General features: G+C 40.5%; 4 protein-coding genes, 1 long non-coding RNA gene and 1 pseudogene across 5 annotated transcripts in view; 4 read left to right on the forward strand and 2 right to left on the reverse strand.

Annotated features, from left to right (window-relative positions):
* The window catches only part of LOC149398725 (ABC transporter C family member 3-like), a 7,617-nt gene extending 1,621 nt beyond the window's left edge, over positions 1 to 5,996 (forward strand). The window contains exons 1-9 of the mRNA XM_089614835.1: positions 1 to 766; positions 857 to 943; positions 1,285 to 1,908; positions 2,805 to 2,969; positions 3,598 to 4,107; positions 4,491 to 4,796; positions 5,001 to 5,064; positions 5,179 to 5,418; positions 5,518 to 5,996. The exon at positions 1 to 766 is cut by the window's left edge and continues 1,621 nt beyond it. Coding sequence (XP_089470961.1) covers positions 1 to 766; positions 857 to 943; positions 1,285 to 1,908; positions 2,805 to 2,969; positions 3,598 to 4,107; positions 4,491 to 4,796; positions 5,001 to 5,064; positions 5,179 to 5,418; positions 5,518 to 5,624 — 2,869 coding nt within the window. The 3' untranslated portion in view covers positions 5,625 to 5,996. The remainder of the gene's footprint in view (positions 767 to 856; positions 944 to 1,284; positions 1,909 to 2,804; positions 2,970 to 3,597; positions 4,108 to 4,490; positions 4,797 to 5,000; positions 5,065 to 5,178; positions 5,419 to 5,517) is intronic.
* A 3,110-nt stretch (positions 5,997 to 9,106) lies between these two features.
* LOC149398726 (uncharacterized) lies at positions 9,107 to 9,499 on the forward strand. Its single transcript, XM_089614655.1, has one exon. It carries the CDS (start codon positions 9,107 to 9,109, stop codon positions 9,497 to 9,499), a length of 393 nt encoding a protein of 130 aa, XP_089470781.1.
* Positions 9,500 to 18,583: 9,084 nt separating this feature from the next.
* On the reverse strand, positions 18,584 to 22,132 carry LOC149398727 (cytochrome P450 71D9-like; annotated as a pseudogene).
* Positions 22,133 to 23,410: 1,278 nt separating this feature from the next.
* On the forward strand, positions 23,411 to 30,856 carry LOC149398728 (ABC transporter C family member 3-like). The gene is made up of 9 exons (XM_089616093.1): positions 23,411 to 25,802; positions 25,880 to 25,966; positions 26,223 to 26,846; positions 27,745 to 27,909; positions 28,527 to 29,036; positions 29,421 to 29,726; positions 29,931 to 29,994; positions 30,093 to 30,332; positions 30,432 to 30,856. Exons 1-9 carry the CDS (start codon positions 23,481 to 23,483, stop codon positions 30,536 to 30,538), a joined length of 4,425 nt encoding a protein of 1,474 aa, XP_089472219.1. The 5' UTR covers positions 23,411 to 23,480; the 3' UTR covers positions 30,539 to 30,856.
* A 4,635-nt stretch (positions 30,857 to 35,491) lies between these two features.
* LOC149398729 (uncharacterized) lies at positions 35,492 to 36,872 on the reverse strand. The gene is made up of 2 exons (XR_016297263.1): positions 36,734 to 36,872; positions 35,492 to 35,971 (listed from the first exon to the last, which is right to left on the reverse strand). It is a non-coding gene; the product is annotated as an uncharacterized LOC149398729 (long non-coding RNA).
* A 10,018-nt stretch (positions 36,873 to 46,890) lies between these two features.
* Positions 46,891 to 47,226, forward strand: LOC149398730 (uncharacterized). Its single transcript, XM_089614656.1, has one exon. The coding sequence runs from the start codon at positions 46,891 to 46,893 to the stop codon at positions 47,224 to 47,226; it is 336 nt and encodes a 111-aa protein (XP_089470782.1).
* Positions 47,227 to 53,555: the final 6,329 nt, after the last annotated feature.

The following is a 53,555-nucleotide window of genomic DNA, read 5'->3' on the forward strand; positions in this document are numbered from 1 at the left end:
CGTCTTCTGGGGAGCTCCGACGTTCGTGTCTGTCGTCACGTTCGGGACGTGCGTGGCTTTGGGGATCCCGTTGGATTCGGGGAAGATTCTCGCGGCGCTCGCGACGTTTAGGATCCTCCAAGAGCCGATCTACAACGTCCCCGACTTGATCTCGATGATCGCCCAGACGAAAGTGTCGTTCGACCGGATATCGTCGTTTCTTCGCCTGGACGACCTAGACTCCGACGTCGTCGAGAAGATCCCCCGAGGTGGATCGGGTCTCTCCGTGGAGATCGTGGACGGGGTTTTCTCTTGGGACGGGTCGTCCTCGGAGAATCCGACCCTGAGGAACATAAGATTGAGGGTCGGGAACGGGATGAGAGTCGCGGTTTGTGGGACGGTCGGGTCGGGAAAATCGAGCCTTCTTTCTTCGATCTTGGGAGAGATTCCGAGGGTCTCCGGGGCGGTTAGGGTTTGCGGGACCAAGGCTTACGTGGCTCAGTCGCCGTGGATTCAGAGCGGGAAGATCGAAGATAACATCTTGTTCGGGAAGGCCATGGATAGAGAGAGGTACGATAGGGTTCTCGAGGCGTGCTCATTGAAGAAGGACCTCGAGATTCTGTCGTTCGGAGATCAGACGGTGATCGGGGAACGGGGAATCAATCTGAGCGGGGGACAGAAACAGAGGATCCAGATCGCTCGAGCACTGTACCAAGACGCGGATATCTATCTTTTCGATGATCCTTTCAGCGCTGTGGATGCTCACACGGGATCTCACCTCTTAAAGGTAACTTGCTTAACAAGCAAACACTTAATTCATTTAAAAAAAACAAGGAAATTGAAACTGATCTTCTTCATGTGCTGTGACTTGTGACAGGAATGCTTGATGGGGTTATTAGCTTCAAAAACTGTGATTTACGTTACTCATCAAGTCGAATTCCTTCCCAACGCCGATCTTATCTTGGTAAGCAAGTTTGATATCAATATGTAAAGTTTCTTCTTAAACATCATTTAAAGTTTTTGACAAATAATACACTATTTTATTTAACTATATTATCCTATAATTTTACTACTTGTATAATATTATTTATATTATAAGCTCCTAAATACTTATATATCAAAGTTTTAATTGCTCTCAAAATGGTATAATGTGACATTAGTAAACTTATCATAAAAGGGTTATCTATTGTTCAAAATATTAGGATATAATTTTACACAACTATGAGTGTATTATTTTGAAAAAAATGGAAACTGAGGATATGATTTACCCTTTTTCTTTTTCTTCTCTTTCTGTGGTGAAAACAGGTGATGAAAGACGGAAGAATCACCCAAGCCGGAAAGTACAACGAAATCCTCAACTCGGGTACCGATTTCATGGACCTCGTCGGGGCCCACAAGGAAGCTCTCTCCACTCTCAGCGCAGCGAACGACACAGCCTCGTCTCAGACCACCGAATCATCGTCAGAACCGAAACCGTCCTTACCATCATCGAAAGCAGAAGAAGGAACGGAGGACATAGCGGCGGACCCGAAAGGCCAGCTCGTCCAAGACGAGGAGAGAGAGAAAGGCCAAGTGGGCTTTTGGGTGTATTGGAAGTACATAACGACGGCCTACGGCGGGGCCCTCGTCCCGGTCATACTATTGGCTCAGGTCCTTTTTCAAGTCCTCCAAATCGGGAGCAACTATTGGATGGCTTGGGCGACCCCGGTCTCGGCGGACTCGGAGGCGCCGGTGAGGAGCGCTACTCTGATACTCGTCTACGTGGCGCTCTCCGTGGGAAGCTCTCTGTGCGTCCTCGTGAGAGCCACGCTGTTGGTCACCGCGGGCTACAAGACCGCCACGCTGCTCTTCAATAGGATGCACGAGTGCATTTTCCGAGCCCCGATGTCCTTCTTCGACGCCACTCCCAGCGGGAGAATCTTGAACAGGGTGAGAGTCCCTAAATTAATTTAATTAAGACTTCGAAAGGGTAATATCAGTAATTTAATTATTTCATTCCATTAGTGCTATCGCTAGGGATGGTGGTGTATTTCAAACAATTATGGTTACGAGAAGAGTTTTCGAGGATATGATAGTAGTAAGAGTTTATTAGGGGGGGTTAAATGGTAAATAGTAGAAGCTATATAAGCCTATAAGTAAGGGAGATTAAGCTACTTGAGCAAGGAAAATGTTATGTTAAGCCCTTAAGCAAGGAAAATGTTACGAAAACAGGGTGAGTCCCCGTAGGGTATATCGGTAATTTTTATTTCAACCTTAAGGGTAGTATTGTAATTTGAAATTAATAGTTAGTTGAGCAATTGCTTAGTATAAATATGAAGAGAGTGAAAGGAAAAGTTGGGCAAATATATTGAGTGAAAATTGGGATGTTTTCCTTTGGGGTGAGAGTCTTTAAATTAATTTAATTAGACTTCGAAAGGGTAATATCGGTAATTTAATTATTTCATTCCATTAGTACTATCGGTCGAACTTCCAGGGCCTCATGGGCTTAGTCGGGTGAAGCGTGGGTATCCACGGTTTTCAAATAATTAGGGTTACGAGAAGATTTTTTTATTTATTAGTATAATTTCTGTAGTTGTATTGGTAGGACCTGGAATTGTCTAGGATATAATAGTAATAAGAGTTAATTATGAGGGTCAAATAGTAGATAGTAGAAGCTATATTAGCCTATAAGCTAGGAAGATTAAGCCACTTGAGCAAGAAAATTGTTACGAAAATTATGAATAGAGAACCAAGTTAATTGATAGTATTTTTTTTTAAGGTTTCTTCGTTTCAACTCCGATCGATATTTTGGTTAATTGATTTTTTAAATTGTTTTGTTGTTGTAGGCCTCGACGGACCAGAGCGCGGTGGATCTGAACATCTTCTCGCAAGTGGCATCCTTTGCTTTCTCGATGATCCAGCTCTTCGGGATCATCGCTGTTATGTCTCAGGTTGCGTGGCAAGTCTTCATCGTTTTCATTCCCGTCATCGCGACTTGTATTTGGTATCAGGTACTCAATTTCGACATTGACCTCTATGAAAATTGTATTCATTCTTTGTCTTTGATGTAAAGACCTAGCTAGGCCATCGAGAATATCAGACCAAAACTATAGATTACTTAAAAACCTAACCTACCAGGCCAGAACATCAAACCATAATTTATAGATTACTTGAGACCTAAGCTACGTGGAATGTGAATATCAAACCAAAACCATTGATTTTACTTAAAATCTAAGCTACTCAGAAAATAATGCCCAAAACCATTAATTACTTGAAACCTAAGCTACCGAGAACATCAAACCATAATTTATAGATTACTTGAGAGCTAAGCTACAGAAAATAGTTGACCAAAACCATAGATTACTTGAGAGCTAAGCTACATAGAACAACAGACAAAATTGCATAACGCAATCAATTTATAGAATACTTGAGAGCTAAGCTACAGAAAATAGTTTACCAAAACCATTGATTACTTGAGACCTAAGCTAGATAGAAAATCATGCCGAAACCTTTGATTACGCGAGGCGAGACGTAAGCTACAGAAAATAGTTGACCAAAACCATTGATTACTTGAGAGCTAAGCTACATAGAACAACAGACACAAAATTGTGTAACGCAATCAATTCAAACTCTGCGCAGCAATACTACATCCCATCGGCCCGAGAGCTCTCGCGTCTGGTCGGAGTCTGCAAGGCTCCGGTGATACAGCACTTCGCGGAGACGATCTCCGGCGCGACGACGATCAGAAGCTTCGAGGAGGAATGGAGGTTCCGCGAGCTGAACATGAAGCTGAGCGACGGTTATTCGCGTCCAAAGTTCAGCATCGCCGCCGCGATGGAGTGGCTTTGCTTCCGACTCGACATGCTCTCGGCGGTCACCTTTGCTTTCTGCCTCGTATTCCTCGTCTCCGTTCCCGAGGGACTCATAAACCCGGCCATCGCTGGCCTGGCCGTCACGTACGGCCTCAACCTCAACATGTTGCAAGCCTGGGTCATATGGAATCTCTGCAACATGGAAAACAAGATCATCTCGGTCGAGAGAATGCTTCAATACACCACCATCCCGAGCGAGCCTCCTCTCGTGATCGAATCGAACCGCCCCGATCGTTCTTGGCCCGCCCACGGAGAGGTCGAAATTCGCGATCTTCAGGTAACTACTTCTAGGGTTTTGACCGCTTTCTTTGTGAAATTTATAAGCAAGTAAGCCACATCAAACTTATTGTTTGCTAAATAGCCAACTTTTAGTTAATTATAGTTAATTAGCCACTGATTCTATAAACAATTAATTGAAAATTTTGCCCAATTAACTCCCGCCCATTAATTGTCAATGGGAGGGAGTTATTTGGAGATTTTTTATTATAATTAATTGTAGTTAATAGAATCAGTGGCTAATTAACTATAATTAACCAAACGTTGGCTATATAATTATAGAACCCTTTCTATATAGTATATAGTGTGAGAGATTATACCAGAGTCTTTAATATATTCTTCATTTGATATTGATCTATTATATGTGTGTTTATATGAATTTAGGTGCGATACGCTGTGCATTTGCCGCTGGTGCTGCGGGGCATAACGTGCACTTTCCGTGGGGGAACGAAGACGGGAATCGTGGGGAGAACGGGGAGCGGGAAATCGACGCTCATACAGACACTTTTCCGGATCGTGGACCCTGATTCCGGGCAGATCGTTATCGATGGGATCGACATATCTTCGATCGGGCTTCACGATCTGAGGTCGAGGCTCAGCATAATCCCTCAGGACCCGACCATGTTCGAAGGGACCGTGAGGAGTAACTTGGACCCACTTGAAGAGTACACCGACGAACAAATATGGGAGGTCAGGATTTTAATTCGTCTTCATAGCGCATATATAAGAATAAACTGCTATAAAATCAATAGTTTGAGGAGTATATTGCTAAAAAAAAGAAGCCAAGGACCAGATCGCCGATCTCACGATAATTTAGTTTAAGGACTATCTTGTTTAATTATTTTAAATTATTTTGATGCATATTCTCTAACTCCATTATGTTTTTGTGTTTAGGCTCTGGATAAGTGTCAACTTGGAGACGAGGTTAGGAGAAAAGAAGGGAAGTTGGATTCATCAGGTTTGTAAATATATTAGGCTTAATATTTTTTTGTTATTATTGAATAAGAAGAATTAGTAAAATATCTTCGGGGTTTTTTTTTTTTTTTTTTTTTTTTTTTTTTTTTTGTCGCAGTTACGGAGAATGGAGACAATTGGAGTATGGGTCAGAGACAATTAGTGTGTCTCGGCCGAGTGTTACTCAAGAAAAGCAAAGTCCTCGTGCTCGACGAGGCCACGGCATCGGTGGACACAGCCACGGACAATCTAATCCAGCAAACTCTGCGACAACACTTCACCGATTGCACGGTCATCACTATCGCTCACCGTATAACCTCTGTTCTCGACAGCGACATGGTTTTGCTTCTGACTCACGGTAAGTAATATAATATTAACGCATCTCCATAAGTATTAAGATCGTGATTTTATTGCATTTGTTAAAATCGAGTTTTTTTTCAAATTAATTTAAACGCAGGGCTGATCGAGGAATACGACTCTCCAGCGAGATTGCTTGAGAATAAATCGTCGTCCTTTTCACAGCTTGTGGCGGAGTACACCGTGAGATCGACGTCCAATTTTTGACCGGAAACAAAACCGACTGAGAATAGTTAGTCTAACTCTTTGATTGAGGCTAGTTTTCTTGACGATGGCGAAAAAGATTATGATTAGTGAACCGCGGGGATTAGTATTTGGAAGAGCAAAAATTATGTTCTTGTTGTAATGCATTTTCTATTTGAAGAATAAATGAAGTATAGTGTGAAGCCATATAGGTTTAAGAAGTGTGTTAATTTTATATTGTACTTTTTTTTACCATTATTGTCCTTAATGTAATTTTTAATTTGGCTACTTCTTTTTGTGGAAAATCGTTACTTAATGGGTGATGAGTGCGTTTTATACGTACAAATCGCTCGTTCCCAAAGTTGAGTCGAAGCGAATCCTTGGGTGTTTTTGATATATTTTGTGTTTTTATTTGTTATTATAGATTTTCATGATCTAAAAGTGTTTTGAGGGCAATAGAGCAACTTTGGGATGATTTGAAGATTTTTCGGACGAGTTAGAGCTAATCAAGAAACATGACGTCTTCTTCTGCATGATTTGAGATTCTGAAGTGGTAAATTCTTTCTATCATTGGATAGAGCTATCTCTTAGCTTTTCAACGCATATTTATTTGCGAAAATCGGACATCGGAGCAAGAAGATACGTCCGATACAAAAACAGTGCGCGCGTCCAGAAGCATCATCGCGCCGCAAGAAAAAATTGCGCGCCGCGAGGATCTCCAGACTACCAGTGTGCGCCGCGAGCATTTAACGCCCGCGCCGCGCGTTCCTTCGGGTTTTGACGGACTTTCTTTCCGTTTTGTTTTTTTTTGTTTTTTTTTTAGGCCATTTGAACCATTCCCAAAGGCCCAATATGCTATAAGAATCACACATTGACCTATATATTCGACTTTAAGCTCTCAAAAACACATCTTCCCTTTTGTTTAAGTTTCTCTTTTATTGTTTGGTTGTTCTTGAGAGCTTTTGAAAGAGGAAAAATGCGTTCTTCAACGGAATTGACAACCCGACGAATTTTCCTTCTCCGAATTCATTCATTCTTCTTTTTTCTCTTCTTTTATTTATTTTATTGCTCTAAATTATTGTTGAACATCAATTTTATTTAATATGAATTCTATTTTGGTTTCAATCTTTATTTTATTGCTTTTAATTATTCTGTTATGTTTAGCGTTGATTATGAACACCATTAGAGGCTAAGTTTCTTATGGGGTTGCGATGTAGCCGAGATTGATAATGGCTGGGGGGTTCGTTAGGGTTAGATAATTATTGTTTGCTTCATTATTATGGATTGCTTGATATGAATTGTTCCTTATGCTTTCTAATGCTTGATCACCATTAGAGTTGTTATCTAGGATTGTTTAGCTACTCGAGAGAGAGTAAATAATCGTGCTTTTGTTCATGTCTTCTTAGTTGATCCTAGGTCAGTAGAAAATCTAGGGAATTTATGTAATCGTTTGAACTCTTGTTTCATTGCGTGTGATTGTTTTAATAAGATTAGAAGCCGATAGGATAATAATTCGTTAATTGCATAAGTTTGCTAGATCACTCGAGAGAGGCTAGTGAATTTTTTTTATTGAGTGAGATTAGCATCCATAAGAGTAAATTTTATTGTTCAAACCCGAAACCCCCCGATCCTAGTTAGTGCCGGTGAAGTCGTGACCCATACCTTCTCTTCTTGCAAAACTCGTATTTAAATATTTGCTTTAGTTTTATTATTACTCTTGCTACAAACATCTTCTTAATATTATTTGGAGTTAATTAGCATCAAGTTTTAGGAAATCGCTGTTTCACTAGTCTCTGTGGGTACGATACTCGAATTTACATTATATATTACTTGAGCGACACACGTACGCTTGCGTGCGCGAGTTATTTCGCAACAAGTTTTTTGGCGCCGTTGCCGGGGAGTAGTCTACAATAGCGATTGAATTTCCTTGCTCTTGCTATTTAATTTCTCAAATTTTTTCTAATCTTTTGTGTCACTTTCTTGCTTTTGAAGGTGTATGCAAAAAGACGGGTCATCAGCTCTTGTTCCAATCAACTCCGAGATAGAAAAATTTTTGCAGGAAAAATCGAAAAGAATCAAAGGAACGAGCAATGGAAGAAAACAGGAACAACGCCGAGGAGCCCAAGACCCTATTCCAATACAGGCTACCTCTGACCGATGCCACACAATCGGCCATTGTTCTTCCGGTTCTTGCGGGTAATCAGAATTTTGAAATCAAGACCGGCGTGATCCATATGGTGCAACAATCCCAATTTTTGGGATCACCGACGGAAGACCCGCAAGACCAACTCACCAACTTCGTTGAGATCAGTAACACATTCAAGCTCCACAACATCTCTGACGAAGCAATCCACCTCCGCCTTTTCCCGTTCTCTCTGTGGGATCGATCCAAAACTTGGCTCAACTCGCTCCTTCCTGGTTCCATCACTTCGTGGGCGGACTTGCGCATGAAGTTCATCTCGAAGTTCTTCCCATTCGAGAAGATGCATAAGAGGCGTAACGAAATCCATTCGTTCTCCCAGTTCGATGGTGAGTCATTATTTGAAGCTTGGGGACGTCGCTTCAAGGAGATGCAGCGGAAGTGTCCTAACCATGGTATCCAAGGGTGGATGATGGTGCAAATCTTCTACGACGGCCTCTCTCCTTCATCGCGCACCCTCGTCAACACCGCCGCAGGAAGATCCTTCTTCCAAAAGACCGGGGAAGAAGCTCATGCCATCCTCGAGGAGCTCGTGTACAACAACGACCAATGCCCTTCCGAGCGAAGGATTCAGAAGCGCGAACCAGTCACACCCGAGATGGAACTGATAAAATCTCTCACGGCACAGGTGGTTGACCTCACCAAAACGCTCCACGAGCAGAAAGATACAGTTCAGGCTGTCCAAGTCCCCACTCCCGAGCCATGCTTCTGGTGTGCCGGCCCTCATTCTAGCAATGAGTGCACGCAAGGGGTCAATGGCCAACAAGCAAATTTCGTCAACAATCGGTCGCCCAACCGGAATTATAACAACTACAATCAAGGCCCGAGGATCAACTATCAGAATGGGGGATAGCGTGGTCCCCATAATAACATGCCGATGCAGCCCGCACCGCAGGCTCAGCCTCGACCGCCTCTGAATCAGCCCCGACCACCGCCATATCAAGCCCCACCATTCCGAGCTTACAAGAACGAGACCAATCTGGAGGAGCTCATAGCTAATTTGGCCACGTCGACGACCGCCTTTGTTAATTCCATCACCGATTTCATGAAAGATACGAAGACGGCACTCTCGAATCAATCGGCTCAGATCCGAAATCTCGAGACGCAAGTGGGGAAACTCGCCACCGCCATCCACACACGACCCCAAGGCACACTTCCAAGCACCTCCGAAGCAAATCCAAGGGAGCATTGCAATGCCATTTCACATCAACACGCTGCAGTCATCGAGAGCCCGAAGAGAGAAGAAGAAGAGGCTTCCCCGGTCACCAAAGCTCCTAAGCCGCCCTCATCGGTCCATATCTAGGAGATGCCACTTCCGTTCTCACAAATTAGGATCACGGTGACGCTTTCCGCCGAGTGTAGCGCACTTCTAAAACACGAGTTCCCGCCAAAGTTAGAAGACCCGGGTAAGTTCACATTGCTGTGCACTATTGGAAACCTCTTTATCGAGAACGCTTTGTGTGATCTAGGTTCGGGCATCAACCTCATGCCGTCGTCCGTCTTCAACAAACTCGGGGTGGGTGAACTAAAGCCCACGCGCACCACTCTCCAACTGGCAGATCGGACCGTAAGGCACCCGTGCGTCTTCGTGGAAGACCTCCTCGTTAAAGTTGGAAAATTTACTTTTCCGGCCGATTTCTACGTCATCGACATGGACGAGGATCGCGATATCCCTATTCTCTTTGGAAGGGCTTTTTAGCTACTTGTGGTGTTCGCATAGACGTGCAAAAAGGCGAGCTGATGACGCTCGTGAATAACGAGGAAGAGACGTTCGGGATCTATAAAACCCGAAAGCGCAAGAATGAAAAAGCAGAGGTCTACGTCCTCGAAACTGACGAAGTGATCACTACTCCCACTAGTACAAAATATAGCATCAGGTGCGACTTTTTTCGCACCTGAAAGTGCAAAAGTCACACCTGAAAGTACTTTCAGGTGCGACTTTAGATGCGACAAAGTCGCACCCGAAAGTCCGCACCTGATAATCCTCTTGACTATCAGGTGCGACTAGTCGCACCGGTAAGTCTTATATTATCAGGTGCGACTAGTCGTACCTGAAAGTCTTGACTATCAGGTGCGACTAGTCGCACCTGATGCTCTTTATCTTTAAAAAAAAAATTAATATGCTGATTATATATTACTAATTACATTATTACATTATTACAATTATTAATCTTAATTTTAATTTCATTAACTAATTACAATTCCTAATTGATAAATTACAATGTATCAAAACTAATTAAAACAAAAACAAATTTAAACTAATCACATTATTACAATTACTAATCTTAATTTTAATTTCATTAACTAATTACAATTCCTAATTGATAAATTACAATATATCAAAACTAATTAAAACAAAAACAAATTTAAACTAATCACATTATTACATTATTACAATTATTAATCTTAATTTTAATTTCATTAACTAATTACAATTCCTAATTGATAAATTACAATATATCAAAACTAATTAAAACAAAAACAAATTTAAACTAATCACATTATTACAATTACTAATCAATTAACTAATTACATTATTACATTATTACAATTATTAATCTTAATTTTAATTTCATTAACTAATTACAATTCCTAATTGATAAATTACAATATATCAAAACTAATTAAAACACAAACAAATTTAAACTAAACACTAACCTAAACATATTAGTATATCACAAACTAACCTGCAGAGACTCGGGACGAGGCGAGCGCACGGCGGAGAGTGAGCAGGGGCTGAGCGCACGGCGAGAAAAATCAAAATCGATTGATTCCCGACAGCCTGACCCACTAGCGCTTAAGCCATCATAACTCGAGCTACAAAACTTGAAATCGATTGATTCTAGCGGAAAATGAAAGTAGACTCATGTAGCTTTCTAACGAGATATTACAAGCATATATACGACAAGAATAGCTATCTCAAAAACAGCCCGTAAGTCGCTGTTACAATTCTGGAAATCCCGTTTTACTGCTGCGAAACACAAACTTTGGAAATTCATAACTCATTCAATACTCAATGGATTTACATGTTCTTGGTCATTTTAGAAAACTCATACAGTCTACTATCCATGAAAAATATCCAAAAATAAGAACTCAAGTCATACAGGTCTGTCCACGTCGATTTACAAAGGCTGTTCAAACAGTTTTTCTTTTTCAAAAATTCGGCCAAATTCAAACCACAACCAAGAAATTCCGAGTTCAATCCTCAATTTCAAATCATCAACATCAATAATTGATCCCAATCAACACACAAAACCAACCAATTTTACTGATTTCAACCCGGAACCAAAAACCCCCAAATATGGAACCAAGAACCCTAGCTTCGAATTTCAATCCAAGGAGAGGAATTCTTACCTCAATCCACGAATTCAAGCTTCTTTGGAGGGTTCTCACTTCTTTCCCGGTGGTTTCTCTTGCTCCGGCGTCACCGTGGCTCGCGGCGGCGTTGTTCTTCCTCAGCTGGAGCGCGCGGCGATGGAGACTCGGGCGGGACAGCGCACGACAAGAAGAAAGGAAGAAGAAGAGAGGCTAGGTCGAGTGGTGATGATGAGGCTCCGGCGTCCTCGCGACTCCCGGCGACGTCTCTTTTCCTCGGCCTGAAGCGCGCGGTGGAGGATGGGTCACGGCGGCCACGGCGAGCTCGCGGCGGTGGCGCTCTGCTCGGCTGGGACGCGCGCGCGGTGGAGCTGCTCGGTGGTCGCTCTTGCTCCGGCGTTCTTTCTCGGCTCCCTCTCTCTCTTTCCCTTTCTCTCTTCTTCTCTTTCTTTTTCCCGAGCAGTTTCTTTTCTTTTAAATTCTTTTCCATTTTAAAACTGAATGAAAAAATGAAGGGGGGGGTGGGAATTGGCCCGCTTAAAATTTTAAACAATCAGGTGCGACAAAGTCGCACCTGAAAGTTTTTTTAACAATCAGGTGAGTGTCGCACCTGATACTCAAAAGAAAAAAAAAATTTAGCGAAATTTTTTGGACTTCTGGTTGACAATATGATGCGACTAGTCGCACCAGAAAGTCATTTAGATGCGACTTTTAGGTGCGACTAGTCGCACCTGATAGTCATGCGCATCAGAAAACTATATTTGTAGTAGTGTCCACCACCCACACCTCTGCCATGTGCTCCTCCAGAAAAATCAACAAAAAGTGCGAGCAAGGGTGCAAAGCCGAAGTCTCCATTCAAGCCATGACGAGGACATTGGCCGAAACCGTTCAAAGAGGTATCGAGGAAGAAAGAGCGCCTAAAAGAAAATCCACCGCTACCTGAGTGTGGCGGCGACGAGTAGGGGAGTTCTACCACCCCCGCGCGGTAAGTTCTCTGTCTCCCGTGTTTTTTATGGATCTACATTGAGGACAACGTAGAGATTAAGTTTAGGGGGATGAACTACTTTGTGGGGGATTTCTGTTAGATTATGTTGTTTTTATTTAATTTTTATTTTCTTAATTTTGTTTGGTGATTGCTTATTAGTGATAATATTAAAGTGTTTACTCTCGTCATTTGCCAATGATACCATGTTTTTTTTTCAAAGAAATCCGAGTTTTAGTCAATTTTAATTATTTCTTGTGCTTCATTGTGATTGACTAGTGGTTTGAGTAGCGCAATTTCGGTTGATTTTTCCAATTTATGCATAAACATCCGTCTCGGGTTTTGAGTAGTCTCTTAGAGGTTCGATCACATCTATAAATGTCTTTTAGCTCACGAACACTAAGAACCGCTCTAGCCCTCTTCGAGGCGAAATGACCTGACACGAACCTAGGAAAAATGACATAGGCCTTCATTACCGATCAGAGCCAAAAAAGCCAACCCGTAATACTTCCTTGAGCACCCTTTCAGAAAAAGCCGAAAAATTAATCCTTTCTCGATACTTAAGTCAAAAAAGCCGAGCCAATAATATTTCAAATCCCACAAAGAACCCTGTTAACTTAGCGACTCTTGAGTGAATTCTTTCGATTTTGTGACATATTTTTCGACTAGTTATTTCCACGTGTTTTATAGTTCATTAGACACCACGCCGGTGATTTTTATTTTTTATTTTTATTGTTTTGTATCAAAGAAAAAAAAATAAAAAAGAGAAACATAAAAAAAAGGAGAAAAAGAAAAAAGTACAAAAAAGTTTAATTTATGCGTTTTATTGTTTATTTGTTATTAGTTTTTGGAGTGGTATTCTGTGACATTAGTTTTAGAGACTAGACGTTACATAGTCGAAGTTTGGGGGGGAAACATTGGGAAGTAAAGACTTAAGAAAAGAAAACGTTTTCGAAAGGTGAAATTTTGTGTCATGAACATCGAAATTGGTGAGTAATTAATATCATGTGAAAGTTGGTGAGGTTGGTGAGATTGAATCGCTAGGTTGACGTTTGAGCCACATTTTGATCATATCCTACCGTTGACCCTAGCCTAACATTACAAGCCGACAAAGCCCTATTGATTTCCTCGGTAAGTGTCTTGCATTAGTGGAGAGTGAGCGGCGTAAAGCATTATGGTGTTCGACTCACATTCATCTCTTTATTATTTGAGCATTTGACATTAGAAGGCATGAACAAACATATTGAGTTGACCTCTCTCTCTTTCGGGACATATTTCACACACGGGAGATTTTGATCGGGAGCGTGTTGCAAAAGGCCATTTAGTCAATCTAATTAATTTTTTTGGGTTTCATATGATGATTGACTTGGATTCGAAAATTTCTGTAGGTTGATGCATTTAACTAACACTTGACATTGTTGCTAAACTTTGTGATCACCATTTGTTTTTAGTGTAACTTCTTTGGTGTGTTTCTTTTATTGTCTAGTTTTTTATGTTGCTTGAGGACAAGCAACGGTTCAAGTTTGGGGGTATTTGATGAGTGCGTTTTATACGTACAAATCGCTCGTTTTCGGAGTTGAATCGAAACGAATCCTAAGGTATTTTTGATATATTTTGTGTTTTTATTTGTTATTATAGATTTTCATGATCTAAAAGTGTTTTGAGGGCAATAGAGCAACTTTGAGATGATTTGAAGATTTTTCGGACGAGTTAGAGCTAATTAAGAAACATGGCGTCTTCTTCTGCATGATTTGAGATTCTGAAGTGGTAAATTCTTTCTATCATTGGATAGAGCTATCTCTTAGCTTACCAACGCATATTTATTTGCGAAAATCGGACATCGGAGCAAGAAGATACGTCCGATACAAAAACAGTGCGCGCGTCCAGAAGCATCATCGCGCTGCAAGAAAAAATTGCGCGCCGCGAGGATCTCCAGGGATCTCGACGAAGCAAAGGGGAGGATCCTGGGAAGGCGTCCACTGCCTTTAATGAGAGAAGTCTTCTCCGAAATCAGGCAGGAGACAAACCGAAGGAAGATCATGATACACACCGAGGAACCTGTCTCAGCGAGAACATAATTACTTCACCTTCACTACCCTTGACCAAAGTGCTACATGTCCCTAACCTTTCATGCAACATTTTCTCTATTAGCAAAATAACCAAAGATCTAAAATGTCGTGCTATCTTTGAATCTTCTCACTGTGTATTTCAAGATCTGGAGTCAAGTGATGGACTCTATATCTTAGATGAGGGAACAGACTCACATAAAGGTCAAGAGAAGACTTGCCTACAAATTCTCTCATGTCCAAGTAATAAAGATATTCATCTAATGCATTTCCGTCTAGGACATCCTAGTTTTTACTAATTGAAAATGTTGTTTTCGGATTTATTCATGAATTCAAATATTTCCTCTTTTCACTGTGATATTTGTGCTTTAGCAAAACATCGTAAAAACTCCTACCCACCTAGAGCTTATAACATTTTTCTCTTATCCATAGTGATATATGGGGTGCTTCTAGAGTACCGACATGTTCAGGAAAAATATGGTTTTTAACTCTAATTGATTATCACACACAGGTAACATGGGTTTTTTTGCTGAAAGAAAAATCTGAGGTAGAAACTGTTTTAAAAATTTCTATAATATGATTCAAACACAGTTTAATACTCAGATACAAATGATTAGGAGTGATAATGGACGTGAATATTTTGCACACACCTTACACAAATTTTTTGAAGAAAAAAAGGATTATTCATCAAAGCTCATGTGTAGATACACAACCTCAAAATGGCATAGCATAAAGGAAAAATAGACACATTCTTGAAGTCACTTGTGCTTTAATGTTTTCAAGCAAAATTCCACATTATCTATGGGGGGACAGTGTCTTACTCGTGCTTTATTCGAAATCCTGACAGGAATGCAAGTAAACTTGATCCTAAAGGAAAGAAAATGTGTTTTGTGGGAATCGCTCCGACTCAAAGAGGGTATAAATGTTTTCATCCATCCACACAAAAAACAACAATTACAATGGATATCACTTTTTTTTTAGCATAAACCTTTTTTTTTACCACTCATCTTCAGGGGGAGACTAATTTTGAAGATTTTGTCTTTAAATTTACAGATTCCTCTCTTGATTTTATGCAGGGTCATGACTTAGAAAATGAGGAAATAATTGTTGTCAATGAAACAGGAAATATAAATAAGGAAATAACCGGTGTTCAAATTGAAAGTGATATTGAGTCCACGATTTTAAGTAAAGAAAATCAACCAAGTATCACAGAGTCAGTAAGTAAATCAGGAAATATTACTAAGGACATATACAATGATCGGGCAAGTAATCTATTTGAAAAGGTATATGTGAGATCGGTCCCTACTCGAGATATAGAAGCTATTACCTCTCTAGCAAGCTAAGAATCCGAACCGGAACCAGAATCTAAAAACAGTAAGTCTATCTCAGATTCCGATTTACCAATTGCTCTTAGAAAAGAAAAACGCACATGTACTAAATATCATTTATATCCTACCTCGTCCTATGTGTCATACTCAAAACTCTCTTCTGCTTTTTCCACATTTACCACAAATATATCTGAGATCCATATTCCTAGTAGTATTCAGGAGGCATTGGCTGTTTTTTAGGAGATAAGTGCTTTGAAGAAGAATCAGACGTGGTTGGTGGAAGAGCTTCCAAAGGGGAAGCCCATAGTTGGCTGTAAATGGGTCTTCACACCGAAGATGAAAGCTGATGGCACCCTTGAACGACTTAAAGCGCGACTTGTAGCAAAGAGGTTCACTCAAACATATGGGATAGACTATACAGAAACATTCTCTCTGGTTGCTAAGCTAAACACTGTGAGAATTCTGTTGTCTATTGCAGCAAACCTTGACTGGCCGCTGAGACAATTTGACGTAAAGAATGCATTCCTTAATGGAAAGCTTGAGGAAGAAGTCTACATGAGTCCACCACCAGGATTTGAAAGTGAGTTTGAATCCAAGGTCTGCAAGCTAGAGAATGCGTTATATGGGCTGAAACAATCACCTCGCGCCTGGTTCGATCACTTCACCCAGTTCGTGAAAGGGCAGGGTTACATTCAAGCTCAATTGGATCATACAATTTTAAAAAAGTCCTCAAGACATACGTGTAAAACTCCTATTTCCCGGACTAAAAACTAACGAGTCCTCAAGTGTTTTTGATAGTTTTTGTGTGTTTATGAGTGATTTTCAGGTTTAAGAGGTCAATTGGGTCTTGAGGAGGTTATTAGCGCATCATGTGACGATTCCGAACAATTTCAAGGAGATTCATACACATTTGGACAACTTGGAGCGAAACAAGGAACGACGTCCTCTTCGGCAGGATTTTGGGATTTTTAAATGATGATTTCGGATGATCCACTTCCAGAATTGGATAGAGCTCCCTCTTAGCTTTCCAACGCATGTTTATTTGCAGAAATCGGACGTCGGAGCTAGGAGTTACGACCGTTTAAAAAAACGGTGTGTAGCGAACCGGAAGCGCGCGGCGTGCGGAAAAAAGCGCGCGCCGCGCGGAAAAAATTTCGCCCTTTTTGCCTCCAGAGTCGTACGCGCGAACCGCGCGAAGCTGAAAAAATGGTCTGCGCGCCGCGCAGACAAAAGTGCGCGCCGCGCGGTCCCGAAATCAGCTTTTTCCAATGTTGCGTTTCTGAGCGGATTTTGGCCATTGGATCAAAATGAAAGGTCCATATGGCTCCGAAAATGACCCCATTCAACCTTAAAAACACAAATACAATCATACTAAGGCATGCAAGGCTTTGGAGATCTCATCTCATCTCATGTGAGAGAGAGCTTTTCTTTGCTTTTCATTTTTTCTTAGAGTTTCTCTTGGTTTTGCTTTGGAGAAGAAGGAGGTCGGAGTGCCATCTCACCGGAATTCGTCCAGCCACCACCACCATAGTTTTATCCTCTTCCTCTATCTCTTGAACTCCATTTATTCATGAAGATTATGTTGGTTTCATTGTTCTTGATTTATGTTTGCTTTGTTCTTCGTATCACCATGAACTAAGCCTCCATAGGGCTATGGTGTAGCGAGTTCTTGATGGTTATGGATTCCTAATGCTAGATTGATTTTATTTTTGTTGTTCTTGTCATGTTGCTTAGTTCAAATCCATGCTTAATGCCTTGTATGAGATTAGCTACCTTATGCATGTTTTATGTTCAATTCTAATGCTTGAGAAAGATTAGGTTGTGGTGCTTTTGTTTTGGATTACTAAAATACATTCCTAGGCTAGAGATAGCTAGGCTGTTTTAAACTCATGTGTGTACTCTTGTTGTGAATGCTTGCCGTGCTTTTTAGGAGTTGAGATCGAGAGATAAAACTCCGGCATTGGGTTTAGGTTGCTAGAAGCTCGAGAGAGATTTAGTGATACGATTAGCGTGAGTACGAGTAGTAATATAAGGACAACAATAATCGTGCGTAATTTCCGTGAATCCGAACCGTAGATTGAACTCGTGAAACCATAGTCTTCCGTCTTCATAATCGTAAAACCGTTCTTTAGTTTTGTTGTTTATTTTGTTTACTTGTTGGATAATTTTGTGACAAACATTCTATCATTATTTTTGGGTTCTCATTCAAACTTGTGAATCTTGAATCTTCGATTTAGCTAGTCCTCGTGGGATCGACTCGTTCTTACGATTTATTACTATTGTGACCACGTGCACTTGCGTGTGCGAGAAAATTCGCAACAGAGAATGCATTATATGGGCTGAAACAATCACCTCGCGCCTGGTTCGATCACTTCACCCAGTTCGTGAAAGGGCAGGGTTACATTCAAGCTCAATCGGATCATACAATTTTCACAAAGTCTTCAAGAGATATGAAGATTTCAGTGTTAATCGTTTATGTCGATGACATCATCCTTACATGAGACGACTACAGAGGACTAGAACAGTTGAAAAAGAAGCTTGCCAAGGAGTTTGAAATAAAAGATCTAGGCAAAATTAGATACTTTCTTGGCATGGAAGTTGCTAGATCAAGAAAGGGAATTGTCGTCTCTCAAAGAAAATACATACTAGATCTTTTGAAGGATACTGGAATGATTGGATGTAGACCTGCCTAAACTCCAATAGACCCAAACCAAAAGCTCGTGAATATTGTAGACGGCATTCCAGTTAATGTTCAGCAGTATCAAAGGCTAGGAAGACTGATTTACTTAGCGCACACAAGGCCCGACATAGCGTTTGCTGTGAGCCTAGTGGGTCAATTCATGCATAGTACATGTGAGGAGCACCTAGATGCTACACACATGATCCTCCGATATCTGAAGAGTTGTCCAGGAAAGGGACTGTTATTCAAGAAGGGCAAAAACAGAGTTGTGGAAGCATTTACGGACGCAGATTGGGAAGGCCCAGGTGATCAGAAGTCTACATCAGGTTATTGTACCTTTGTATGGGGAAACTTAGTCACGTGGAGAAGCAAAAAACAAAGCGTTGTGTCAAGAAGTAGTCCTGAGGCACAGTTTATGTCCATGGCTAACGGTATATGTGAATTGCCACTGCCTACGATCTTTCGTTCGGGAGTTTCCAATCGAAATGGTAAAGCAACATCGCGAGAGGAAGCTCAACATTGGCTGAACCGAACAATAATCCCGGGCAGATTCTCCTTCCAGCCCCGAACGGAATGTACTCAAAGTTCGACCCTTTGTAGTCAATGGCGGTGCTATGATCGAGGAATCTCTCGGGTACGAAACTCTCCGGGTCGGTCCAATATCTCGGGTCTCTCCCTATCGCCCACGCATTGACACCCTGGTTCTCTCCGGTATTTCGTAGCCTTTGATCTCACACCTCTCTTGGCATTCTCTAGGAAGTAGTAGAGGAGCCGAAGGGTGTAAGTACTTCATGTCTCCGTCGGCTGATTCGTCGACCGACCCTTTTCTTCTAAAGACTTCTCGGATCTCGTGCTGCGCTTTCTTCATCACTCAAGGATTCTTTACCATCTCGACCATTGCCCAGTCTGTCGTGGTCGATGATGTCTCACTCCTGGCCGAAGACCGTTAAGCTCGACACCGAATGGGAGACGCTGATACAACGATATACGAGCGATGAATTTAAGGTAATATCGAATCATTTACGTTACTCGAATGTTTATTAAACGATTTGTTATTTACGTGTACGTTTACTTATATTACAACAGGCTATACAAGCGAAGAATAAGGCGAATCGCGCGAAGAAGAAGACGAAGACTCGACAGGGGACGATTGGGTTTTCGACCCACCGCATGAAAAACGTAAGTTTTATGTTTATATGATACATCAAATCATTAAAATTATCTAACACTTGAAGTTTTGTTTACATGCAGAAGAGCGTCGAGACAGGCGCATTCGAGAGCTTGTTTGCGAACTACAAGCGCCAACATCAGTCCGACAAGTCTGAATGGCTGACTCCTGAAGCCTCCGCACGTTATGTAAGTTTACATTTATTTTTCTTATTTTTCGATTAATATATACTAACTAGTTAATTATATCAGGATCGACTGGTCGCTAGGTTCAACACGTTGCGAGCGGAGGCTGAGCACCAAGGAGCGGACGTTGATATTTCCGTTCTAGAGCAGCAGGCGATCCGCGATATTATGGGTTCGCGGACTGATCACTTGACCGGCGTCGGACGTTTGGTGCCACAGGGAGCACGGATGGCGGCTGAAGTCGCCGAAGTCTACGGTTCGGAGGCTGGGACGTCGCAACCAGGATATGTCTCGCAGGAGGTGTTGGCATCGACCCTCGCCGCGTTCGCCGAGACAATACAGAGTCAGGTGCCCGGCCTCAACCTTAGCTCGTTCATGTCCCAATTTCCGCAGAGTTCGCAGCAGGCTCCGTCATCCCACAGCCAGCAGACTCCGACGGCCGACGTCCACACTCCGACGCCCGACGTCCGCACTCCGACAGGCGGCCAGCAAAGGACTCCCGACGCCAGCCAGCAGACGACGCCAGCCAGCAGACGACGCCCGGCGGACCAAGTCAGTCTACTCCGACGCCGCAGCCTGCAGAACTTCAGCGCCAGCAGAAGAGCGTTTCTCGTCGAGGAGGGGGAAAACGAGTGGCGGGACGACAAAGCAAACGTCGCGACTAGTGGTTTATTAGTTGTTTTGTGTATTTATTATTTACATATTTCTCGATAACCGAAAACGTACGTAACCGGATTTTATATAGTTGTTGATTTGGATAATATAATTTAGTGATTTTTCATTTTAGAATTTCACAACCAAAAAACCGTAAAAAATAAATAATTAACGACGAAAAAAAAATTATAATAATAATAATTAGCGACGATAAAATCGTCGCTAAATATCATTCACACAACGTTTTAGCGACGATTTTGTCGTCGCTAATTACCGCGGGAAAAATTCCCGCGTGAATTAGCGACGACAAAGTCGTCGCTAAAACTCTGTTTCACAACGAAAAAAACTTCTCGTCACAACATTTAGCGACGACTTTGTCGTCGCTAATTGACGCGGGATTTTTTCCCGCGGTAATTAGCGACGACAAATTCGTCGCTAATTGTCTGTTTCAAATTGAAAATAAACTTCTGGTCACAACATTTACGGACGATTTTATCGTCGCTAATATCGTCGCTAAATATTTACCGACGATTAAATCGTCGCTAAATATATTTAGGCACGGCGAATTAGCGACGATTTTTATTGTCGCTAATATCGTCGCTAAATACATTTAGCGACGATTTTAGGGTTATTACCGACGAATAAAATCGTCGGTAAATGTTGTAAATGTTGTAGTGTCTTACCAAAAACAAAATCCGAAATTTTGATACGGACACCAAAATATGTAATCATACGGGGTTAGGCTTTGGATTTTATGTAATTTTGTACTATTCCTCCCAAAATATACCTAGGTATATAATTATTAAAAATGGACAAGCTAATTTATTATGAAATAGATGGGATTTTCAATTTCTTAAGCAAAACCAAAAATTCAAGTTTTCAAGCAAAATATTCAAAGTTTGACACTGCTGATAAAAAATTTGCCCTTGTAAATAAATTATATACAAAGGTCTAGATAAAATATTTTATTTACACATGGTACGTAATTTTTTTTTGTAATTTTGACCATTTTTTTGAACACTAAAGAAACGTCGACTATTTTGCAATTCTACTAGTTTTCAGTGGCTAAAGCTTAAATTAAAATTAATTTGCTTACCCAAATAACTGCTTTGATGTTGTTATCTGTTAGAGAAAATCCATGGCCATTTCTTTCATGAAACTTAAGGAGAACATCAACCAAATCTTCTCTGATATCAACTTCACTATCAGTGGCTAGCTTCTTCTTGATCTTGTGATCATCGATTATGTCTTCCATTGTCCTCGAAGCCTTTTGCTTGATCTTCTCAAGCCTAGCCCTCGCGCCGCTTATTCTTCTAGAGATTTCACGATAAGCGATATGAACTCTTCGTGGCCTTTGTTTATGTTCCCGAAAGCCGCTCGGGCAGTCACGTTGTAGGTGGAGTAATGAAGCCTCTTCGTGAGATTTATCTCCGACCCGAGATCGTTCGAAGCGATCCATTCCACGAGACGAGACGCCTCTTCTTCTTGGATCGGCTTGAAAGATTGTACCCTTGCCGGGCCTAAGAGCTCTTGAGCGCATATTTTCCGTAGTTGTCTCCAATACTCTCCGTATGGAGAGAAAGTGATGTCGGTGCAATCATACAACAAGATCTCGGAAAAGATGGTCCGAGGCCTAAAGGCAAAGATGTTGTCATGAGTTTTCAATACCTCTTTGGCGAAATCCGGAGATGACACCACAATCACCGGGATTCGTCCGATTCTTAGGTACATCAACGGTCCGTGCTTCTTCGCCAAGTTTCGGAGTGCGTGGTGTGGTAAAGAGCCGGCGAGTTGGTGAAGATTTCCCACCAAAGGTAGCTTCCACAGCCCGGGCGGTAACTTAGGAGCCAAGTTATTGGTGGTTTTGTTGTGTTTTTATGAGTGTTTTGATTAACATGGACACAAAGAGAAAGAAGGCAAAAAGGAAGTGGAAGAAAGAGGTTTTGATCTCCATGTTGAACACCAAAGGAATCACATTAATTCAATTGATTTTTGCTTGGCTTGCTAATACATATATGATGGGATTAAATATTTATGATAAGGGTCCATACATATATGATGGAATCACGTATGCGAGTCACTACGTCACATCTCTCATCCATGCTCAATCACATGGGTCCCACTTTGCCCCTTCTAATCTTGCAAATGTATTATCCTCATATCACAGTACTCTTCTAGTCATAAAAAAAAGGTCTCACGGGTCTATTATGCCTATTTCAGAATTTTCGTAAATATATTATATGTAGAAAATTAAATAAGAAAATAAATATATAGATATTTTGGTATCCTGCAACCATTTATATTCTACATATTTTAATATAAAAAAAGTCACATATATATATATATATATATATTGTATACAACTTCCATAATTTATTCTACAATCAATTTATGTTCGAATAATCCGGTACAATTATCCATTCCACTAGATTTTTTTTAAAAATTTAAGCTCAAATTTTATTTTATTAAAAAATAGTTCATTAGTCCGAAATAAATTAAATTAACAGATTAATTAATTTAATTTATTTTGGAGAGAGAGACTATATTTTTAATAAAATAAAATTTAGCTATTTTTTTAAGAAAAATGATGGACTACTAGCGATTGGTCTAATTGTGTTTTAATCTTTCATATTTTAATGGATAGATTTAACTAACTGCTTAGTCATCAATTGATACAAAAAAAAAATTATAATTTGGCTTATTTAACTCCATGCAACGAAATCCTGCTTCTTTGAATGCACAAGAGACCATATCATGCAAATATTATATTTCATTGCAAAATAGATTCCACTCTAAGCAATATTATTTTTATTGAACCATATAAGCAAACATATGAGATAAATACGTGTACTTTTTTTTTTTTGCTGCGTAAAGTTGAATATTCTCTGATATTTATTATAATGGCTGCGTTTAGCACATTACACCAAGGAATTTCGTGGCCCACTTGAACCCGCTTTCCGGGAAAATCTCCACCAAATTAAACTTCTGGGCACATATCTTTTTTATTTTTATTTTTTATTTGTTTTTTCGATATCCGATTATTGAACCTTGCTCGTCACGCTATTATATATAGCCCAAGAAAAAAAAAAAAAAAACCCTTTTCTTTTTTTTCAAACTCGCCTTTACTTTATAACCAAAAAATTGTGTTAATTTGACCACAATCTGTCTCTATTTGACTTAAACACACTATATATAGTAAAAAACACACTCACATCTTCCTCAATTAAAGACTCTCCATTTTAGGCTTCCCAAAACACAGGAACGAATTCACAAATCGCCTCAAAATATATATAACAATAATAATGGAAATCTCCGGTTTATCATCGCTCTTCTCTCACTCCTTCAATTCCGACTTCCTATTTCGGCCGATTTTCCTTCGCGGGGTGTCTGGTTCGTCGCATTTATTTCTGTTATTATTACTGTTCATATCGTGGGCTTTTCACAAAGCTCCAACAAAAGAGAGGCTTTTAAATGGAAAAAGTCTGTTTATTTATCACAAACAGACTTTTTTAACCTCTCTTTGCCTCTCAGCTTTCAATCTAATCCTGTGTTTATTTAGCTACTTTTATTGGTACAAGAGTGATTATTGGTCAGAGGAAAAACTCGTGACCCTCTTTGACTTTAGTATCAGAACTCTCTCGTGGGGTTTTCTCGCTCTGTATTTACAAGTAAAGCTCTCTACTTTAGGGCAGTCAAAGAAATACCCTGTTTTGCTTAGGCTTTGGTGGTGTTTTTACTGTTCTGTTTCACTATACTCCTTGGTCGTTGACATCGTTTTTACCAAGTCTACACGTGTCAACTTGGTCTCCGATGCCGCTTCGGTCTTGTCGGGTCTGTTCTTCGTCTTCATCGGGTTTTCCGGCGAGGCTGTCTCCGAGGCCGGTGGTGGTCTCGAAGAGCCTCTTCTGGCGGGACCCGCGGAGCAGAGAGGCGATCAGACCGTGACTCCGTACTCGAAAGCCGGGATTCTCAGCCTCTTGACCTTCTCGTGGATCGGACCGCTCGTGGCCGTCGGATCGAAGAAGACCCTCGACCTCGAAGACGTCCCTCAGCTCGACCCTAGCGACACCGTGGCCGTGATATACCTGAAATTGAGGAGCAACATCGAGTCCGGATCGGAGATCACGACTTTCGAGCTAGTCCGTGGGGTTTTCTTGTCGGTGTGGAAGGAGTTCATATGGACCGCCATGGCGATCCTCTTGAAGACGCTCGCCTCTTACGTGGGCCCGTATCTGATCGACTCGTTCGTGAAGTTCCTCTCGGGAGACCGCGAGGGTTTCGGGGCCGACGGTGGGTACGCTTTGGTCTCGGCGTTCTTCTCCGCGAAGCTCGTCGAGTGTTTCACTCAGAGGCAAAGGTATTTCAAGACCCAGCAGATCGGGATCAAGATTAGGGCCGCGCTCGTGGCGGTGATCTACGAGAAGGCCTTGACGCTCTCATCGCGGTCGAGGCGAGGAAGAACGAGCGGCGAGATCGTGAATTTGATGACAGTCGACGCCGAGAGGATCGGGGATTATCCTTGGTATATGCACGACCCGTGGCTGGTTCTTCTTCAGATAGCTCTCGCGTTATTTATCCTCTACAAGAGCCTCGGGATCGCCGCGGTGTCGACACTTGTCGCGACCGTGCTCGTTATGTTCGCGAATCTCCCGCTCGGGAAGCTTCAAGAGCAGTTTCAGGAGAAGCTAATGGGGTCGAAGGACACGAGGATGAAAGCGACCTCGGAGGTTTTGAGGAACATGAGGATCCTTAAGCTCCAAGGTTGGGAGATGAAGTTTCTCTCGAAGATCACGGCTTTGAGGGAAACCGAGTCGGGTTGGTTGAGGAAGTATCTCTACACGTCGGCTCTGACGTCGTTCGTCTTCTGGGGAGCTCCGACGTTCGTGTCTGTCGTCACGTTCGGGACGTGCGTGGCTTTAGGGATCCCATTGGATTCGGGGAAGGTTCTCACGGCGCTCGCGACGTTTAGGATCCTCCAAGAGCCGATCTACAACGTCCCCGACTTGATCTCGATGATCGCCCAGACGAAAGTGTCGTTCGACCGGATATCGTCGTTTCTTCGCCTGGACGACCTAGACTCCGACGTCGTCGAGAAGATCCCCCGAGGGGGATCGGGTCTCTCCGTGGAGATCGTGGACGGGGTTTTCTCTTGGGACGGGTCGTCCTCGGAGAATCCGACCCTGAGGGACGTAAGATTGAGAGTCGGGAACGGGATGAGAGTCGCGGTTTGTGGGACGGTCGGGTCGGGAAAATCGAGCCTGCTTTCTTCGATCTTGGGAGAGATTCCGAGGGTCTCCGGGGCGGTTAGGGTTTGCGGGACCAAAGCCTACGTGGCTCAGTCGCCGTGGATTCAGAGCGGTAAGATCGAAGATAACATCTTGTTCGGGAAGGCCATGGATAGAGAGAGGTACGATAGGGTTCTCGAGGCTTGCTCGTTGAAGAAGGACCTCGAGATTCTGTCGTTCGGAGATCAGACGGTGATCGGGGAACGGGGAATCAATCTGAGCGGTGGACAGAAACAGAGGATCCAGATCGCTCGAGCACTGTACCAAGACGCGGATATCTATCTCTTCGATGATCCTTTCAGTGCTGTGGATGCTCACACGGGATCGCACCTCTTTAGGGTAACTTGCTTAACAAACAAACACTTCATTTATTCAAAGAAGGGAAACTGAAACTGATTTTCTTCGTCTTGTGACAGGAATGCTTGATGGGGTTATTAGCTTCAAAAACTGTGATTTACGTCACTCATCAAGTCGAATTCCTTCCCAACGCCGATCTTATCTTGGTAAGCAAGTTTGATATCAATATGTAAAGTTTCTTCTTAAACATCATTTAAATTTTTTGACAAATAACACATCATTTAATTGCTCTCAAAATGGTGTAATATTCCATTAGTAAACTTATCATAAAAGGGTTATCTATTGTTCAAAATATTAGGATATAATTTTACACAACTATGAGTGTATTATTTTGAAAAAAAATGGAAACTGAGGATATGATTTACCCTTTTTCTTTTTCTTCTCTTTCTGTGGTGAAAACAGGTGATGAAAGACGGAAGAATCACCCAAGCCGGAAAGTACAACGAAATCCTCAACTCGGGTACCGATTTCATGGACCTCGTCGGGGCCCACAAGGAAGCTCTCTCCACTCTCAGCGCAGCGAACGACACAGCCTCGTCTCAGACCACCGAATCATCGTCAGAACCGAAACCGTCCTTACCATCATCGAAAGCAGAAGAAGGAACGGAGGACATAGCGGCGGACCCAAAAGGCCAGCTCGTCCAAGACGAGGAGAGAGAGAAAGGCCAAGTGGGCTTTTGGGTGTATTGGAAGTACATAACGACGGCCTACGGCGGGGCCCTCGTCCCGGTCATACTATTGGCTCAGGTCCTTTTTCAAGTCCTCCAAATCGGGAGCAACTATTGGATGGCTTGGGCGACCCCGGTCTCGGCGGACTCGGAGGCGCCGGTGAGGAGCGCTACTCTGATACTCGTCTACGTGGCGCTCTCCGTGGGAAGCTCTCTGTGCGTCCTCGTGAGAGCCACGCTGTTGGTCACCGCGGGCTACAAGACCGCCACGCTGCTCTTCAATAGGATGCACGAGTGCATTTTCCGAGCCCCGATGTCCTTCTTCGACGCCACTCCCAGCGGGAGAATCTTGAACAGGGTGAGAGTCCCTAAATTAATTTAATTAAGACTTCGAAAGGGTAATATCAGTAATTTAATTATTTCATTCCATTAGTGCTATCGCTAGGGATGGTGGTGTATTTCAAACAATTATGGTTACGAGAAGAGTTTTCGAGGATATGATAGTAGTAAGAGTTTATTAGGGGGGGTTAAATGGTAAATAGTAGAAGCTATATAAGCCTATAAGTAAGGGAGATTAAGCTACTTGAGCAAGGAAAATGTTATGTTAAGCCCTTAAGCAAGGAAAATGTTACGAAAACAGGGTGAGTCCCCGTAGGGTATATCGGTAATTTTTATTTCAACCTTAAGGGTAGTATTGTAATTTGAAATTAATAGTTAGTTGAGCAATTGCTTAGTATAAATATGAAGAGAGTGAAAGGAAAAGTTGGGCAAATATATTGAGTGAAAATTGGGATGTTTTCCTTTGGGGTGAGAGTCTTTAAATTAATTTAATTAGACTTCGAAAGGGTAATATCGGTAATTTAATTATTTCATTCCATTAGTACTATCGGTCGAACTTCCAGGGCCTCATGGGCTTAGTCGGGTGAAGCGTGGGTATCCACGGTTTTCAAATAATTAGGGTTACGAGAAGATTTTTTTATTTATTAGTATAATTTCTGTAGTTGTATTGGTAGGACCTGGAATTGTCTAGGATATAATAGTAATAAGAGTTAATTATGAGGGTCAAATAGTAGATAGTAGAAGCTATATTAGCCTATAAGCTAGGAAGATTAAGCCACTTGAGCAAGAAAATTGTTACGAAAATTATGAATAGAGAACCAAGTAAATTGATAGTATTTTTTTTAAGGTTTCTTAATCGTTTCAACTCCGATCGATATTTTGGTTAATTGATTTTTTAAATTGTTTTGTTGTTGTAGGCCTCGACGGACCAGAGCGCGGTGGATCTGAACATCTTCTCGCAAGTGGCATCCTTTGCTTTCTCGATGATCCAGCTCTTCGGGATCATCGCTGTTATGTCTCAGGTCGCGTGGCAAGTCTTCATCGTTTTCATTCCCGTCATCGCGACTTGTATTTGGTATCAGGTACTCAATTTCGACATTGACCTCTATGAAAATTGTATTCATTTTTTTTCTTTGATGTAAAGACCTAGGCCATCGAGAATATCAGACCAAAACTATAGATCACTTAAAACCTAAGCTACCGAGAACATCAAACCATAATTTATAGATTACTTGAGACCTAAGCTACGTGGGATGTGAATATCAAACCAAAACCATTGATTACTTGAAATCTAAGATACTCAGAAAACAATGCCCAAAACCATTAATTACTTGAAACCTAAGCTACCGAGAACATCAAACCATAATTTATAGATTACTTGAGAGCTAAGCTACAGAAAATAGTTGACCAAAACCATAGATTACTTGAGAGCTAAGCTACATAGAACAACAGACAAAATTGCATAACGCAATCAATTTATAGAATACTTGAGAGCTAAGCTACAGAAAATAGTTTACCAAAACCATTGATTACTTGAGACCTAAGCTAGATAGAAAATCATGCCGAAACCTTTGATTACGCGAGGCGAGACGTAAGCTACAGAAAATAGTTGACCAAAACCATTGATTACTTGAGAGCTAAGCTACATAGAACAACAGACACAAAATTGTATAACGCAATCAATTCAAACTCTGCGCAGCAATACTACATCCCATCGGCCCGAGAGCTCTCGCGTCTGGTCGGAGTCTGCAAGGCTCCGGTGATACAGCACTTCGCGGAGACGATCTCCGGCGCGACGACGATCAGAAGCTTCGAGGAGGAATGGAGGTTCCGCGAGCTGAACATGAAGCTGAGCGACGGTTATTCGCGTCCAAAGTTCAGCATCGCCGCCGCGATGGAGTGGCTTTGCTTCCGACTCGACATGCTCTCGGCGGTCACCTTTGCTTTCTGCCTCGTATTCCTCGTCTCCGTTCCCGAGGGACTCATAAACCCGGCCATCGCTGGCCTGGCCGTCACGTACGGCCTCAACCTCAACATGTTGCAAGCCTGGGTCATATGGAATCTCTGCAACATGGAAAACAAGATCATCTCGGTCGAGAGAATGCTTCAATACACCACCATCCCGAGCGAGCCTCCTCTCGTGATCGAATCGAACCGCCCCGATCGTTCTTGGCCCGCCCACGGAGAGGTCGAAATTCGCGATCTTCAGGTAACTACTTCTAGGGTTTTGACCGCTTTCTTTGTGAAATTTATAAGCAAGTAAAGCAACATCAAACTTATTGTTTGCTAAATAGCCAACTTTTAGTTAATTATAGTCAATTAGCCACTGATTCTATTAACTACAATTAATTATCAATTTTGCCCAAATAACTCCCGCCCGTTAATTGTCAATGGGAGAGAGTTGTTTGGAGAAATTTTTTTTTATAAATAGTTGTAGTTAATAGAATTAGTGGCTAATTAATTATAATTAACCAAACGTTGGCTATATAATTATAGAACCCTTTCTATATCGTGTGAGAGATTATACCAGAGTCTTTAATGTAATCTTCATTTGATATTTTGATCTATTATATGTGTGTTTATGTGAATTTAGGTGCGATACGCTGTGCATTTGCCGCTGGTGCTGCGGGGCATAACGTGCACTTTCCGCGGGGGAATGAAGACGGGAATCGTGGGGAGAACGGGGAGCGGGAAATCGACGCTCATACAGACGCTTTTCCGGATCGTGGACCCTGATTCCGGGCGGATCGTTATCGATGGGATCGACATATCTTCGATCGGGCTTCACGATCTGAGGTCGAGGCTCAGCATAATCCCTCAGGACCCGACCATGTTCGAAGGGACCGTGAGGAGTAACTTGGACCCACTTGAAGAGTACACCGACGAACAAATATGGGAGGTCAGGATTTTAATTCGTCTTCATAGCGCATATATAAGAATAAACTGCTATAAAATCAATAGTTTGAGGAGTATATTGCTAAAAAAAAGAAGCTAAGGACCAGATCGCCGATCTCACGATAATTTAGTTTAAGGACTATCTTGTTTAATTATTTTAAATTATTTTGATGCATATTCTCTAATTCCATTATGTTTTTGTGTTTAGGCTCTGGATAAGTGTCAACTTGGAGACGAGGTTAGGAGAAAAGAAGGGAAGTTGGATTCATCAGGTTTGTAAATATATTAGGCTTAATATTTTTTTGTTATTATTGAATAAGAAGAATTAGTAAAATATCTTCGGGGGGGTTTTTTTTTTCTTTTGTCGCAGTTACGGAGAATGGAGACAATTGGAGTATGGGTCAGAGACAATTAGTGTGTCTCGGCCGAGTGTTACTCAAGAAAAGCAAAGTCCTCGTGCTCGACGAGGCCACGGCATCGGTGGACACAGCCACGGACAATCTAATCCAGCAAACTCTGCGACAACACTTCACCGATTGCACAGTCATCACTATCGCTCACCGTATAACCTCTGTTCTCGACAGCGACATGGTTTTGCTTCTGACTCACGGTAAGTAATATAATATTAACGCATCTCCATAAGTATTAAGATCGTGATTTTATTGCATTTGTTAAAATTGAGTTTTTTTTCAAATTAATTTAAACGCAGGGCTGATCGAGGAATACGACTCTCCAGCGAGATTGCTTGAGAATAAATCGTCGTCCTTTTCACAGCTTGTGGCGGAGTACACCGTGAGATCGACGTCCAATTTTTGACCGGAAACAAAACCGACTGAGAATAGTTAGTCTAACTCTTTGATTGAGGCTAGTTTTCTTGACGATGGCGAAAAAGATTATGATTAGTGAACCGCGGAGATTAGTATTTGGAAGAGCAAAAATTATGTTCTTGTTGTAATGCATTTTCTATTTGAAGAATAAATGAAGTATAGTGTGAAGCCATATAGGTTTAAGAAGTGTGTTAATTTTATATTGTACTTTTTTTTTTACCATTATTGTCCTTAATGTAATTTTTAATTTGGCTACTTCTTTTTGTGGAAAATCGTTACTTAATGGGTGATGAAGACAATCTTTATGAGTTCAACTTTCTGATCCCGAAGATATTAATTCATTCGGGCAAGAAATAATCTCTACCAGGGATTTCTTTTATTCCTTGAACGTTCGTTATGAAAATGATGAGACGACAGGTCCAAATGAATGCTTAAGTATCTGTATCTCACATTCTCCGTCATTTCTCTCGTACTTTCCTACGGTGAACAAAGACTAAAAATAAAGAATGTGAGATGAGAGCATCTTCACGGAGAATTCAATTTCACCGGGTCCATGTCGGAGAGAGATGGTCGGAGATGTATCTATTGGACTACACTACTAATACATTGAATCAATCCAATCAACTCACTCTTAGATACTCATAATGATCATTAATACCATTGAGAGGGATCGAACGGAGAGAGATCCTCGAGGTATATATGATACGAGAGGAATTACTAATCGAAGAATCGGAATATCGGACTCAGATAGAGTGCGTTTTATACGTACAAATCGCTCGTTCCCAAAGTTGAGTTGTAGTGAATCATTGGGTGTTTTTGATATATTTTGTTTTTATTTGTTATTATAGATTTTCATGATCTAAAAGTGTTTTGAGGGCAATAGAGCAACTTTGGGATGATTTGAAGATTTTTCGGACGAGTTAGAGCTAATCAAGAAACATGGCGTCTTATTAAGCATGATTTGAGATTCTGAAGTGGTAAATTCTTTCTATCATTGGATAGAGCTATCTCTTAGCTTTCCAACGCATATTTATTTGCGAATCGGACATCGGAGCAAGAAGATACGTCCGATACAAAAATAGTGCGCGCGTCCAGAAGCATCATCGCGCCGCAAGAAAAAATTGCGCGCCGCGAGGATCTCCAGACTACCAGTGTGCGCCGCGAGCATTTGACGCCCGCGCCGCGCGTTCCTTCGGGTTTTGACGGACTTTCTTTCCTTTTTTTTTTTTTTTTTTAGGCCATTTGAACCATTCCAAAGGCCAAATATGCTCTGAAAATCACCCATTGACATATATATTCAACTTTAAGCTCTCAAAAACACATCTTCCCTTTTGTTTAAGTTTCTATTTTATTGTTTGGTTGTTCTTGAGAGCTTTTGAAAGAGGAAAAATGCGTTCTTCAACGGAATTGACAACCCGACGAGTTTTCCTTCTCCGAATTCATTCGTTCTTCTTTCTTCTCTTCTTTTATTTATTTTATTGCTCTAAATTATTGTTGAACATCAATTTTATTTAATATGAATTCTATTTTGGTTTCAATCTTTATTTTATTGCTTTTAATTATTCTGTTATGTTTAGCATTGATTATGAACACCATTAGAGGTTAAGTTTCTTATGGGGTTGCGATGTAGCCGGAATTGATAATGGCTGGGGGGTTCGTTAGGATTAGATAATTATTGTTTGCTTCATTATTATGGATTGCTTGATATGAATTGTTACTTATGCTTTCTAATGCTTGATCACCATTAGAGTTGTTATCTAGGATTGTTTAGCAAGTCTTTTTAAGATATGAAAAGTAAACACGAGAAAGTCTGTCTTGACTAACATAGAAATTGCTAATAGTATATTCAAGTCTTTCGTCTTTTATGGGTTTGAAAAATAAACACAAGTCTATGTTGACAAACATAAAAATTAAATTATAGATCTTACACTGAATAATATTGACAAACTAGCGACGTGGTCCAACATTTTTATTCATTGCTAATAGAACACTCACTATACGTCAATACAATCTTCCATTAAGTCTTAGTCTTTTTTTGTTTTTTTTGTTTTTTGCGTTTGAAAAGTAAACACAAGCAAGTCTATCTAGAGTAGACTAACACATAAATTAATTATAGGTCTCATACTGTTAGTTTAAATTTTGATCATCCACAAAAAAAAAAAAAAAAAAAAAAAACATTCGAAATTTTCAGACATTCAACATAATTTTTAAAACCAAATAAAAAAAAAAAAAGTTATTCAAAAATTATAAATCGGCATATTATTATTGCATAAGTATAAGTTCAAGTAACATTGAAATTTAAACCCGTTTTTCGTAGAGTAATTCATACCGAATTGGTTTACTAGGTTATGATACGATCGATACTAACATTTAATGGCAAATATGAACCTGTCCACACAACATTTGAAAACTTCACACATTGTCCAATTTAATATACAGCTTTTATGGATTGCTTTAAAATTATTGATAAATTAAGTTGACCCAACTGTTTTCCGAAATTAAATACGAACTGTAATTAGTGTCAGGTTCAGTTTTCGGGAAGAAAATAGTAAATATGTTCGAGGTATAATTGAATTGAAGATCATACCATATAGTTCTTACCATTTTTACTAAAATTCTAAGAAACTGGAAGGTTGTTGTTACTCGTATAAATTGCGTAAGTCCGAGCATGAGGTCGGAAGCACTGAGAACAAGAGGAATCCAACAATGAGCCCGAGTCAAATAAGCCCGATGACTCGTGAAGGTTAATGAACAACCCATTCATAAGTAAAGAACGAACCATATCAGGCAGAACTTCGGAGAGAATAGAAGATGGTAAGTCAAAGACTAGTCAAAACAAAACAAACACGTGTAAATAAATTAAAATTAACGCAAAACACACACCTCAACGGTTATATGCCGAGTGCACGAGGAATTCCCTCCCATTACGCACGTCCTGAGAACGGTTACTCTTTAAACCGTCGAGAACGTGAGACTGATCGCCCCACGTACTTGACCCAAAGACCCCTATAAATAGAGGAGTAGTTCGCTGAGGAAATGATGACATATATTTTATGCATACACAAGCACTCACCACAAACTTCACCTATCATTCAACACCCTCGTTTACTATCTCTCTTTCACTAGATTCGTCTGTATTTAGATATCATCCTGCCTAAAGACTCGGACTTCTCGAGACTGCGTTCTCAGAACCAAGTGCTCTTTGTAAGACAATTGTTGTACTAATTTTATCTGTCAACAAAATGCATAAAGAATTACAATTCGTATTTAATTTGGAGAAAAGTTAGGCCAACTTGATGTCTCAATATGCTAGAAATAATCCACATAAGCTGAATATTAAACTGGCAAGTATAAAGGACAATGTGTTGAGAATAAGATCAAATTTTGCGTGGACAAATTAATTCATATTTATGGCAATAATAATCCGTGTGTCTCTTAAACATAAGGCTGAATTTTGGAGAAATTGGAAGTCCCAATTTACAAATTTGAGTTTTGAAATTTTAATGGAATTTTGACACAATTAATTATGTTTTCAATAATCGTTTTTTAAAATAAAGTTGAATGTCCAATTTTTTTTTCTTTCCTATTTTGATGGTCAAAATTTAATTCAACAAGGTGGGACCTATAACTTAATTGAGATATTAGTCTAGATATAGACTTGTCTGTGTTTACTTTTCAAATTCAGACAAAAAAAAAAGACTCAAGAGTCATCGGAAATTTGTATAACATTTGTATCAGTTACATAAAAATGTTGGACCACATCATTAAGTGTGCACAGAAACTTCTAGTCAACCACGCATTTGCCGATATCATTATTTCAAATAACGATACCGATGTCGATATCATATCGAGGTCTGATTTTACGGATATGACGAGTATCGACGGATATATCAATGAATATTCTATAACAATTTTAATATTGACTATCGATGATATGTCAACTACCGACGGATATATCGATAAAAATCCTTTAAAAATAGATATTTTTAAACAACCCAATATATATATATATATATATATATATATATATATATATATATATATTATCAAATCCAAATTATGAAAATAAAAAATCAAATACTACAGAGTTCATGACAAGAAATAAACTTAAAATAGACAGTACAAAACATAAAATAGTTCTCAAATACTACAAAACAATCCCAATTTCAATATTACGATTTCAAATACACAATCATATATTCTAAATCACTATTTAACAATATCAAGTTCAATACACAATTTCAATCCACGTGATTCTAAATTTTTTTTACTCTACCGGAAAAACGAATGGCCACCGGTGATGGGTCGCTAGAAAAGTAAAACCATGTCGGTACTTCACAAAAAGTTGGGGATATGAAAAATAACCAAGTCCTAATCTCAACCATGTAAAAAATTTCAACAAAATCGAGTTGAATCAATCTAATAAGTAAAAACAAATTCAAAATAATTAAAACCCTAACTTTGGAACTTATTGTATGTTCAACGCCGATATATCAACCAATACCGTCGATGGCGTATAAAACTCTCCTATGACTGGTGATTTCGCATGGAGAAGAAGGTTTCACCTTTGATATCGCCGAAATCGTATAAGCTTTGCTCTCTGGAAGTCGGTCTGCCACTACAACAAAAACTGGCAACAGCCGCAACAAAAGTCGTGGCTGTTGCTATGAAAGTCGTGGCTGTTGGTGCTTCAGCCGCGACAACAGCCACGACAAAAGTCGTGGCTGTTGCTTCGTTGCTGTTGATCAACAGCCACGACAAGTCGTGGCTAATATTAGCCGCGACAAAACAGCCGCGACTAGTCGTGGCTGTTGTCGCGGCTAATTTCGACCACATTATTTTGACGGGAAACCCATTTTTCCCGCCATTTTTTTCCGGGTAATCTTTTTTCCCGCCAATTTTTCAATGTTTCAAATGTAAAAATAATTACACAAATAAAATCTTATAAACCAAAATAATATATATTTCATTCATATGATGATAAAATGTCTCATACTAATAAACTAAAATACAATGTACTAACAAATTAAAATAAATAACGCTCGCGGCGCTAATAAACCAAAATTTAACATACTATCAAAGTAAAGTAAAATCATTGGTTCGGGACAGCGACTTGGCGGGACAGCAGCTTGGCCCGGGACAGCGGCTTGGCGCACAACAGCAGCTTGGTGCAGGATAGCGACTTGGCGGGACAGCGGCTTGGCGGGACAACGACTTGGCGCGGGACAGCAGCTTGGTGCAGGACACCGACTTGGCGGGACAGCGGCTTGGCACGGGACAACAGCTTGGTGCGGGACAGCGACTTGGCGGGACAACGGCTTGCCCCGGGACAGCAGCTTGGCACGGGACAGCAGCTTGGTGCGGGACAGCGACTTGGCGGGACAGCGGCTTGGCGCGGGACAAAGTCTTGACTAATCTAAACCTGTTTTCAAAGGTGGCAAAAAATAAAAGAAATTCCACAACTAAATCCTATCACATAATAACATGTTCTCTTGTAGTAATAAACTCTCATATATAACATCTTGTTTCTATAAATCCTATCACATATAAAAATAAAAGAACTAAAACAGGGTTGCAGTAATACACAAGCACACACCATGCTCTCTTGCAGTAATAAACTCTCATATATAACATTCTGTTACTATAAAATCAAACTAAGTAAGATGAAGTAACTATTCGTTTCAACAATCTCACTTTAATCTTGAGATATGTCTTCTCTAAAAAACTGTACATGCTTTACCAAACCAGAGGTTAACTATCGTACACATTAGATCGGATCAAACCATTTCAGATCCACAACATAAAATGTAAATACAGATCATTAACATCAGAAAAAAAAAAAAAAGTCTATTCATTAGTATGGTCCTAATCAATCAGAGGAATTACCAATTTTGTTATCAAAATCAAACACAATTAGATTCCAAGTTCAACGAAGCATACACAAGAAAATAAAGTAAAACGATCACAAAGAACAAAAAAATGAAACTACAGCAGCAATTATGTTGTGCATATGAATGTCCATAAACTCACAGAGGAAAACTCACAGCGGCAAACCAATAGCAATTATGTTGTGCAAATGAATGTCCATAAACTCATCAAGAGAAACTACAGGGTTACCGAGCAAAAAAAAAAAAAAAAAAAAAAAAAGAATCCAATCAGATGAAAGATGTTGCGAAGATCGTACCTCGGGGCTTCTCGCTTCGCTTCTCCTATTTCTTCTCTTCAGGTCTGAAAAGGATGATCGAGGTCGTCGGCGGAGCCTGGTCTGAAAATGAAGATCGAGGTCGTCGGCGGAGCCTGATCGAGGTCGTCGGCGGAGCCTGATCGAGGTCGTCGGCGGAGCCTGATCGAGGTCGTAGGACTGGCGGTGGTCCGAGCGCAGCGACAGTGGTCGGAGTTCGTCGATTTGGGGTTAAGAAATTTATAGGGTTTCGATTTGGGGTTGATAAATTTTTAGGGCTTCGATTTGGTGGTGTTCGAACTGATTAGGGGTAGTCTGGTCATGGTCGGGGATTTGGATTTGGGGGTGGATTTGGAACGGCGGAGCTGAGCGTTATGGTTGTGAGGGTCGGAGAGTTACAGAGGGTCGTGAGAGAGAGTCGAGAGTTACAGAGAGTCGTCGGGGTGGAATGGCGGAGCTGCGCTTTTTTGTTGTGAGAGGGCCGGGTCGGAGAGTTCGAGGGCCGTGAGAGAGAAGAAGAGAAAATAAAGAAGAGAAGAAGAGTATCGAGCAAAAAAAAATAAAAAAGAAGAGAAGGAGAGCAAGGGTGTGAGTGTTTTTCGAGGGTTTTTTTTTATTTGTAACGAAAATAAAGAAGAGAAAGAAGAGTAAAATAAATACTAACCTAATAATAGCCACGACAAGTCGCGGCTGTTGTCGTGGCTATCCAAAAAATGTCAAATAATAAGCGCGAGAATAAGCCCGCTCCAATGAAAATATGAAATTAGCAACAGCCACGACAAGTCGTGGCTGTTGTCGTGGCAGTAGGGTATTTAGCCACGACAATTGTCGTGGCTATTCTATAATCTCAAATAATGAGCGCGAGAATAAGCCCGCTCTAATGAATAGATGAAAATAGCAACAGCCACGACAAGTCGTGGCTGTTTCATCTAAAGTCGCGGCTATTTAGCCACGACTTGTCGTGGCTATTCCCGAGAATAAAAATTGTGGCTGTTGCCAATGTTTGTTGTAGTGTGCGTGGGTATGGAATGAATGGTACTTCTCCTGATTTTGGCGATATTTTTCCTAAATTAACTTGTCAATTTATCGCAATAAAATGAAAAATCAGTGATATATCCCGATAAAAAAAATGATATAATATAAAACGGTAATGTTTATGTACGATTTTTTACCGAGACTCTTAAAAAAAGATATATTGTCGATATATAGTTATATATTGGCGATATTTTGAACCTCGTCTAATATGAAAGAGTGTCACATCAACAATTTAATCTCTCCATGCTAGTCTAGATAGACTTGCTTGTGTTGAATTTTCAAACCCAGAAAAAAAGACTAAAAGACTTAAAAAAATTGTACTGGCTGGTTAGTGGCTAGTGAATGTATGATTATCAATAATGTGGATATTGCTTTTATTTACAGCACAGAAACATTTATGTATGATATTATATTGATATGTTTAATAGCGCATCATGAAAAGTTACACATATCACATGTAATTTGCCGAATTGACTTCAGTTGTGTTGACTTCATAACTCCAAAGTCTTATCATTGATCAATTGAACATAAATTTGATCTTCTTGTCCTTTGAAGCAGACGAAATTCTGAAGCTTCCTAGGCAACCTTATAGATCAACATCTGGAAATTAAAGATCCCACTCGTCAAAATATCATTCCATCCTAATTATCGAAACTATTTTATTTTGGCACAAATCACCATTTTATTTTGTCCTATTATCGACATCTTCGCCTCTAGCACTCGTATGAGCTTTCTTAATAATGTAACTTAAGATCTTTTCCAAAAAAAAAAAAAAAAACCCACCAAAATTAACAAACAAAATCGAACGGGCTCAAGATAAACAGAGGAAACGCTGAAAGGCGGAGCAAAACAAATGAGAAACATTGTGAGGAACAATTTCTGAAGTTTAAGACTCGAATGCCAATATATATTAATTCCTTAATAATTGAACATGCAAAAAAAAATATTTTCTTTCTCCTTATTATAGCTCAATGACTCGATCATATTCGAGTCCTATCGAAATGGTATAACAATAACATGAGAGAAAGACCTGAGCTTGTTCGGGACAAGTGGTAATTACGGATTGGATAGAACGCGGGATCGAATTCTGTTTATATTTTGGACTGTGTTTATGTAGTATAATAATAGATTTTCATATTTGTCTAACTCCCCATATTTGTATACATCTGTTATTGTATTATTGGCTAATAATGCCCTGTAGCCCAATCCACTACCAAACAATTTAATATTCCTATATTACCCTTAGTTCAAATAATAGAGCGCAAAACACAATTCCCTCATTCGAAACAAACCTCTCCGCCAAACGAATTTCTTTTACCCTCATTCGCGAACACGAAACCGACGATCTCTCCACTTCCGAAGCCGACGAAGAAAAAATGGTGAGTATCTCAACCTTCAATCTCTGGTAATTTCAAATCCTTCAATCTCTCCACTTCTGGCGCCGACGAAGTAAATTGGTTAGTTAATATTATTAACAATTCTTTGCGATCTCATAAAACACCCAAACTGAAACCCTAGACCTCATCCCCGCTCAATTTTGTGTTAGATTAACCATTAAATTGTAAGTAAATATTATTAACTGAACCCTAGACGTCATCTCCGAACGATTTTGGGTTAGATTATTCATAAAAATGATAAGTAAATATTATTTACAAATCGCTGTTCGATAGTAAATAATATTTACAAATCGCCGTTCGATAGTAAATAATATTTACAAATCGCCGTTCGATAGTAAATAATATTTACCATTTGAAAAAACCAACATCTTGAAGCGAGAAAGTCAATGTCGTTTATAGTGTGATCTCTTCTCTTCATCTTTCATAGTAAAACGTGCAAATGAAAAATAACTGCAGTAATGTTACACATACTCGTCGGCTCGTTCCAATTTGTCCAAATCATAACCTTGATAGTAAATAATATTTACAAATCGCCGTTCGATAGTAAATAATATTTACCATTTGAAAAACAACATACCTGTCTCAGATTTGGCCAAGATCGAGGTCGCCTCGCCGATCTTGACGCAATCGCCGTCGCGGAGCTCGACTCCGGCACCGGGAACGACGGAAAACGCCTGGAGAAGCCATTTCCCCTTCTCCGAAGCGGCGGCGCGTGGGCGATCCTAGGGTTTCGCGCGATCCGCGACGACGGCGGAGAGCCTCTCGCGGGATCCGATCCCGCCGGAGACGAGGAGTTCGCGCGGGGGCTGAAGAGCCGCGTGGTGTGGACGATCAGTGCGCTGATCGCGGCCTCGGCGAGGTACTTCTGGGCCGTGAGGATCTTCCAGCTCACGCGCGAGCTAGGCCACCGCTCCGACGGCGAGACCATCGAGTGGCTCCTTTGTCACGCCGAGCCTTCCATCGTCGCCGCCACCGGAAACTCCGGCGGCACCGCGTCTCAATTGGCGAAGAGGCAAAGGACCGGTCGGACTCTATTTCTTTCGGCGAGGAGAGAATACCTCATCGCCTCGTGGATCCGAAGCGGCTCAGCGGAACCGCCTCGTCGAGAGCTCTAGTCATCGTCTCTGCTCAATCGGTGTTGTCTTGTCTGATTGATGAATTGGGGAAAAGGGCATTTTAGGTACATTATTTTTTTTTGGCTAATTGCTTAACAAAAAACAAACGTTGGCTATTATTTTAAAAGGCCCCTCATTAAATGGCTATTTCTTTACAAATCTCTAATAATAATAATAATAATAAAGAACGTGAGAGAAACCTTGATGGTCATCACGCAAATCACATTCCGCTGAAAATTATCATGAGGTTCTATATATGTGAAGTCAATTTCTATAAGATGTCTAACTTATATTTTCATAGATCTCATTCACTTTTTCAGGTGAATTCCTAACGGGCACTAACTTATGAATCAAATATTGATGTTTAAAGTCAGTTGTATTCATTAACATTCTTTATCGAAATAATAAGAAATAAACGATCTAATAAAGTTAGTCTTTTGATTTTGCTCAGAATATAAAGTTGGTCTTTGCTCTACTCAGTTGTAAATTATATTTGACATGTGCAACTTATGTGTTGTGGTATTAATGATAATATTCAATCACATATATGATATATCTTTATTTTGTAAATAAAAACAATACGAAATACTATTTTCTTTATTGTGGTTATAGACCCGGTCGAGATAGCACAATAGTGATGTTTTTTCATCTTCTTCTATCAAATTGTGGAACAATACAATTTTGAACGTTCAGTAACCAGCCAAAACAATTTTCCATGAGGTTGCCAAGGTTATTGGTGCTACAAGTCCATTTCATTATGTGGATCAATAGATATATTAATGATAAATCAATATTAAATCACGCATGGTAATCTTTATTTTGTAAATATAAAGGAAATACTTTTTCGTTTTCTGTGGTTATAGACCCAGTCAAGTTAACACAATAGCGATGTTGTATTTATATTTCTTCTATGAACTTGTAAAACTGACATGATATATAATACATTTTTCCATGAAGTCGTTGGTCTTAGCTGGGCAAGTATTGAAACGTCTAATTCTGAATAAAGTCTTTAATCTCCATGTAATCAACACATTAAAGTTTTTTTTAGTCATTTTCGGATTTGAAAAGTAAACACAAGCAAGCATGTCTTGTCTAACATAAATTTAGTTAAACTTATAGGTAATTTACGGAAAATATTGTCGGTGGCATTATCAAGTTGTGGAGGCTTTCTTCGTCCGTCATGCTTCTTCGTTGTGTGTCCGTCTCTCGCCGATCGTCGTGATCAAGAACGTCGCACCATCGGATTACAACAATAATAATAATAAGGGTTATTTAGTTATACAGCTGCACGGTTATAGTGAATTGGGATATAGCCCACATTTGGTTAATTTCTTGTAAATAGCCAAGTTAACTTATTAACAGATTAGTAAAAGACTTATTTAACTCAGTCAAACATTTAAAAAAGGTAGTTAATAGGCTGCCACGTATGCATGTTGGCTATTTACAAAGTATTTACCAAAGGTTGGCTAATTTACAATTCATATAGTTTAAGTGGCTCACGTAGCCAATTTTTTGTAATAATAATTACATACCCTTTGAATTTCGGGTTTACAAAAAATCTAGAAAAGCGAGAATCAAATATTCTACGATCAAACCACGAATCACAATCCACATATCATATATTGAATTGCATGAAATTCACATCCACATATAATTTCATTCAAACCATATTTAAATTAATTTCAAGAACGAATGAATTAATTAATCATAACATCTAGCTCTGATACCACTTGTTGGGGAATCAAGCGCGTATCAGACACGAAAAATCGCTCTGATACCACTCGTTGAAGATGATTCTCCCATATAACCATATTAATGCAGAAAAATAATTAATTACGCTGATCATAAGCTAATTAAATTATGGTTATAATTAACAAGATCTAGTTATGTATAATTAATTTAATTCACGAGAGCATATTTATCAAGCAACCGATTTGAGCAAAAAAACGAATACTTACATTGATTTTCGGTTCAGCTACAGAACGCTCCTAAACCAATTGCGTACTCCTTGCGTCGTCTTGATGAAGGACTCGAGGATGACACCTTAGTCTTCCGAAACGTAATCTCCGAGACGAATAAGAAAGATGAGTGGGCACAGTCTTTATCTCACTAGATGAGAAACGTGGTGTTTCAAATCTCGCTCTTATTACTAAGAATGGAAACGAATTTCCGAGGGGAAGGAGAGGCAGAAGTGCACGGCCAAGGGAGGCTAGAATGCACGAATTTTTTCACAAATTAAGTGCTTAATTTTGCCTTCCCATGAACCCCTATTTACAGTAGTAAAAGGAGATATTCATGGAACCATCCAGAATATATTATTTCCTTTTATTATGTTCACACTAGAGGATTTAATCTAGGCCCTTGGATCTCAACAAGTGAATCCTACTTTTTCTCTCATCCATCAGATCAATATCTATGGGATATTATTCTCTATTTAAATAGAGAATATTTTATTTAGTGAGATAATAAAGGAGAATATATTATTTCCCTTTAAATATATTCTCATATATTCTCCTAAATACTTTCCTTTAAATAAGGAGAGAATAAAAGACAATATCTTATATTATTCTATCTCCTTTTATTTAAACAACTAAAGAGAAAATATTGGTAAATACCAATATCATAAAAGTCGGATTTTAGGCACACGGCCAAGGCAAATTTGCGCAACTCCCATGCCAAAATTCCCAAATCCGATTTTCATATTTTGTGCAAGGCCCAATTGCTTAAAACCCAATTAATTATTTATTTACTTGGTCCAACAACAAAAAAATAATTAATAATTGATTATTTACTTGATCCAACAATAAATAAACAATTCTACCATAAATATTTATTTAATTCTGCGAATACTCGTTTTCCAAAATTAATGCTGTCAATCACAATTACAGCAAGTGAGATTAATAATGATAAACATTATTATACGAAAGTTCTTATCCGCCTTTATCAGAGTCGAATCGGGGACTATGGACCTAGTTATAGAAGCTTGACATATTCGATGAAAAAGACGAAATAGTCCTTTCCCTTTTTCCATCGATTCGTCTAATCTTGGTCAAATACTCCACTTTGTAAGCCAAGAATGAACTCTCCTTTAATACTAGAACTATGTTTACTCATCGTGACGAGTGTCCACTGATATAGTCAGTTCGTGATCAAGATCCTCCAGGTTCAACCCGTGTCAAGAGAAGTCAATTTTTCTGTTATACTTCTCTTGATACATATCAGCCCTAAGCATTGTTGTTTCCCCAGCGAACGTTACTTACTTCGAAAGTGCTAGCAATCTATCGGTTCTGGAATCAACCCTTAGGTGAGTGAACATTAACCTTCTTTCAGGAAAGCTGGATTCCGTATCTGTAAATCACTTCTCACTCGAATCATGCTCTGAGAGACTCCCAAGACATAAGCTGTGATTAGCATGGATAGCCTTTTAGCGAATGAGTCAAAGAGCTCAGTAACATGACCCAGTGTCCATGATCACTTCAGGATTCAGATCAAGTCTCACTGTGACCATCATAGCGGCCTCGGTTAGTGTGTCGTAACGGTCCGTAAACGACACATCTACAACCAAGACCTGTCCAAGTCGTACACTTACCACAAGTGTAGAATGCTCCCACATAGTGATCAGCATTCATCTATGTATTCCACATATATGACTTTAGATATAGCTTTCCAGGCGTATATCAGTCATCGACCTCGTTTTAGCTCACCGCCCGAACTCAGGTGTCCAGCACGTGACTCAGTTTAATACGGAGGCTATGGAAGATAGTTGTTATTGATTCTAATTGTTTAGAAATCAACCCACTAATCATATAATGCTAATAAAGTAATCTTATTATCGAATTTAGTAATCATTTGTTCATTATCTTCAAGTGGGCAATATTCCCAACAAAATCAATATTAAATCACGCATGATATCTTTATTTTGTAAATATAAAGGAAATACTTTTTCGTTTTCTGTGGTTATAGACCCAGTCAAGTTAACACAATAGCGATGTTGTATTTATATTTCTTCTATGAACTTGTGAAACTAACATGACAATACAATTTGCCATGAAGTCGTTGGTCTTAGCTGGGCAAGTATTGAAACGTCTAATTCTGAATAAAGTCTTTAATCTCCATGTAATCAACACATTAAAGTTTTTTTTTAGTCATTTTCGGATTTGGAAAGTAAACACAAGCAAGCATGTCTTGTCTAACATAAATTTAGTTAAACTTATAGGTAATTTACAGAAAATATTATCGGTGGCATTATCAAGTTGTTAAATATGAATATGATAGTCTTGGTTGGTTATATATGATGTTTGTTTTTAAATTGCAGATTTTGGTTAGTTAATATTATAAGAGAAACTCTGCCGAATTTCTGGTAGAATAAAACGTATTCATTTTGCAGGATGTCTAGTTCAGGTCAGGACCCATCAGGAGGAGAACGTGATCCCCCGCAGATGCCGAGGAAGAAGCGGGGACCAACGACTGGCCTCGTTTCTGCGAGAGCTGGTGTTGGGACCCCAGGAGCGAACGTAGTTCGCTATGATCAGACACAGCAGGCGTTCTACCAAGACGTCAGGGAGCAAAATCCGTTGATCGGGACGTTCCAAAACCGATTAGGAAACCTGATCAAGAGTACAATTCCAGTCGACCTCCCAGACTGGAATTATGTGCCTACGCAGAGTGTGGCGGCTCTTATGAACTCGATTCATAACGAGTACCGCTTCGTTTACGCTCATCCCGACATTGGGGAGCTTGTGCCTACAGATCCTATTCGCAACGAGATTGATATGGCTATCATTCGCGATGCGAAGAGGATGCACTGTGGCCAGAATTCGAGGTTGTCGCAGCTCTTCTTCAAGCCATTTTGCGGGAATAAGGATCTCGTTAAAAACGAAACTCTCGAAGGCTATAACCAGGAAGCCTGGTTGAAAGCAATAGAGACGTTCGACTCGCCGGAGCATTAAGGTATGAGTTGAACTTCTGATGGTTATTTGAAATTCTTAAAATTGATCTTAACTAATTTATGTCTCGCAGGCGAAGTCTGTCCGCAATCGGGAAAATTCGAAGATGAAGAAGACGAAGGTGAGACAAGGGTCGCTTAGTTTTTTTGGTCATCGCTCGAGGAACGTAAGTCTCTTAATATTAAAATGCAATATATATGTGATTCATATTTTAATGTTGAAAAATTACAGCGAATGGAAGATGGGAGTATAGGCTCGGCTTTAGCGATATGGTCAGAAAAACACCATGACGCTAAGGGATCGTGGACGACGGACTTCGCGAAGTCGCAATACGTAAGTTAATTTTTTTATTTACTATATTTAATTACTTTATTTCTTCTTATCTGATAAGTTTGTTGTGGTTTTTTTAAAGATCAAATCACCGTCCAAACGATAGATATTTTGCAGCAAGCGGCGGAGCAAAACACCGTGATCTCCCAAGAAGATGCGGAGATGTACGCGATGCGCGATGTTTTGGGAGTACGCAGAGACTGGGAAGTCGGTTTAGGGCCTTCGATCCTTCGGTCATCGCTGGGTGTTGCCCAAACGCTAGATAGAGGCTCGTCAAGTTCGTCATCTCAGACCGATCCATTGGTTGACGAGATGCGAGCTCAGATGGATGCCCAACAAGCCGAGCTGCAGGAGATGCGGCAACAAATCGCCTTCCTCAGCCAGATGCACAACCAGCCTCCCACGACTCCCTAACCTCCGCATGCACCGCAACCAGGTGGGACTGATCAGCAGACGCCAGGTTCCACGCCGGGTTCTACGTCTGGTTCTATGGATTTCTTGCGAGACCGTCCTTACGGAAGCGCCGGAGCGAGCGGCAGCGCGTCAGGCAGCGGTGGACGAGGACGCGGAAGCGGTTCCCGAAGTTTTGGCAACTTATTCGGTAGAGGGAATTCTACTATCGATAAGTTTTATAGGAAAAAAAATTAGGAATTTATTTTTTCGCTTTTTTAGAATGAATTTGTATTTTTAATTAAGAATTCTATTTTCAGAATATTACTTCTAATTAATTTAGAATTTTGTTAATTAATTTTTATTTAATTCTAAATGAATTTTTATTTAATTTTCTAATTTTGTAATTTTTTTTAATTAAAAAAACATATTCGGTGCGACATTGTCGCACCAAATATCATGGCGGGAACGGCATTAGGTGCGACAATGTCGCACCCGATATGAATTTACCCGCCAATTTTATTAAATTTGGCAGGAAAATAGCTTGGGCATTTGGTGCGACATGTCGCACCTAATGCCTTTAGCGACGGGCTTTTAGGTGCGACTTTGTCACACCTAATGTCGCACCTAATAAACTTTTAGGTGCGACATATGAGGTATTAGGTGGATTGTCACACCGGATGACGTTTTTTGTCCTAGTGTATATTGCATGTACGTGTATATATTGCCTTTCTCTGCCAGATGAATAATTAGAAAAAAATAATTTCTTCCAAACTTACATGGTATCAGAGCCCAGCCTCTTAACCTAATTCAATGGAAATCACACCGACCACCAAAAATTCCTCATCCCAAAACACTCAAGCAAACAACATGGAGACATCTCAATCATCCATCCATTCATCTATGCTCATCACCGATCATAGGCTGAATGGAAGGAATTTTCTGGAATGGTCTTAATCAGTAAAGCTTGGTATCGATGGAAGAGGACACTGGGCTATCTAATTGGCGAAGTGAAGAAACTAAAGGAAGGCGATGAAGGCTACCAAATCTGGAGATCGGAGAACTCACTGGTGTTGGCGTGGCTTCTCAACTCCATGGAAGCTTCAATCGCTAAGCCTCACATGTTCATGAAGACGGCGAAAGAAATCTGGGACTCAGTTAGGGAAACCTATTCTGATCTTGGAAACTCATCGCAGATCTTTGAGTTGAAGACGAAGCTATGGCAGTCCAAGCAAGGCAGCAGAGACATGACGATCTACTACAACATGGGAGAGTGCCGCTGACTACGTGCGACAACAAAACGCGAAGAAAATGATTGCGAATAGATGTTTCTCGCTGGTGTTAACAGGGATCTCGACGAAGCAAAGGGGAGGATCCTGGGAAGGCATCCACTGCCTTCAATGAGAGAAGTCTTCTCCAAAATCAGACAGGAGGCAAACCAAAGGAAGATCATGATAAACACCAAGGAACTTGTCTCAGCTGAACCATCTGCACTCTTCACACGGGGGAATGGACAAGAAGGAGATAGGAAGAAGCCATGGTGCGATCACTGCAAGAAGTTATGGCACACGAGGGAAACCTGCTGGAAGATACACGGAAGACCACCAAGAGGAAAGAAGAAGAATGAGAAGGCTTTTCAGACCATGATTGAGTCTTCACAAGAAAAACAAGTCAACTCGGGACATCCAAATTTCACAAAGGAACAAATCGAGCAACTCCTGAAACTACTACAGTCCTCCAAAAATTCCAGCCCCGACACCCTTTCATGTTCCTTTGTCCAAAATGGTAAAACAATATCCATACCCTCCTCTTACCTATGTTCAAAAGACAAAAATACATGGATCATTGACTCACGAGCAAGTGACCGCATGATAGGAAATTCCACCTTATTCTCAACCTATAAACCTTCTGCCGGAAATAGGAAAGTAAAAATTGCCAATGGGGAACATAATTACCTCACCTTCACTACCCTTGACCAAAGTGCTACATATGTCGCTAACTTTTCATGCAACCTTTTCTCTATTAGGAAAATAACCAAAGATCTAAAATGTCGTGCTATCTTTGAATCTTCTCACTGCGTATTTCAGGATCTGGAGTCGGGGAGGATGATTGGCAGTGCTAGAGAAAGTGATGGACTCTATATCTTAGATGAGGGAACGGACTCACATAAAGGTCAAGAGAAGACTTGCCTACAATTTGTCTCATATCCAAGTAATAAAGAGATTTATATAATGCATTTCCGTCTAGAACATCCTAGTTTTTACTATTTGAAAATATGTTTCCGGATTTATTCATGAATAAAAATATTTCCTCTTTTCACTGTGACATTTGTGCTTTAGCAAGACATCGTAAAAACTCCGACCCACCTAGAGCTTATAAACCAACTAAACATTATTTTTGCTGAAAGAAAAATCTGAGGTAGAAACTGTTTTAAAAATTTCTATAATGTGATTCAAACACAGTTTAATACTCAGATACAAACGATTAGGAGTCATAATGGACGTGGGTATTTTGCACACACCTTACACAAATTTTTTGAAGAAAAAAGGATTATTCATTAAAGCTCATCTGTAGATACACCACCATAAAATGGCATAGCAGAAAGGAAAAATAGACACATTCTTGAAGTCACTCGTGCTTTAATGTTTTCAACATAAATTCCACATTATCTATGGGCACTACAACATTTACCGACGATTTTTTTCGTCGGTAATAACCCTAAAATCGTCGCTAAATGTATTTAGCGACGATCTTAGCGACGATAAAAATCGTCGCTAATTCGCCGTGCCTAAATATATTTAGCGACGATTTAATCGTCGGTAAATATTTAGCGACGATAAAGTCGTCCCTAAATGTTGTGACGAGAAGTTTTTTTTCATTTTGAAACAGACAATTAGCGACGAATTTGTCGTCGCTAATTACCGCGGGAAAAAATCCCGCGTCAATTAGCGACGACAAAGTCGTCGCTAAAATGTTGTGCGGAACAATAATTAGCGACGATTTTATCGTCGCTAATTATTATTATTATAATTTTTTTTTTCGTCATTAATTATTTATTTTTTACGGTTTTTTGGTTGTGAAATTCTAAAATGAAAAATAAAATAAAAACTAAATTATATTATCCAAATCAACAACTATATAAAATCCGGTTACGTACGCTTTCGGTTATCGAGAAATATGTAAATAATAAATACACAAAACAACTAATAAACCACTAGTCGCGACGTTTGCTTTGTCGTCCCGCCACTCGTTTTCCCCCTCCTCGACGAGAAACGCTCTTCTGCTGGCGCTGGAGTTTTGCAGGCTGCGGCGTCGGAGTAGCCTGACTTGGTCCGCCGGGCGTCGTCTGCTGGCTGGCGTCGGGAGTCCTCTGCTGGCCGCCCGTCGGAGTGCGGACGTCGGGCGTCGGAGTGTGGACGCCGGCCGTCGGAGTCTGCTGGCTGTGGGATGACGGAGCCTGCTGCGAACTCTGCGGAAATTGGGACATGAACGAGCTAAGGTTGAGGCCGGGCACCTGACTCTGTATTGTCTCGGCGAACGTGGCGAGGGTCGATGTCAACACCTCCTGTGAGACATATCCTGGTTGCGACGTCCCAGCCTCCGAACCGTAGACTTCGGCGACTTCAGCCGCCATCCGGTCTCCCTGTGGCACCAAACGTCCGACGCCGGTCAAGTGATCAGTCCGCGAACCCATAATATCGCAGATCGCCTGCTCCTCTAGAACGGAAATATCAAAGTCCGCTCCTTGGTGCTCAGCCTCCGCTCGCAACGTGTTGAACCTAGCGACCAGTCGATCCTGATATAATTAACTAGTTAGTATATATTAATCGAAAAATAAGAAAAATAAATGTAAACTTACATAACGTGCGGAGGCTTCAGGAGTCAGCCATTCGGACTTGTCGGACTGATGTTGGCGCTTGTAGTTCGCAAACAAGCTCTCGAATGCGCCTGTCTCGACGCTCTTCTGCATGTAAACAAAACTTCAAGTGTTAGATAATTTTAACGATTTGATGTATCATATAAACATAAAACTTACGTTTTTCATGCGGTGGGTCGAGAACCCAATCGTCCCATGTCGAGTCTTCGTCTTCTTCTTCGCGCGATTCTCCTTATTCTTCGCTTGTATAGCCTGTTGTAATATAAGTAAACGTACACGTAAATAACAAATCGTTTAATAAACATTCGAGTAACGTAAATGATTCGATATTACCTTAAATTCATCGCTCGTATATCGTTGTATCAGCGTCTCCCATTCGGTGTCGAGCTTAACGGTCTTCGGTTTCAGCGACCGCGCCACCTGTACGCTGCTCTTGCAGTCGATGTCGAACCACGACCGCAATGTATGCCTCCAATCGCGAAGACGAGTCTTCACGTCTCGAATGATTGCCGCATCGACAATCGCCTTCTTCTTCCCGGTTGCATCACCATCGACTCGAATGTCGTACTTGTCTCGAATCGCTGCTCGGATCTCGGCCTTCTTCGCCGGCCCCACGTTCGCATTCGTCCACCTTGGGACCGTAGGCGAGATCTTGTCTCGGACGACCAACCCGAGCGTGTTCGCGAACGTCGCGAGATCCGGATCCATCTCGCGCTCTGGCTGCAAGAACGACTGAAAGTCCTCGTTATAAATAACGACTTCCTTCACCCCGGGGCGCCGTGCACGCTCAGATCGAAGCCCGACCGTCGGCCCACGCACGGCCGGTTCGATATCCTCGTCTTCTTCTTCGACGCCATCACGTACGGGCGCCGACTGGCAATAATTCGGGAGACGGGCTAAGAAGTCATCCCCGCCTCCGCTGCCTCCAGCTCCTGTAGCCGCAGCCATCTGAAATTCAAAAAAAAAATTATTTAGTTATGCATTCTTAATGATTTAAATCAGTTAATTTAGTAAGTAAATGAAAAACGTTATATACTATCAATCATCGTCGTCTGACAAATCATCTTCTTCCATCAAATCTTCGTCCTCAGTTTCTTCGTCATCGATAAACTCTTCTTCTTCAATATTTTCCAACAAGTTCACTGCGTCGTTGCTCACGGGCTCTGGTATCGCAGACTGATGACGCGTTGACAGTGAATCTAAATCTAACGGTTCTACTGACAACTGAACTGAAGACGAAGATTGACCAAGAATGAGCTCAATATCAGGAAGATCCCACACATTTCGATGATTACACTCTTCGACGATTCGCCAATCAGGACCATTCAAGTTATCTTCCAAGTAGAAAACTTGTTTCGCTTGAGTTGCCAAAATAAATGGCTCGTCTTTGTACCATTCTTTTGCCACATACACGCTTGTCAAGTTATTGTCGTTGCGTGTCCTTTTCCTCGGATCTTGATCACCGAACCAACAACATTGAAATAAGACGACGCGACAATTGTTCTGATACGTCAAGACAATGACGTTTTCTACTTGACCGTAGAAGTCGTGACCTCCTTCACTTGGTACACATACCCCGCTATTCTGAGTCGTTCTTCTGCTATCACGTTGACGGGAGATAAATTTAACCCCGTTCACTACACAACACGGATACGTCTGTGGTGCGAAATGTGGTCCCAATGCCAATGCATATAATTCGGAGGTAACGGATAATCCGTCTTGGCTCATGCGAAATACCTACATACAACCATTAACGAGTCGGTTATTAATTATCTCATATTCTTTGAGTTTGGTAGTCAAATACCTTTTCCCAAAACCACTTTGGGAACTCAAGTCGATGCGCTTCTTCAACATCTGGCCGACCTTCTAATTCCATGAGATCTATGTGTTCACTGAAATAAAATTCATGTTCATTTAATACATCACTTCGTATAAATATAATTCAAGTTCATTCATTTCACTCATTTACCTCATGAAATCGTCAATTTCGGGACAATTTCGTAAAATGTACCACTCAACGAGCAATCGTATATTCTCATCTAAGCGTATCGTGGTCATCTTCCCGTAAGGCCGATGATAGGTGCGTTAATCACGCGTAAAACTCCTATCCCTCGGCTTAAAACGAGCGAGTTCTCAAGTGTCTTTGATAGTTTCTAGTATGTTTTTGATGATTTACAGGTACAAAGGAGCAGAGAAGCTTAAGAAGTCATTTTCGGAGCAGACGGGAGTCGAAACGGAGCAAAAATTGAGGTTTATGAAGAAAGTCAACGCTGGATATTGACCCATCGCGGCGCGGCGATAATCAGAGCGGCGCCATAAGATAGCAGCGCGGCGCCAGAAAATCCCGTCACAGATGGCGGTTGTTCCCGTTCAGGAGCGCGGCGCTATGAATACTGAGAGCGCCGCGATAGACCGCGACACATGAACGTGGCGGCGCGATGGGTGCGATTTGGAAAACTGATTACACGTTTTTTATTAAATCTGGGCCATTGGATCTCATTAAGTGGCCCAGATGACTCCGAAAATAGGCTAGAAACTTATAAATCCTACTTTTGTAACCTAGAAAGACATCTTTTGTTTTAGTTTTGATTTTGCTTAGGTTGTTTTAGCTACAGAGAGCTTTTTGGAGAGACAGAGATTGAAGCGCCGTCTTCATCAATTTCGTTCATCGTTCTTTTCACAGTTCCAATTCCCTTCCTTCAATCTCTTGAACTCCAGTTTTTATTAATGAAAATCATGTCGTTGATTTATTTGTTTTTGAGTTGTTCATCTTCTTCTCCCATCTTTCTTCCTCTCATCATCATGAACTAAACCACCTAAGGGCTATGGCGTAGCGAGATTGTGAAACGGTTATGGATTCCATATTATGATATTGTAGAATTGTTATCGTTCTTGCCGCTTTGTTTAATTCAAGTCCGAATTTAATGCTTGTATAAGAGTAGCTACCTTGTGCATGATTCGTATTTCAATTTTATGCTTGAAAGAGATTAGGTTGATTTTGTCTTGATTAGAATTACTATAATACATCCCTATGCTAGATATAGATAGGTTGTTATAGAATCGTGGTACGCTTCTGTGTTCATTGCTTGCCTTGCTTTATTAGTTGAGATCGAAAGATAAAACTTTGGCATAGGTTTAGGTTGCTAGATGCTTGAGAGAGGTTTAGTGACACGATCAACGTGAGTGTGATTAGCAAAGTGTGAATGATAATAGTAGTGCGTAAGTTCCATGAATCCAAACCGTAGAATGAGCTCGTGAAACCATAGTTTTTACTTCTCGCTATTCGTAATATCCGTTGCTTTTTGTTTATTTATTTATTTATTTATAAATTTTGTGTTCTATTCAACTACAGTTTCCTAAGTTCTCTTCGTGCTAGTGAAATTTGAATCTTTAATTTAGCCTAGTCCTCGTGGGATCGACTCGTACTTACGAACTTTACTACTTGAGCGATTACGTGCACTTGCGTGTGCGAGAATTTCGCAACAGCCGACAACTTGATGACTGAAACACCGATAACTCCCGTTCGACACCTTCGAAGTTAGACGCGACGTCTGTTCGTTGGGGCATGTTGAAACGATTCTCAACGCCTTCTATATACCTTGAGCAGAATGTCAATGCTTCATCTACAACATAGGCTTCGGCAATTGAACCATCTGGTCTAGCTCGATTACGCACAAAGTTCTTGAGCGTTCCAAGGTATCTCTCAAATGGATATATCCATCGCATATGAACTGG

The sequence above is a fragment of the Urtica dioica genome, chromosome 5 (assembly GCF_054948205.1).
Source record: "Urtica dioica subsp. dioica isolate 48M chromosome 5, U.dioica_male_clone48M_v1_H2, whole genome shotgun sequence".
NCBI classification, from domain to species: Eukaryota; Viridiplantae; Streptophyta; class Magnoliopsida; order Rosales; family Urticaceae; genus Urtica; species Urtica dioica.

What these genes read in the sequence shown, in the direction of transcription:
- LOC149398730 (XM_089614656.1), top strand. Translation starts at nt 46,891, where the DNA reads ATGGTCTTAATCAGTAAAGCTTGGTATCGATGGAAGAGGACACTGGGC.
- LOC149398726 (XM_089614655.1), top strand. Translation starts at nt 9,107, where the DNA reads ATGCCACTTCCGTTCTCACAAATTAGGATCACGGTGACGCTTTCCGCC.
- LOC149398728 (XM_089616093.1), top strand. Translation starts at nt 23,481, where the DNA reads ATGGAAATCTCCGGTTTATCATCGCTCTTCTCTCACTCCTTCAATTCC. An exon ending in CCAACGCCGATCTTATCTTG is followed by an intron (nt 25,967 to 26,222) that starts GTAAGCAAGTTT and finishes TGGTGAAAACAG; the next exon opens with GTGATGAAAGACGGAAGAAT. An exon ending in TCGAAATTCGCGATCTTCAG is followed by an intron (nt 29,037 to 29,420) that starts GTAACTACTTCT and finishes ATGTGAATTTAG; the next exon opens with GTGCGATACGCTGTGCATTT.